This window comes from Rutidosis leptorrhynchoides, chromosome 2 (assembly GCF_046630445.1).
Source record: "Rutidosis leptorrhynchoides isolate AG116_Rl617_1_P2 chromosome 2, CSIRO_AGI_Rlap_v1, whole genome shotgun sequence".
NCBI classification, from domain to species: Eukaryota; Viridiplantae; Streptophyta; class Magnoliopsida; order Asterales; family Asteraceae; genus Rutidosis; species Rutidosis leptorrhynchoides.
Genome location: NC_092334.1, coordinates 58,481,630 through 58,553,718, shown reverse-complemented (window position 1 = coordinate 58,553,718; position 72,089 = coordinate 58,481,630). Strand labels below are relative to the sequence as shown.

Sequence of the window (72,089 nt, the reverse complement as noted above, 5' to 3'; positions counted from 1 at the left end):
AATTAACAAATAAGTCCAACAAGAGCCCAAGTAATAACTAATAACCATAGTTAATCAAAATGATTAATAAAACTAACCATGAATGTAAATAATATTCTAAAAATATTATTCGTGAAGTTTCGTGTGTCACAAAGACGTTTCGGGCATTTAAAAGTCAAGTTCGGGCAATCATGGCAACATGCAAATGTAATGACATACATTCGTTTAATCACACGTATTAATAATAATAACTATTAATAAATAAACGTTGGAAATTCCAAGGTCGTTACATTACCCACCTGTTAAAGAAAATTTCGTCCCGAAATTTTAAGCTGAGGTAGATGGAGGAGTCGGGAAAAGGTGAGGATACTTCCGCATCATTTGATCCTCTCGCTCCCAAGTAAACTCAGGTCCTCGTTTGGCATTCCATCGTACTCGGACGATCGGAATCTTGTTGCGTTTCAAAGTTTTGATCTCACGATCCATAATTTCAACAGGTTCTTCCACAAAGTGGAGTTTGTCATCAATTGTAAGTTCTTCCAGTGGTATGATAAGTTCGGGTGCAGCAAGACACTTCTTCAAGTTTGACACGTGGAAGGTAGGATGAACTGAGCTCAATTGTGCTGGTAGATCCAAACGGTAAGCAACGGGTCCAACACGTTCCAAGATTTCAAAAGGACCAATGTATCATGGGTTCAACTTTCCACGTTTTCCAAAACGGATCACACCCTTCCAAGGTGCAACCTTCAACATTACACGATCACCAACGTTGAATTCAAAGTCTTTACGTTTAAGATCGGCATAACTCTTTTGGCGATCGCGAGCAGTCTTAAGTCTCGCTTGTATCTGAGCAATCTTCTCCGTCGTTTCGTGGACTACCTCGGGTTGGGTGATTTGCTTTTCGCCTACGTCGGTCCAATAAATAGGAGATCGGCACTTACGACCATACAACGCTTCAAAAGGTGCAGCATTAATGCTCGAGTGATAACTGTTGTTGTACGAGAATTCGGCTAACGGCAAATGCCTTTCCCAGGCCTTTCCGAAATCAATGACACATGCACGCAACATGTCTTCCAAGGTCTGAATCGTCCGTTCACTTTGCCCGCCTGTCTGTGGGTGATAAGATGTGCTCATGTCGAGGCGAGTTCCCATGGCTTCTTGTAAAGAACGCCAAAATCTAGAGGCAAATCGGGGATCATGATCTGAGATAATCGATAAAGGAACACCATGACGAGATACAACCTCTTTGATGTATAGTTGAGCAAGTCTCTCCATCGTATCTGTTTCCTTCATGGCTAAGAAGTGTGCAGATTTGGTAAGGCGGTCAACGATAACCCAGATGGTATCGGTGATGAAATCCATTGTTATTCTTTCCCACTTCCATTGCGGGATTTCCGGTTGCTGAAGTAACCCAGAAGGTCTCTGATGCTCGGCTTTAACCTTCGAGCAAGTCAAACACTTACCAACATAAATTGCAACGTCCTTCTTAAGATTCGGCCACCAATACTGTTCTTTAAGGTCGTGGTACATTTTGCCCACTCTAGGATGAATCGAATATCTCGATTTGTGTGCTTCATCAAGTATAAGGTTCCGTAGATCTCCATAACGAGGTACCCAAATTCTTCCGGCATAACATCGGAGTCCAGTATCTCTAACCTCGAATTGAGAGATAAGTATGTTCAAATGTTCATGAGATATATTCTCCTCCTTGAGAGCCTCATCTTGGGCTACTCGGATCTGATTGTTGAGGTTCGAATGGATGGTGATGTTCAGAGCCCGAACGCGAAGAGGTACCGTCCTCTCCTTTTGACTCAAAGCGTCAGCTACAACATTGGCCTTGCCAAGGTGATAACGGAGTTCACAATCATAGTCGTTAAGCGTCTCGATCCATCAACGCTGTCTCATATTTAGTTGCTTCTGATCGAAGATGTGCTGGAGACTCTTGTGATCGGTGAAGATAGTGCTCTTAGTTCCATACAAATAGTGTCTCTACAATTTAAGCGCAAAGACAACGGCTCCAAGTTCGAGATCATGAGTAGTGTAGTTCCGTTCGTGAATCTTTAATTGGCGGGAGGCATAGGCAATAACCTTTGATCATTGCATCAGTACACAACCAAAACCACTCTTCGATGCATCACAATAAACAACAAAGTCGTCACTGCCTTCAGGGAGTGGTAAAATAGGTGTGGAGGTTAACTTCTTCTTCAAGGTTTGAAATGCTGATTCGTGTGCGGGTTCCTAAATGAACTTCTTGCCCTTGTGAGTCAGTGCGGTCAAAGGACGCGCAATCAGAGAGAAACCTTCGATAAACCTTCGGTAATAACCGGCGAGACCTAGGAATTGGCGAATATGAGTCAGAGTGGTGGGGGTTTCCCACTTGCTGATAGCTTCAATCTTCGTGGGATCAACTTTGATACCCTGGTCGCTCACAACATGGCCCAGAAATTGGACTTCCTTCAACCAAAATTCACACTTAGAAAATTTCGCATAAAGTTGCTCTTGTCTCAAGAGTTCAAGCATTAGTCGGAGGTGTTGCTCGTGTTCCTCTTCGCTTTTGGAGTAGATGAGGATATCATCTATGAAGACGATAACAAACTTGTCCAAGTACGGCTTGCAGACACGATTCATGAGGTCCATAAATACGGCAGGTGCATTGGTCAATCCGAACGGCATTACGAGAAATTCATAATGACCATAGCGTGTCCTAAATGCAGTCTTCATCACGTCACTCTCTTTCACCCTCAACTGGTGATAACCGCGCAAATCAATCTTAGAGTAAACGCTCGATCCTTGCAGCTGATCGAAAAGATCGTCAATTCGTGGTAGTGGATACCGATTCTTGATTGTCAATTTGTTGAGTTCATGGTAGTCGATGCACATACGGAAGGATCCATCCTTCTTCTTCACAAACAAAACAGGTGCGCCCCACGGCGAAGAACTTGGTTGAATAAACCCTCAATCTAGGAGTTCCTATAGTTGGCTTTGTAACTCTTGCATCTCGGAAGGTGCAAGTCGGTACGGTGCGCGAGCTACAGGTGCAGCTCCTGACACTAAATCGATCTGAAATTCCACTGCCCTCGGTGGTGGTAATCCAGGTAACTCCTCTGGAAAGACATCAGGAAACTCGTTCACAATCCGTACGTCGTTCACACTCTTCACCTCGGTTTCTACTGTTTTCACATGTGCTAGAACAGCAAGACGTCCCTTCTTCATGATCTTTTGTGCTTTCACGCAACTGATGAGGTTCAACTTCGAGGTACATCTCTCTCCATAAATAACCAGCGGCTCGCCATCTCCTTGTGGTATACGAAGAGCTTTATCTCCACAAATAATATCGACCCTTACTTTGGTCAACCAATCCATACCGACGATCACGTCAAAACTTCCCAGTTTGATAGGTATCAAGTCAATTTCGAAATTCGCACCAGCTATATTAATAATAGCTCCTCGGCCAATTTGGTCAATCTTTTTAAGTTTACCGTTGGCTACCTCGACAAGCATACTTTCTTTTAAAGGGACTAACGACCAATTTAAGGGACTAACGACCAATTTATCTTATCACAAAGGTGTCTACATACATAACTTCTATCGGCACCAGTATCAAATAGGACAGAAGCTAAAAGATTGTTGATTGTGAATATACCTGTCACCAAGTCGGGGTTATCGCGTGCATCCCTTGCATTAACATTAAAAGCTCTGCCACGGGGTGGTCCGCCATATTTTCGCTTATTGGGGTATGCATTTCTAAAATGGCCCGTCTGTCCACACTCGTAGCACTTCTTAGGTCCATTGGTGTTCGGCTTCCCATTCAAAGTGGTGACCTTGCAGTCTTTCCCGATATGCCCAGTCCGTTGGCACTTCTCGCAGACAACATTGCAATACCCAGTGTGGTGTTTGTAACACCTCTTGCATTGTGGTAAGGTTCCTTTGTAATTCGGGTTGGAGTTGTTGTTGTTGTTGTTGTTGTTGGGGTTTCTGTGACAACCCGGAAATTTCCAACCAAATTTAAACTTTAATCTTTATATGTTTCCGACACGATAAGCAATATTTGTTAAGTTAAATTTCAAGAATTTTAAACTATGTTCATACATTCATTCAACCTCGACCAAGTTCCAACGATTCACGAACCATTAAACGAATATGATTATATATGCATATGTGTATATATTATAACTTGAAATGTAAACAAAAATATTAGATTAAATACTTTATATGATTGTATCTGTTTCAAAATGTTTATCAATGGAATTAGAAGATAAGATCAAATGATTGAATTATCAGATATATTGAATTATGATTACAAGTCTCTGTTGAAAGGCCCACGTTGATTTGAGAAATATTTCCATTTTAACAATATTCAGAAAATGGTAAAGTGATTTATAAATAAGAATAAATTGTGAATCATTGAGAACTAGACAAAGGATAGTGGAAGATTGAATCTCATAAAGACTCGATTGATCTATTTAGTTTCAAACGTACAAAAACGTTTTCAGTTTAAAAAGAACTTTATTATTAAAACGTATATAAATATCTAGAACCACTTTTGACAACTCATTACTTAACTAGTATGATAAAGATAACGATATTTATATTTTATTTTATTAAGTATATATAACGATTTAAATTAATATTATATATATTTATACGCGTATTATACGTACATAGTTTTATACTTTTACTATACTTAAACTTTACCTTTACTTTATTTTTACTTTACTTTAACTTTAATAATTCACTTTAATAATTCATACTTTAATAATTCACTTTAATAATTCATAATTTAATAATTCACTTTAATAATTCATACTTTAATAATTCACTTTAATAATTCATACTTTAATAATTCACTTTAATAATTCATACTTTAATAATTCACTTTAATAATTCAAAAATCTATTATAAATAGAATTCAATAGGTTTCATTATTTCATAGAAACTTGAAAATATTTTTCTCTAAACTCTCTCAATCGATTTACATATATATATATTTACTCCGTATTATTTCAAAATATTATTAGTATACATAAAATATTACGACGGAGTGCTGTCCGAGTGATTTCGAAGTTGTTTTTCGAGTGGGATAGGATTAAGGAAATTATGGGTTATAGCTATGGAGGTGATTGAGTATGGTTCATGGGTATGCTCGTGAGGTTAATATAGTGTTTATCATTTCCGTTGCGTCTACGTTGTAGTAACCCGTCCTTATCCCCCTGGACGAAGTCATCGACATTTGGTTCCATTGCGGTGATCGACTCCAAGTAATGTCTTTAAAGTGAGCAAATGCACAGCGGAAGACTTAATTCGTACCTGAGAATAACATGCTTTAAAAAGTCAACATAAAGTTGGTGAGATATATAGGTTTGATGCTAGCAGCGTTATAACAATGGACCACAAGATTTCATATGTAAACATTTAATAAAAATATTCTAAGTGGTTGAGCACTTGGTAACCATACTTAACATTTAATCACGTCGCATATTCCCTTTAATATGAAATCTTACTACACTGTACCAAGTGTAGTCACGAAACGAAGTACTGTGCAACCGTTGAATACTGGTCGTCCAGTCCGGTTGGGGTTGTCAGGCCCGATAGATCTATCAACAGGATTCGCGTTTACAATACCGCTGTAAATATTAGTTACCAAGCTACAGGGAAGTATGCCAGTGGTACAACTCAACGTAGAATATATTTTTGATCACTTGTGTCCATAACGTAAGTCATTTATAAAAACAGCGCATGTATTCTCAGCCCAAAAATATTTAGAGTTTAAAAGGGAACTATATACTCACCATTCTGTATTTTGTAGTAAAAATACATATAACATCACTGAATACGTATAAGATTGGCCTCAGATTCACGAACCTATATCAAGTATATATATATTAACATACATAATAGTAATCGAACAAATTTATATATTATATCTTAAGTTATATATCTTATCTATTTAAAAATAAAAAAATTTTGTTATATGTAAATATTTATATAAGAAATATTAATATTTAATTAGATGTAATATTATAGTATTTTTAGTAGTTATTTTTTTTAAAAAAAAAAATCTATTTGATATAATAATTTTGTTGATATGAGAGTAATAATAAAAATGATAATAATTTAAAAGTTATATTGTGTTTATAATAATAATGATATTCATAATAATAATAATAATAATAACAATGTCAATAATGATAATCTTAACAATTCCAATAATACTAATGTTATTAATTATAATCATAATTTTAATACTTAGTGTTAATTTAGTAATAATAATAATAATAATAATAATAATAATAATAATAATAATAATAATAATAATAATAATAATAATAATAATAATAAGAATAAGAATAAGAAAATGAATCTACCTTCAAGTAATTCGGTCTTAAAAAAATAAGCTGCCCCTGGGTCTCGAACCCCCGACCCCCTGATAAACTCGACACCCTCTTAACCATCCGGACCAATTTACTTTTCTGTTTTAACTCCATAAGTTATTTAAATATGCCGTATTCTCTGTTCATCTTCTTCCTTTGACATACAAAATCGACAACACCCAAATAAGCTTAACAGATGCACACACCAATTATGTTATCAGATTCTTTAACAACGATTAATTTCAATCGAATGTTTGATTAAATTAAAAGAAAAAAAAATATATATGTATATCCCTGTATACCGCTGCCGTCGGTTTTTTTTTAAAAAAAAAAATTGATATCACGAGTTGTTATGTGTTGAACAAAGTTTGTAAATCAAATTAGTTTATAAATCTTTTATTAAAGCTGTTAGAATCATCAATTTAATCTTACTGATAACAGACATCACGAATTTGATTCAAGAACAAAGATTAACTTTTAAATACCAAAACTTTGATTCGTAAATTCTCTTTCGTTTTGAGAAATTGAAGAGTGCGATTTTGCAAATAGATTCAATAGATAATTCCTAACAATTTTGCATTTACAAATTTTTAAATTAAATACAATTTGAATTTTTGACCAAAGGAATCAAGAACAGAGGCAGATAGTTTCATGGCCTTTTTAGTTTACTCAAACAGATAGAAACAGATAATTATAGATAAAGAAAAAAAAAACGCAGGAATCCCTTTTATTCAGTTTATATCCGATCGATTGATATATAGATGAAGATACCCGACATTGGCTCACATGGTAACAGAGACAAAAAAATAAAAATATAAAAAAAAAAATTAAAAGGAATCCAAAGCCATCCGTATATATATCTGTAACTAATCCAGCGATTATTTATCTTTATGTATTATTCCGAAAATTAATTGTTTAATAAATGTAAATACAAAATATAATAATAATAATAATAACATTTTTAATGATAATACTAATAGTTATAATGATATTTGTAATGAAATTATTAATAAATTGTGCTACCTTAATAACAATGATAATAATATATTAAAATAATGATTCTTAAAGACATTACATAATAATATTATTAGTGATAACAATTTATATGCTTAAATTTTCTTATCAATATAATGTATAATATAATAATAATACAATTAATAATATTACTATTAATATCAACAATAAAAATAAGAGTGATACTAATAACATTGATATAATGCTATATTTAAGTCTTGTAACTTATTTTAATATATTAATATTATATATGTCCCTTTTTTTTATATAACTATATATATATAATCATATATTTTGAACATTTAATTTTTATACTTTACAACAATATAATAATTATTGTTTATAGAATTCATACAGATTCATAATAATAATGTATATATATATATATAATAATAATAACTTATTTATTCTATTCATTATCTTATATTTTTAATTCCAAATGAATAAGTGTACATTGTTACTTCAAAACTTTATATATACACTTATATCTATATTTATATCTACATATGTATGTTTACATATTTATTTGCACACAATTGTTCGTGAATCGTCAGGCTTAGTCAAAAGGGTAACTGATTAACCAAATATATATTCTAAACTTTCTATACTCAACATTTCAGGTTTTGCTTATCGTGTCGGAAACATATAGAGTTTAAGGTTTAAATTTGGTCGGAAATTTCCGGGTCGTTACATACGTACCTTTCCTGCAATATTGAATCTCAATATTGATACGTGAGTACTCATAATTTAACTTTTACATACTAATAGTGTATCCTTGACTAGTGCTCGAGTATTTAGGATTATGCATACTTGTACTTTTGATATTGCCCTTAGACAGGTTAGGTTGAATCTTGAATTAGTTACACTTGCGGTTGAGATAAGGTATAAGATATGCATGTTCTTGGAAAGCTAGCGAAAAATTAAGAACTTTTCCTTTAGATATCCAATGGTTTCGATGAACGGATTAGAAGTTATAATCAATTGAATTTTTGATATTTTTATTAAAAAATGATTATTATTATCGTCGTTTTTATCGTCGTTCTAGTTTTATCTTATTATTATCATTATTATTATCTTTATCAATGAAAGGGATTTATCATTAAAAAATGTTATTTTTATTTTATTTTATTATTACTATCGTTATTATCGTTAAAGTTATAATTAGTATTATTATTATTATCCAATTATTATTATTATTATTATTATTATTATTGGTATTATTATTATTATTATTATTATTATCATTATTAATATATATCATTATTTAAAAATGGTTATTGTTATTGTTATTATTATTATTACTATATTATCATTAAGATAATTATTAGTATTATCGTTAATATTGTCATAGTAACTATCATTATTAATATTAGTGTAATTAAAACAAATATTTGTAACACCTAATTATTTTGATTACTATTATTATCATTATTATGAACACGATATAAAAGACGATTAAAAGCTATTAAATGAAACGATTAGGAAATAATGGGTAAGAGTATCATGATGAAATTAAAATATTATATGATATTGATTTAGATAAAATTATCATTCTTATTATTTTTATCATTACTATTATTATTAAAAGTATCGTTAGTATTAAAACTATCATTTTAACAAAAATTATCATTTTAATAGAAATGTCATTGTTACTATAAAATATCATTATTATTATTATTATTATTTTAAATAGAATTATTATTTTAAAGATAATATTAAAAATTATTGTAAATATTAAAGTTATCATAATTAGAATTATCGTTTTATCATAATGTCATCTTGGTAATTATAAATATTGATATTTTTATAATAATAATTATTATTACAAAATAATACAACTTTTACTTACTAACATTATAGATATTATTTTATCAAATAAATATGTGATACAAACATATTTTACTATGTGTAATAACTTACTTTAATAATACCTATCATATTATCTTTATGATATTAAATGAACCCTATAAATTTTATTACTTAATATATATAAAAGTATATTTTATTATATAAATTTAATATAAAACTTTATTTACTAATAAATAAATTATATTATTTACTCTATTAAATCTTTTAAAAATATTTAAAAATATAAAACGACGATATTTAAACTATATATTAATCATGTATAGATTTTTGGAAATTATTTTGAGTCAAATTTACTTTTGTTGACTTTTGCATATTAGTCTCGAGCATTAGGATTGTGGTACACTATGACTTGACCTAATTTGTTAGACAAATATTGACCAACACATAAATATATATAATTAATTTAGGTTCGTGAATTCGAGGCCAACCTTGCACTTGTTCAATGACGTTATATGTATTTTTACTACGAAATACAGTATGGTGAGTTTCATTTACCTTTTTACCCTTTATATTTTTGGGACTGAGAATACATGCGCTTTTATAAATGTTTAACGAAATAGACACAAGTAATTGAAACTACATTCTATGGTTGAATTATCGAAATCGAATATGCCCCTTTTTATTAAAGTCTGGTAATCTAAGAATTAGGGAACAGACACCCTAATTGACGCGAATCCTAAAGATAGATCTATTGGGCTTAACAAACCCCATCCAAAGTACCGGATGCTTTAGTACTTCGAAATGTATATCATGTCCGAAGGAGGATCCCGGAATGATAGGGGATATTCTTATATGTATCTAGTTAATGTCGGTTACCAGGTGTTCACCATATGAATGATTATTTTTGTCTCTATGCATGAGACGTATATTTATGAGAACTGGAAATGAAATTCTTGTGGTCTATTAAAATGATGGAAATAAATGATTATGATAAACTAATGAACTCACCAACCTTTTGGTTGACACTTTAAAGCATGCTTATTCTCAGGTGTTAAAGAAATCTTCCGCTGTGCATTTGATCATTTTAAAGATATTACTTGGAGTCTTTTATAGCATATTTCGAAGAACGTTGCATTCGAGTCATTGAGTTCATCAAAGATTATTATTAAATCAATTTATAGTTGGATAGTGGATATTATGAAATGGTATGCATGCCTGTCAATTTTCGATGTAAAGAAAGATTGTCTTTTAAAAATGAATGCAATGTTTGTATAATGTATCATATAGAGGTCAAATACCTCGCAATGTAATCAACTATTGTGAATCGTTTATAATGTATATGAACGGGTCCTTTCAGTTGGTATCAGAGCGGTGGTCTTAGCGAACCAGGTCTGCATTAGTGTGTCTAACTGATAAGTCGATAGGATGCATTAGTGAGTCTGGACTTCGACCGTGTCTGCATGTCAAAAGTTTTGCTTATCATTTTGTGTCGAATATTAACTACTTATCATCCTCAGGAAATTACCTGCTTATCATTTTTAGTCTAAGACACGTCTTGCTGCATTGATTGCATGAATAGTGTATAGACAAAAATTCATATCTTAGCATATCTGCTAAATCATAACTTATCGTATCTGTTACTTTAAACTTTGCCTGACATATCCCGCAAAGTCCTCCGTAATCTACGAAATCTTTTGATATATATATATATATATATATATATATATATATATATATATATATATATATATATATATATATATATATATATATATATATATTCTATGTAATTAGAATACCATCCGTTAGCCAAAATCATTTCATATCGAAAAAAAAAATCCTTTATCCAATCGTACGAAATGGAATTTGTCATCAGTTCAAGTCACTCAGATTTCGAAATGGAATCCCATTCAAGCTCCGAAAGCAGTGTGACCGGAATAGATCAACCAATCAGTCATCACCTATTCTGGATGAATTGGGGATGGGTTCGTAGCCTCCTCAATCATTGGAGACAAGAAGAAGGTGATCCCTTCCATCCACCACATTGCCCTCTTGACGAAGAACCTGAAGCACTTACCGGCGAACCTGTCCGAAATACCATGTTCTCGCTCATTTCCAGAGTATATCGTCACGATTATATATTACATCAAATTTTAGATTTTATTTATTCGCTCGTCCGAACCGACAATCACCCCGGTGTAATAGAAGAAGTCAACGAGCTTCACGCTCGGGTAGTGGCTTTGGAGAATATGGTGCAGAGATTACAAACACCAGCAGCAGCATCAACAGCATAACCAGTACCACCATCATCAAAGCTAACAGTACCATTACCACCTCCAGCCACAACCGCGTCGTAAACCTCAACTTCACAATCTGTCCCACGAGCATCAACGTCATACGCACCATAGATACCAAGGAGTACCAACAACAATAACTGACGAAGTATTAATTTATAAATTCATTGGAGAAACATTCCGCGGCGATTATGTAATCTCTAAAGTCTTAGAGATTATCTAATCTAGCCCTAACCATAAATCAGTTAAGCGAACCAAAATGATAGAAGGAAGAGTAGAAACCCTGACAAAAATGGTGTGTGATTAACAAGCTAAACTTGCTTTACCAACAACATCAACAGTACCGTCAGCGTTACCAGCATCGTCAGTACAGTCAACATCCGAATCAACAACACCGATAACATCACAAACTCCGTCAGTTCAAGAATCACCGTGGACATCATTACGAATCAATAACGTGTATATTGTATCAACGAGTTATGAAGAATTAACTCATTCCCTCTGAAGAAATTATATGTATATATTATATATATATATATATATATATATATATATATATATATATATATATTGAAATAAATCTTTCCGTGCTAAGCTATTGTGTGTGAATCTTAACTACTCGGTTAATTCATATTACAAATATGCAATAATGTACGTCCTTCGGCCGCAACTTAACCAGCGTTAACTACAATCTCTGTTGCAATTCAACAAATTCCAATTCATAATAAATTAAGTATATATTTGATTTTACACTTTCATCATCGATGTACCCGAAACTTTTCAGATAACATCATTCGTACTTTACGAAATTCACAAGAATTTCACGAACCAAACATCATACATCAACAAATAACGAAGTAATGATTCATAATTTCAATGTCATTAAAGAAATACTGCGTAAAAGTTATGTACTTTTTAAAGCCTTTAGGGATTATTCAATTCTAGTTTCAATCGTAAATCAAATGAGTTTAATTTAACATTAACTCATTAAATCTATGTTACATCTGAAGAAAATATACATATATATATATTTTCATAAAGACTGTAATAAAATTCTTTTGTACAAAATATTAATTGTGAATTTTTTTTTAACGGGTAGGTAATACCCGAGAGATATATAAATTCACAAATAATATGTTACATTCTTCGAATCTGATTCAGCAAATCATCCATTATACTCCCTACTTTCACAACAATATACATTCTTTTATAGAAATTAAAACAACCATACTCATTCAAAATTTAATTACATATTCTGATTTTGAAATCTCAAAATTCAACTCGAGATATGACCAAAATCATCACTCTTAGATCCTTACATCTTTCACAAGCTATATTTTGACTTCAAAACCGTGTTAGAACATCAAATGTATGTTAACGATTACAATCTGTGTTCAAACCCTTCGAAAATTTCTGAAGACACTTCGAATGATGAGCAATCGAGATGATGATCCAACCACATGTTACCCACAGTTATGTACCCGAAAAAAACTCTTGAAACCAAAGTAAAAGTTTAAACAACGTATCTGCGTCAGATTCTTTGGCATTTATTAACAAAAATAACTTTGCGACTCCTATTCAAAGTAGCCAGTTTTGTCACAGCTCCAGCAAGTCAACTTCGACTTTTCAGTCAGACTAACTTTATTATAACCTTGAGATATACACCATCGTTACCAGGGAACCTTTTACATTCCACCACATTATTAGCAGATGTACCAACAACTTCATTACCCTTTGACTTTAGCCTCTCCAAAAAGTCATTATAATTATTTATTGAAACCCCATCATTTACTCATTCGCATCTTGTAATGAGAATTGCCATACGAATCATTGGGAATTAGCAATCAGTATTTTGAAATCTCGCATCATGTCTACGCCAACAGTTATATGTGTATATATAACGTCTATCTTCTGGACTTAATTTGAATGTGAAGTTTCTGAAAAACACTCCGAACTACGAATTGGTTCTCCGAAAATGGAAAAAAAAAATGCTGATGAAGCATCAAAAACTATAAACGACTTTAAACGGTAAAAGCTGGATGATAATGATGAAGTGTGCTGGCAAAGCGCAGAAAAAGAGAAGTTTTGGAACTGGAAAACGGATTGAGCAAAGTAGGAAGGAGGCTGTGGACAAATTACAAAGACTGAACCTGACTTCAAAGGATCCAAATGATTCAGTACCTACTGAAGTCATTAACGAATACCTTGCTCCTGACTCTAAACCCCTGCGGACAATATTTTTCATCATCCTGTGATATTAGAAATTCTAAAATATCATCATATCTTTCATTATAAATATCCTCCATATTTCTGAAGATATTTTCTTAATTTTTTTATTTGAAATCATTTACCTCTTCGCGCTATCTGTATTACATCATAAAAGAAACTATTTTAGTTTCTAAATTCTGAAACATTCAAGTTTAAAATAGGAATATTTTGAAGTAGTGTTGGGAACTGAAGCATGAATTAGTATAATATAATGACACTTAATCAACGTGATTATATTACAGTAAGTCATGCTGAGTTTCTAAATGGAACGTGATGATTCACAGATCATAACATCATCATGTGCCATGTTATACGACTCTTGTATTCTATTTAACCTCTAAAATATCAAGAAAATATTTCTTGATGATTCGGCCTTTTCCAAGGTATTCTAGTAATTTGACAAGTCAAGATCGTGCCATCACAATTTCCTTCCTAGAACATTAACAATGTTCATTCCAAAATTCATATCTGTGAATTCTGGACCATTACAAGCGGTGCTTAATTGCAAGAAGAAGAAACGAAAGGACAAAACTCCGAAATAGAAATTGGGGTATAAATTGCAGCAAATAAAAGAGAGCATTAAATGTGAATGATAATGATTATAGAAAACAGAAGCAGAGACTTTGAAATATAAGGGAACATATAAAGCCCAACGATAAACCAGAAATTATAAACCATATATATCGATGTATATAGCAATATAAAGACACGGGAGAACTAGAAACACTATAAACCCAAGAGTATAGTAGAAGTAAATAGATTCTTCCGGCGGTAGATGAAAAAGAAGAATGACCGATATGAAAGTTAGAAGTATATCGAGAATCAGAACTGGATGGAACATATTGATGAATACTTTAAAATATGAGTTGAGGGGGAAAGAATAAAAGGAGATGAAACATGACTAGGAACTTAGAAATCAACAGATTTAACTCACACAATGGCGGAATAAGTGAATCAAACCCTCTAGTGAATAGGTTAAGTTTTTTTTTATTAATTTAGTCAAACCACAACTAAATCAAGTGTGATTAGATCAACACCTAGAGCTATTATTCACCACCTGGGTGATTTGGACTGAGAGAGAATCGGAGGAGCTCACTAGATATGAGTGTGTGTAACAAATGAGAGGCTTAACCTAAAATTAAGAACATAAGACTTTATATACCTCTGCAGTTGACTCACCCATATGATTCATTCATCACATGTACGAGTTGGCTTCATCAGCTGTACGGGTGATCACTCACTCGTGTCTTCTCATTTAGGTTGTAATTGTGACTTAGCTCAGCATCAACTGTGCGTATGAGCCTGTCAGCCGTACTAGTGAGGCTTCACTCGTACGTCTGACTAAGTCTAACATAATCAAACATCTAAATCTCATTCCTGCAGTTCCTGTAACCACATACAAACACGGATAGGATAATAACGAGCAATCATGGTGGCCTGTAAACTGTTGTACCTGCAATGGACGTGGGTAGATGTCTAGGGACTTGCATAAGATGCATCAACAGAAGGTGTGAGTTGTAAGGAAACGAAGGAGGTGAATTTATAAGAATCTCCGACAGAACAATTAAAATGGACGATCGCATTTAAAGCGGATCCTAATTCCCTTGATTACCGGAGAGTCAAATCTTATTAAGAAGATTTTCTTCAAATCCCTTGAAATCTGGGAATCAATCATATCTACGTCAAATGATAAGATGAATCTACACTTACTCATTTCACTCTTCTATGTTAGCTTCATTCGTACTCTTCATATAAATGGATTGTTTATCCAAATTATTCGCTGATGATAAAACTCTAATTTTCAGCCCGTATGCATCATGAAAACATACTTATTATCATTCACGACCTTTCCACGCAAATTTCGGGACGAAATTTCTTTAACGGGTAGGTACTGTGACAACCCAGAAATTTCCAACCAAATTTAAACTTTAATCTTTATATGTTTCCGACACGATAAGCAATATTTGTTAAGTTAAATTTCAAGAATTTTAAACTATGTTCATACATTCATTCAACCTCGACCAAGTTCCAACGATTCACGAACCATTAAACGAATATGATTATATATGCATATGTGTATATATTATAACTTGAAATGTAAACAAAAATATTAGATTAAATACTTTATATGATTGTATCTGTTTCAAAATGTTTATCAATGGAATTAGAAGATAAGATCAAATGATTGAATTATCAGATATATTGAATTATGATTACAAGTCTATGTTGAAAGGCCCACGTTGATTTGAGAAATATTTCCATTTTAACAATATTCGGAAAATGGTAAAGTGATTTATAAATAAGAATAAATTGTGAATCATTGAGAACTAGACAAAGGATAGTGGAAGATTGAATCTCATAAAGACTCGATTGATCTATTTAGTTTCAAACGTACAAAAACATTTTCAGTTTAAAAAGAACTTTATTATTAAAATGTATATAAATATCTAGAACCACTTTTGACAACTCATTACTTAACTAGTATGATAAAGATAACGATATTTATATTTTATTTTATTAAGTATATATAACGATTTAAATTAATATTATATATATTTATACGCGTATTATACGTACATAGTTTTATACTTTTACTATACTTAAACTTTACCTTTACTTTATTTTTACTTTACTTTAACTTTAATAATTCACTTTAATAATTCATACTTTAATAATTCACTTTAATAATTCATACTTTAATAATTCACTTTAATAATTCATACTTTAATAATTCACTTTAATAATTCAAAAATCTATTATAAATAGAATTCAATAGGTTTCATTATTTCATAGAAACTTGAAAATATTTTTCTCTAAACTCTCTCAATCGATTTACATATATATATTTACTCCGTATTATTTCAAAATATTATTAGTATACATAAAATATTACGACGGAGTGCTGTCCGAGTGATTTCGAAGTTGTTTTTCGAGTGGGATAGGATTAAGGAAATTATGGGTTATAGCTATGGAGGTGATTGAGTATGGTTCATGGGTATGCTCGTGAGGTCAATATAGTGTTTATCATTTCTGTTGCGTCTACGTACCTTTCCTGCAATATTGAATCTCAATATTGATACGTGAGTACTCATAATTTAACTTTTACATACTAATAGTGTATCCCTGACTAGTGCTCGAGTATTTAGGATTATGTATACTTGTACTTTTGATATTGCCCTTAGACAGGTTAGGTTGAATCTTGAATTAGTTACACTTGCGGTTGAGATAAGGTATAAGATATGCATGTTCTTGGAAAGCTAGCGAAAAATTAAGAACTTTTCCTTTAGATATCCAATGGTTTCGATGAACGGATTAGAAGTTATAATCAATTGAATTTTCGATATTTTTATTAAAAAATGATTATTATTATCGTCGTTTTTATCGTCGTTCTAGTTTTATCTTATTATTATCATTATTATTATCTTTATCAATAAAAGGGATTTATCATTAAAAAATGTTATTTTTATTTTATTTTATTATTACTATCGTTATTATCGTTAAAGTTATAATTAGTATTATTATTATTATCCAATTATTATTATTATTATTATTATTATTATTATTATTATTATTATTGGTATTATTATTATTATTATCATTATTAATATATATCATTATTTAAAAATGGTTATTGTTATTGTTATTATTATTATTACTATATTATCATTAAGATAATTATTAGTATTATCGTTAATATTGTCATAGTAACTATCATTATTAATATTAGTGTAATTAAAACAAATATTTGTAACACCTAATTATTTTGATTACTATTATTATCATTATTATGAACACGATATAAAAGACGATTAAAAGCTATTAAATGAAACGATTAGGAAATAATGGGTAAGAGTATCATGATGAAATTAAAATATTATATGATATTGATTTAGATAAAATTATCATTCTTATTATTTTTATCATTACTATTATTATTAAAAGTATCGTTAGTATTAAAACTATCATTTTAACAAAAATTATTATTTTAATAGAAATGTCATTGTTACTATAAAATATCATTATTATTATTATTATTATTTTAAATAGAATTATTATTTTAAAGATACTATTAAAAATTATTGTAAATATTAAAGTTATCATAATTAGAATTATCGTTTTATCATAATGTCATCTTGGTAATTATAAATATTGATATTTTTATAATAATAATTATTATTACAAAATAATACAACTTTTACTTACTAACATTATAGATATTATTTTATCAAATAAATATGTGATACAAACATATTTTACTATGTGTAATAACTTACTTTAATAATACCTATCATATTATCTTTATGATATTAAATGAACCCTATAAATTTTATTACTTAATATATATAAAAGTATATTTTATTATATAAATTTAATATAAAACTTTATTTACTAATAAATAAATTATATTATTTACTCTATTAAATCTTTTAAAAATATTTAAAAATATAAAACGACGATATTTAAACTATATATTAATCATGTATAGATTTTTGGAAATTATTTTGAGTCAAATTTACTTTTGTTGACTTTTGCATATTAGTCTCGAGCATTAGGATTGTGGTACACTATGATTTGACCTAATTTGTTAGACAAATATTGACCAACACATAAATATATATAATTAATTTAGGTTCGTGAATTCGAGGCCAACCTTGCACTTGTTCAATGACGTTATATGTATTTTTACTACGAAATACAGTATGGTGAGTTTCATTTATCTTTTTACCCTTTATATTTTTGGGACTGCGAATACATGCGCTTTTATAAATGTTTGACGAAATAGACACAAGTAATTGAAACTACATTCTATGGTTGAATTATCGAAATCGAATATGCCCCTTTTTATTAAAGTCTGGTAATCTAAGAATTAGGGAACAGACACCCTAATTGACGCGAATCCTAAAGATAGATCTATTAGGCCTAACAAACCCCATCCAAAGTACCGGATGCTTTAGTACTTCGAAATGTATATCATGTCCGAAGGAGGATCCCGGAATGATAGGGGATATTCTTATATGTATCTAGTTAATGTCGGTTACCAGGTGTTCACCATATGAATGATTATTTTTGTCTCTATGCATGAGACGTATATTTATGAGAACTGGAAATGAAATTCTTGTGGTCTATTAAAATGATGGAAATAAATGATTATGATAAACTAATGAACTCACCAACCTTTTGCTTGACACTTTAAAGCATGTTTATTCTCAGGTGTTAAAGAAATCTTCCGCTGTGCATTTGCTCATTTTAAAGATATTACTTGGAGTCTTTCATAGCATATTTCGAAGAACGTTGCATTCGAGTCATTGAGTTCATCAAAGATTATTATTAAATCAATTTATAGTTGGATAGTGGATATTATGAAATGGTATGCATGCCTGTCAATTTTCGATGTAAAGAAAGATTGTCTTTTAAAAACGAATGCAATGTTTGTATAATGTATCATATAGAGGTCAAATACCTCGCAATGTAATCAACTATTGTGAATCGTTTATAATGTATATGAACGGGTCCTTTCAGTTTCCACCGTTGTTGTTTTGCCTCTTGGCAGGGGTCTGGTCATAGGTTCTCCCCCTGTTGTTGTGGTGGTTGTTGTTGTTGTTATTATCCCACTTTCGCTTTTCACTACTCCCAGCTTCAAACTTAGCCTTCTCTGGCTCATCAATAAGAATCTGATTCATGAGGGTATGCGCCATGCGCATTGCTTCAGGAACATTCGGTGGTTTGGACGAGGTGACGTTTCCTTTGATGGACTTAGGGAGTCCCCAGAAGTATCTCTCCATACGTTTGAATTCCGGGGTGACCATTGTCGGACACATGAGAGCTAGTTCCAAAAATCTTCTGTTGTAACCATCAAGGTCGTTCCCAACGGCCTTTAACTGCATGAATTCCATCTTCATCTTCTGAATTTCGGTTCTCGAACAATACTCATCAATCATTGCCGCCTTGAATTCCTCCCATGGCATAGCATACACCTCATCGATACCTTTCGCTTGAGCTAACGTGTTCCACCACGTTAGTGCGCTGTCAGATAACGTGCAAGATGCAAACTTGGTCTTGTTATCCTCCGAGCAGTTGCTAACTCGAAATACTGATTCAAGTTTCTCGAACCATCTGGTGAGACCAACGGGTCCCTCGGTTCCACTGAAGTTATGCGGTTTGCAGCTCTGAAATTCCTTGTAAGTACACCCATTTCGAACGGGTGGGATAACTGGTGGTGGTGGCGGTGGAGCTTGGAGATTTCTTTCAGCTAGGGCTGCGGCGATACGTTCTTGGATCATCTCTTCAATTTCAGCAGCAGTAGGTGTGGATCGACCGTTAGCCATGATGTTCTAAACAAAAATTTTGACCCAAGTCAAAATCCAGTATTCAAGTAGTAATGATATAGTATATAGTAACCAACATGGAATCAAAACATCACATGTTATTAAATAACGCATCTAGGTACAAATACCATAGAATCGTCGTACAGTAATGCAAATAGAACATCGTGCAAGAGTTAAATAACACAAGGTTCCATTCATTAATAATAAGTTTCATACATTCGCATAAGTTCTTACAATACAAAAATAATACAAGAAGCTACAACTAGATTACATCATGAAATCTAATACAAAAGTCCTACGGTGAAGGTGGGTGTAGGATGTCCAAAACCTGAGCCAACTGCTCCTCGAGCACAGTAACCCGAGCTCGGAGAATCTCCACCTCCCTTGTCAATTCCTCGACAGTGGGAGCTGGTGGGGCGGGCGGTGCTGGTGGTGCCGGTGGGGCCGGTGGTGCAGGTGGGGCTGGCGGAGCGGGTGGTGCAGACCGCACGAAACGGGGTGCAGATGTCCCGGCTCCAGAAATAGTCAGCACGTAACGAGGTGTCTTACGTATGAGTGGGTCGGCAGGGTACGGCACAAGCCGCTTACGGGCAGTAACCCTCCGATGTCGACCAAAAGCGTCAGTGAAAGCACGACCTCCATTCACCCCTGGAATGACGGTGCCATCAGGACGGTACCGCTTCTTCGGCGGGGTGGAGGGTGCCTGTATAGGTACGTCATCAAGGTTCTCCTCGTCGGAGTCACTGGAGTCATCTGTAGAGGAGTCATCGGATGAAGGATCATCAGAATCATGTGGTGGTGACACGGGTGGCTGAACTGGTAGTCCGAAGGCGGCCAACATCTCTCTGTGTCTGCCTGGCAGAATCGGCACTAAACGTCCATCTGGAGTGCTTCGGCACGGCATGCGCATATAGTTATGGAATGGCCCTTCCCCGAACTCCGCGGGGATCACAACACCACCAATGCGGGGCTGTGACTCCGAGGGTCCGGGAGCAGACGGAGCTGGAATCTCCGCAGGGCTCACGTGTCCATCAGAAGTAGTCACTGGTGCAGGCGGCTGGCTGCTAGTCCCGGAAGATGAAGCGCCGGGGTCACTCGTGCGTATCGGGATTGGTGGATTGGTAACGGTGGTAGGTGGAGTAGCTGAAGAGTCTAAACTGCCCAAAATGCTAGCAGGTGGTACATCCGACATCTGAACAAGGAAAAATAAATTTTCCATGTCAGTAAGTCATAAAGCAAGCACGTATTAGGCCAACAGTTTAAATCATGTATAACAATAAGTAGCACGGCAATAACAGAAAATCGTACGAGAGTAGCATGTAATCGAAAGCAAGTAATAGCATGCAGTAGTGAAATCATGTAGTGGCATACGACATATAGCTGTAACAGTAAGCAGCAGCATGCAGTAAGTTCAGCGGAAACAAGTAAACTAGTAAGTTGTAGATTAGTCCTATTAGTGAATCCTACTCGGGTCGGTCTTAGACTCACTAATGCAACCTAATTCCCTACAACCAATGCTCTGATACCAAATGTGATGCCCCGTACAAAACCATCGTGTACGAATCATCAACAACATGATCATTACAAGGTTAAGTACTATATGCATTTTCAAAAAGAGTTTGCATTCAATAATAAAGTGATGTCTAAACCAACATCGAATGTTTTACAATACAAAAGTATGCTTCACTAAGTAGAAGCAAATAATAAGTGTATGTGACCACAATGATCGTTACAAGTCATAGTTCAAAAGTACTAATGTTTGAATGCAAAATAAAGTAGTCCATACGATAACAACTCTAAGCAGCGGGTGTCTACAGCACGAATAGTACACAGCGGAAGCTAACCTCAAGCACCTGAGAAAAACATGCTTAAAAACGTCAACACAAAGGTTGGTGAGCTATAGTTTAAGTACAACAGTATGTAAGGTAGGCCACGAGATTTCAGTGCTACAAAGAGCGTTTCAAAACAGTATGATAAAGTATATGTTAACCGTGGGCACTTGGTAACTAACTTAACATTTATACCCCCTGAAAGTACACTTGGCAAGTGCGTATGTCTACGAAGTATTAATCACTCGTTAAATGCTAGCGCGACTAGCCCGAGTGGGGATGTCAAACCCTATGGATCCATATCTAAGATTCGCGTTCACGGTTCAAAAACCAATGATTAAACGTTACCGAGCTAAAGGGAATGTTTGTGCCGTTGTATAACCCACACATATATAAGTTTTAAGTACTCGTGCCTAGTATGTAAAACATAAAACGTGCATGTATTCTCAGTCCCAAAATAGTTAAAGTAAAAAGGGATGCTATAACTCACAATGATAATGTAGTCGTAAAGTCGGTTCGGAAAGGCGTGCAAGTAATCGGTCTGAAGGTCCTCAACCTAAGTCAAATAGTACTAAGTCAGTATATCGTCCCAAAAGGTTTAAAAGCATGTAAATAAGGTCTTAAGGGTCATCATCATTCATCATCAAACAAAAGGCGTAAAGTAAGTTTCGTTCATGAAAGTAGTTTAAAACAAAGGCTGAGTTCGGTCAGTCACCACGGCCTCTACACCTACTGAAATAAGGTGAGACCAGTGGAAATGGCTCCGTATATGAGTCCTTTAAGTGTGGTAAAATTTACAGAAGCAAACTCGTCTTCGTTTAACCGTGGTAACGGTTTAAGTGTGAGTAGGTCAGAAATTTCCGCACAACGTTAAAAGGACATAGTGACGATCGGAGGGCCATAAATCCCAAACCGTAACTCGGATTAAGACGAGTCTTATATGAAAAGTTATCTAATCGAAAAGATCTATTTGAAAATCAAGGTCTCAGTAGCCCAGGTCTACTGGTCTGTTACAGAAACAGTAGGACAGAGGGCTGTAAACAGAAAACAGGAAGTTAAAAGTGAGTTCCGGTGGTCTTGGGGCTTGATGTTCATCATGGTTCTCATCCTTGATGCATATAGCTTCAAGTGTACAACTCGTTGATGTGTTTGCATCGTCTTAACCAAGATTTGACCATCATAACACTAGTGTAAGTCTATGATATGGAGCACAACTCACTTAAGAGTTGTATGAAGTTTGATGAACCAAAGTTGCATCAAGATCATAGATTCAACACATGCATGAATTAGAAAAGTAATATTGTACTACAAACTTGAAAATAACTAACTAATCAAGGTCTTAAGTGGTTAGTTTTGTAGAGACCCGTCCTAATCCATCCGGACGAAGTCCATATCGATTACAAACGATTCACAACAGTTGATTACATCGCGAGGTAATTGACCTCTATATGATAAATTTTACAAACATTGCATTCGTTTTTAAAAGACAAACTTTCGTTACATCAACAGTTGACAGGCATGTAAAGCATTTCATAATATATCCAAATATAATTGACTTAATAATACTCTTGATGAACTCAACGACTCGAATGCAACATCTTTTGAAATATGTCATGAATGACTCCAAGTAATATCTCTAATATGAGCAAATGCACAGCGGAAGATTTCTTTCGTACCTGAGAATAAACATGCTTTAAAGTGTCAACCAAAAGGTTGGTGAGTTCATTAGTTTATCATAAAGAATCATTTCATAATTTTAATAGACCACAAGATTTCATACTTCCATTTCTCATAATCATACGTCCCATGCATAGAGACAAAAATATCATTCATATGGATTGAACACCTGGTAACCGACATTCACAATATGCATATAAGAATATCCCCATCATTCCGGGATCCTCCTTCGGACATGATATAAATTTCGAAGTACTAAAGCATCCGGTACTTTGGATGGGGCTTGTTGGGCCCGATAGATCTATCTTTAGAGTTCGCGTCAATTAGGGTGTCTGTTCCCTAATTTTTAGATTACCAGACTTAATAAAAAGGGGCATATTCAGTTTCGATCATTCAACCATAGAACGTAATTTCGATTACTTGTGTCTATTTCGTAAAACAGTTATAAAAGTTGCGCATGTATTCTCAGCCCAAAAATATAAAGGGTAAAAAAGGTAAATGAAACTCACAATACTGTATTTTGTAGTAAAAATACATATGACGACATTGAACAATGCAGGGTTGGCCTCGGATTCACGAACCTATATCAAGTATTAACACATTATAGTATAAATCAATTAAGTTTATATATTTGTTATGTATTAATTATTCTTATAATATATTATGATACTTATTTGATATTTAATTAATGTTATATCAATAATATTAGTTGAAACATAATTTTATGTAATATTAGTATATTTTATGTAATAATATATTTACATATATATCTTTTGTTTTATTAAATTAATAATTGTAGAAATACCTAAGGATAATAATAATAATATTAATAATAATAATAATTTTTAAAAGTATAAAACTACCTTAGGAGTCAGTTTTAAAAAAATTGCACCAAGCCGGGCTCGAACCCGAGACCTCTCGCTCACTCATCAACACCCTTAACCATTCCTCCATTTCAGTTTTTCTGATTTATAATACAAACCCAAATACTTATCTATTACATGTTTCAACCCACTTCATCTTCTTCACCAAAATCTAAACAATCAAACAACTTCATTCTTAATAGTCAATCATAAAAATGGTTTTAGGACTTCTAAACAAACATGAAACAAAAAATAAAAATATGTTCATGATATAAAAAAAAATGAGAAAAAAAAAACAAAAAAATCCTACTGCTTGCTAGTAGCCAAGAAAAAAAAAATTTGTTTTCAATTTTGAGTTCATTTTGAACAATCTTTACAACATGAAACATGTTTCAAATCATTCCTAAAAACTATTGAAATCGTCAATTGAACTTAAAACATCAAAACAAGCTCTAATTTCTCCAAGAACAAAACAGTTGACTTTTGACAATTTAACTTTGACTCGCAAATTCGAATTCGTTATCAAGAATTGGAACTTGAGATTTTGTAGGAAGTTTAAGTAAATGATTCCTAACAACTCTACATTTTTAGTTTTTGAAATTTGTTTCGAATTCACGTTAGTGTATATCACTGTGAAGAACTCAAGAACTCAAGAACTCAAAAATTGATTTTTAGATTAAGAGTGTTATAGGTTATGATTACAACATGAATTGTGTTGCAAATCATTCCTATAATCTTTATGGATCATCAAATTAACTGGAGATATCAAAACAAACTCGAATTTGATTCAAGAACACTTAGTTGACTTTGAAAACCAAAACTTTGACTCTCAAATTAGAAATTAATAGAAAGAATTGAGGATTGAAAACTTACAGATAGTTTAGATAGACGATTCCTAACATGACTGCATTATTACATTTTAAAAATTTGTTCTAAATCAAAATATGGTGAAAAAGATGAATGTACAGAGTGTCGAGCTTATTTTCTGGGTTTTCTTTGTTTTCAACTCAAATTGCAGTTTGTAACTTATATAGAGTGATTAGGTACATGATTTAACAGTTAAATTGATTTCCAATTGATTTGTGAAGTAGACTTGTAACAAACTGGAGACATGAAGTACGTAAATTATTTTCATGTGAAGAAAAAGAAAAAAAATTGATAGTTACTTCTAACAGAATGAGATTCCCTATTTTTATTTTTAATAAATATTAATAGTAAATACCCTAATAATATTAATAATAATTCTAATAAAATAACTAAATAATATCATAAAAATGATAATAAATAAAAATAAGAATTCGTTTAAATCATAAATAAATTTTAATCTTAATTATCTTGTACATTATTTTACATTTTCAATTCAAATGATTATTTTGTATTTTATTAATACAACTTAATATGCACTCTTATATTTATATATGTATATATATTTACATATTTATTTACACACAATTGTTCGTGAATCGTCGGAAATAGTCACAGGTTAAATGAATCTATATAAATAGTTCAAACATTTCGAGACTCAACATTACAGGCTTTGCTTATTGTGTTGGAACATATAAAGATTAAGTTTTAATTTGGTCGGAAATTTCTGGGTCGTCACAGTACCTACCCGTTAAAGAAATTTCGTCCCGAAATTTGAGTGGAATGGTCATGGCTGACAATAAGTATGTTTTCATGACGTATCCGAGCTAGAAATTAGAGTTTTATCATCAGTGAGTAATATAGGTAAAAAAAAATTTGATTACGCGAAGAGTATAATCGAAGCTATCGCAAGAGAGGGAACTGATGACGTAGTTATGATTGATTTCAGGAATTCATGGGATTTAAAGAAAATCTTCGTAATAAGATTTGGTTCTTCGGCGATATAGGAAATCAGATCTTCTTTGATTAAATGCAATAATCTGTTTCGATTGCTCTGTCGGATATTTTACTATAAATCCACTCCCTTCGTTTCCTTATTTTCACAGCTCACACCTTCCATTCTTTCTCCCCTGATTCATATTTTTAAAGCATTCATTAATATGCTCCATCCAGTTCTGATCCTTGATATACTCTTAACTTTCATATCTGTCATTCTTCTCTTTCATCTACCACCGGAGGATTATATTTACTTCTACTATTATCTTGGGGTTATAGTGTTTTTAATTTTCCCGTGCCTTTACGTGGCAATACGTATTGATATGCACGGTTTGTAATTTATGTGTTGTTGTCGAGCTTTATATTTTCTTTATATTCAAGAGTTCCATACTTTCGTCTCCTCTTCCCGACTTCAAGTCAAGCGAATAATGGTCCGAAATTCGTAGATATGGATTTTGAAATGAACATAGTTAATGTTCTAGAAGGAAATCGTAATGGCACGATCTTGATTTTTCAAATTACTAGAATATCTGAAAAGATAGAACTATTAAGAATATATGTTCTTGATATACTTGGAGATTGGGTAGAATGTAAGAGTCGTGTAACATGGCACATGATGACGTTATGATCTGTGAATCATCACGTTCCATTAGAAACTCAGCATGACTTACTGTAATATAATCACATTGATCAAGTGTCATTATATTATACTAACTCATGCATCAGTTCCCAACATTACTTCAATAACATTCATATTTCAAGCTCGAAAGTTTACAGAATATAGAAACTAACAGTTTCTATATGATGTAACACTGATAGCACAAAGAGATTAATGATTTCAGATAAGAATTGTTATGAAAATATTCTCGGAAATATCAAAGATATTTATGATGATATTTTCAGAATTTCTGAGATCGAATGTTGATGAAGAAAATCCTTTCGCAAGGATTTAGAATAAATAAGGAGCAAGATATTCACTAAAGACTTCTTCAGAAACAGAATCATCAGGGTTCTTTATGTACAAGTTTAGTCCTTGTGATTTGCTCAGAGTCTCCTTCATGGTTTGCTCAATTCATTTTTCAGTACCAAACTTTCTTTTGAGCTTTTCCAACGTATCTTTTTTTTTTATCAAACTTTTGACTGTTAAAATCATCCATTGTTTTTGTTGCTTCATTCAACTTTTCAAAATTTAGAGCATTAATTCACAGACTGGGTGCTTTTCTGAATTTCAGAATGGAAGATCATAGTTCTAAGAGATAAATGTTATATGGATACATATAACTGTTGATGTGGAAACGTTGCGAGACTCAAAATACAAATTTACTGATTCCCGGTAATTGGTATGGCAGTTCTCGCTACAAGATGCGGATGAGTATATGATAGGGTTTCAATGAATAAATATAATGATTTGTCAGAGAGATTTAAGCCAAAAAAAACAACGAGGCTGCTGGTACGTCTTCTGGTAATATGGTGGAATATAAAAGAATTCTCCGTTATAAAAAGGGTAATTGTATATATCAGGATTATAGTAAGGCTACTTCAAATGAAAAGTCGAAGTTGACTTGCTGGAGCTGTGACAAAATTGGCTACTTTGAAAAGGGATCGCAAAGTTATTTTTGCTAATAAATGCTAAAGGATCTGATGCGGCTACGTGTTAAACTTTTACTCAGTTTCCGAGAGTTTCTCAGGTGCATAACTATATGCATAAACCTTTCCTTCCGTAGATGAAGTGTGGTTGATTCATCCTATCGATTGAGGTGTTTTTCAAGAATCATGAAAGGTTTGAACGCAGATTGTAATCGTCAAGATACAGATGAGGTTTAAGATGAGATCAAGTGGCAAACTTGAAGATATGTTTAGTTTCATATGTTATAATCAATATTTTAATTCATTTTAATTATCCAATGTCGACAGTCCATATTTAATAGTCCACAATTAACAGTCCGATAATACTTATATAGCTTAATATATAATATCCGAATTAATTAATACGTATCGGGACCCGTGTACATGTCTCAGACTCGATCACAACTCAAAGTATATATATTATTATAGAATCAACCCCAACCCTGTATAGAGAACTCGATCATTACTGCATATAGAGTGTCTATGGTGATTCCAAATAATATATATAGATGCATCGATATGATATGTCAAAACCTTGTATACGTGTCCCGATATTTAAAGTGCGTAAAATAAATAACAGGAATTAAATAACGATAACTAAAGTGCGTAAAGTAAATAACAGAAATTAGATGGCAATTAATAAAATTGCGGGAATGTAAATTGCGATAATTAAATTGCAATAAATAAAATGCGATAAATAGAATGTAATCAGTTAGCTAGGAACAGTTAGCTGGAACAGTTAGCATGGTTTCTTAACAAAATTCCATATTGTTAATTAGTCTATTTCTAATCAATTTTTATTGTGTCCATTATTTCTTCATTATGCCACTTGTTGGATTCTGGTAAGTAAAAATCCAAATATGAAATTGAATTTGAATGAAAATGGTTATTCTGTGGTGAACGGATTCGTATATCGATAGATGTAGGTAGGATGGTAATCGACCGTTGAATCAGATTCGAAGACTGTACAATGTAACTTATTAATGTGAAATCTTAAATATTTCTCGGGTATTACCTACCCGTTAAAATATTTTTACCATTAACAGTTTGTACGAAAGAATTTTTAATCACAATCTTTATGAAAATATATTTACATATATATTTTCTTCAGATGTAATTATGGATTTAATGAGTCAATGTGATATTAAACTCATCAGATTTACGATTAGAACTATGATACATAATCTCTAAAACATTAGAGTTTACATAATCGTCATGTCGAACGAAGATAAATGATGTAGAATGATTTGTGGAACGATAATTATACTCGAGATACAGAATGAGATGTTGAGGCATGGATTGTTGAAACTTAGGTTGTTGGTGGTACTGGTGCCATTGGTGCTAAGGCTGGTGATGTTACTGGTGTTGGTGATACTGTTGATGATTGCAAATTGTATACCGTGCTCTCTAAAGTTAATACTAGAGCTCGGAGTTCTCTAACTTCTTCTACTAACCCGAGTTGTTTATCAATGTGAGGTAGAGGTCGGATATCTTCTCTAGTTCCATTAATGGTAGTTTCAAGACGAAAAATTCTTGCAAATAGGGTATAAACGGTATTGCGAACGGGTTCGCCGGTGAGCGGGTCAAGTACTCCAAGGTTAGGTGGTAGATTTGATTCATGATATGGAGTACCTTCTTCCTTTCTCCATAGGGTGAGTATGTCGCGAACCCATCCCCATTTTCTCCAGTAATCACGGTAGTTGATTGGTTGGTGTGCTCCTGTCACGCTGTCTTCGGAGTCAGAGGAACTTGGTCGATTCGTAGAGGCCATCTTAAACGATCTCAGGAAAGATTTTTGGTATGAAGAGTTTAGTGGCATCAATTGATAGTTAGATGGTGTTCTCAATGCATAATTTGCATAGATATATATAGTACCAGGATCCCTTAAATTAAGGAGAAATTTACGAGAGATATCAGGCAAGGTCTACAGTAACAGATACACTAAGATATGAATTGTCAGATACGCTAAGATATGAATTTTGTCTATACACTATTCATGCAGTCAATGCAGTAAAATGTGTCTAGACTAAGAATAATGAGTAGGTAATTTCCTAAGGATGATAAGCAGATGTTTTCCGATAAAAATGATAAGCAAAACTTTTGACATGCAGACACGGTCGAAGTCCAGACTCACTAATGCATCCTAACGACTATCAGTTAGGCACGCTAATGCAAGACCTGGTTCGCTAAGACCACCGCTCTGATACCAACTGTAGAGACCCGTCCTAATCCATCCGGACGAAGTCCATATCGATTACAAACGATTCACAACAGTTGATTACATCGCGAGGTAATTGACCTCTATACGATAAATTTTACAAACATTGCATTCGTTTTTAAAAGACAAACTTTCGTTACATCGACAGTTGACAGGCATGTAAAGCATTTCATAATATATCCAAATATAATTGACTTAATAATAATCTTGATGAACTCAACGACTCGAATGCAACATCTTTTGAAATATGTCATGAATGACTCCAAGTAGGGATGGCAAAATGACCCGTACCCGATGGGGAAACCCGAAACCCGTTATAATTGGGCCGGGTCTGACCCGAGCCCGTCGGGTCATGGGCCGGGTATGGGGATGGTTACAAAAAAAATTTCGGGTTCGGGTTCGGGTATGGTTTTGTATACAAACCCGTTTACCCGATACGCATACACGTATACCCGACCCGAGGAATTTTAATAATTATTTTTATGTAAAATTTTAGTATTAGTATTATATTGTTAACGTATGAAAAATATCTTTTATTTTACAACAAGTTTTTGAGATGTGATATTTTATATACTTTGTGTATTTGAGTATTTTAGAAACTTTTCAGTCAGCTTTTAATATGTGATATTTTATAATACTTTAAACATGAAGTAGTTAAGTTATTTTTTGATGTTTTGATTTGGTAATTTATTGAAAAATAATTACAGAATGACTAATCGGGTATACCCGTTTACCCGTGGGGAAACCTGAAACCCGATAGTATGTAAGTTAATGGGGACCCGATGGTTTTTGGGCCGGGTTTGGGGCGGGGTTTCTTAATCGGGTTCGGGTCCGGGATTACCTAAACCCGACCCAAACCCGACCCGATGCCATCCCTAACTCCAAGTAATATCTCTAATATGAGCAAATGCACAGCGGAAGATTTCTTTCGTACCTGAGAATAAACATGCTTTAAAGTGTCAACAAAAAGGTTGGTGAGTTCATTAGTTTATCATAAAGAATCATTTCATAATTTTAATAGACCACAAGATTTCATACTTCCATTTCTCATAATCATACGTCCCATGCATAGAGACAAAAATATCATTCATATGGATTGAACACCTGGTAACCGACATTCACAATATGCATATAAGAATATCCCCATCATTCCGGGATCCTCCTTCGGACATGATATAAATTTCGAAGTACTAAAGCATCCGGTACTTTGGATGGGGCTTGTTGGGCCCGATAGATCTATCTTTAGAGTTCGCGTCAATTAGGGTGTCTGTTCCCTAATTCTTAGATTACCAGACTTAATAAAAAGGGGCATATTCAGTTTCGATCATTCAACCATAGAACGTAATTTCGATTACTTGTGTCTATTTTGTAAAACAGTTATAAAAGTTGCGCATGTATTCTCAGCCCAAAAATATAAAGGGTAAAAAAGGTAAATGAAACTCACAATACTATATTTTGTAGTAAAAATACATATGACGACATTGAACAATGCAGGGTTGGCCTCGGATTCACGAACCTATATCAAGTATTAACACATTATAGTATAAATCAATTAAGTTTATATATTTGTTATGTATTAATTATTCTTATAATATATTATGATACTTATTTGATATTTAATTAATGTTATATCAATAATATTAGTTGAAACATAATTTTATGTAATATTAGTATATTTTATGTAATAATATATTTACATATATATCTTTTGTTTTGTAAAATTAATAATTGTAGAAATACCTAAGGATAATAATAATAATATTAATAATAATAATAATTTTTAAAAGTATAAAACTACCTTAGGAGTCAGTTTTAAAAAAATTGCACCAAGCCAGGCTCGAACCCGAGACCTCTCGCTCACTCATCAACACCCTTAACCATTCCTCCATTTCAGTTTTTCTGATTTATAATACAAACCCAAATACTTATCTATTACATGTTTCAACCCACTTCATCTTCTTCACCAAAATCTAAACAATCAAACAACTTCATTCTTAATAGTCAATCATCAAAATGGTTTTAGGACTTCTAAACAAACATGAAACAAAAAATAAAAATGTGTTCATGATATAAAAAAAATGAGAAAAAAAAACAAAAAAAATCCTACTGCTTGCTAGTAGCCAAGAAAAAAAAATTTGTTTTCAATTTTGAGTTCGTTTTGAACAATCTTTACAACATGAAACATGTTTCAAATCATTCCTAAAAACTATTGAAATCGTCAATTGAACTTAAAACATCAAAACAAGCTCTAATTTCTCCAAGAACAAAACAGTTGACTTTTGACAATTTAACTTTGACTCGCAAATTCGAATTCGTTATCAAGAATTGGAACTTGAGATTTTGTAGGAAGTTTAAGTAAATGATTCCTAACAACTCTACATTTTTAGTTTTTGAAATTTGTTTCGAATTCACGTTAGTGTATATCACTGTGAAGAACTCAAGAACTCAAAAATTAATTTTTAGATTAAGAGTGTTATAGGTTATGATTACAACATGAATTGTGTTGCAAATCATTCCTATAATCTTTATGGATCATCAAATTAACTGGAGATATCAAAACAAACTCGAATTTGATTCAAGAACACTTAGTTGACTTTGAAAACCAAAACTTTGACTCTCAAATTAGAAATTAATAGAAAGAATTGAGGATTGAAAACTTACAGATAGTTTAGATAGACGATTCCTAACATGACTGCATTATTACATTTTAAAAATTTGTTCTAAATCAAAATATGGTGAAAAAGATGAATGTACAGAGTGTCGAGCTTATTTTCTGGGTTTTCTTTGTTTTCAACTCAAATTGCAGTTTGTAACTTATATAGAGTGATTAGGTACATGATTTAACAGTTAAATTGATTTCCAATTGATTTGTGAAGTAGACTTGTAACAAACTGGAGACATGAAGTACGTGAATTATTTTCATGTGAAGAAAAAGAAAAAAAATTGATAGTTACTTCTAACAGAATGGGATTCCCTATTTTTATTTTTAATAAATATTAATAGTAAATACCCTAATAATATTAATAATAATTCTAATAAAATAACTAAATAATATCATAAAAATGATAATAAATAAAAATAAGAATTCGTTTAAATCATAAATAAATTTTAATCTTAATTATCTTGTACATTATTTTACATTTTCAATTCAAATGATTATTTTGTATTTTATTAATACAACTTAATATGCACTCTTATATTTATATATGTATATATATTTACATATTTATTTACACACAATTGTTCGTGAATCGTCGGAAATAGTCACAGGTTAAATGAATCTATATAAATAGTTCAAACATTTCGAGACTCAACATTACAGGCTTTGCTTATTGTGTTGGAACATATAAAGATTAAGTTTTAATTTGGTCGGAAATTTCCGGATCGTCACAAGTTTGATCTTGAAGATCCAAGACCCAAAAGTTATTAAGTAAATTTTTATGTTCTTGAATCTTTTAAAGTTAATCTTTAGTTCAAGATAAATGAGATCAAAGTTAACTAGTAACACTTGACCATCTACAACCAAAATCACGATTTTAATACATGAACAAATGAAGAAAATAAACTAATTACACAAGTAGTAAGTTCATGGGTTTCATACTTTTAAAGATGCAAGCATAAGTCTTGATCTTTAGAAAGTAAACTTTTAAGTTTACTAACATGCATTCAAGTAATGATTTTTACAACCCATGAACTTTAATCTTTCAAGACATTAGATGTAGAACATAAACTAGGAAGTTTAGTTCTCACATGTTCTTGTTATGAACAATGAAGAACAAACTAGTAAGTTTGATTCTTGATAAGTAAGTATAATTACAACAACAAGTAAGTAAACAATAATAAACATAACTAGTAAGTATTTAAACATTAAACAAGATCAAGTGATGATGATGATGGGGTGTTTATGTTCGGTGTTTGCAAGGAAAAGAAAGAGAGAAATGAGCTTGTTACTTACAAGAATTAGAGAGAAAAAGGAGAGAAAGTTGAGAGGAAAATGCAAGTATGTATGTGAAATGAAATGGGAGCTAGTGTATATGTAATAAAATAAACAATTTTTTTTTTTGGAACTCCCTCCTAGCCATCCCATGGCCGACGGTCATAAGCATCAAAAGGGGGGGAGTCAATTGCTACATCCAAGACTTGGAATAAGGTATTGGCTAAATAAGTTAAATGCATGGAGATGTGGTCTTGCATGCTTGAAGTAATTTGTCCTCTCATTAGGCTAATTAATACATATTTAACCTTAATATAATACTAGCATATAAGTGGGCTTACAAGTCCACTAAGGGTGAGTAGGGTGGGCTCATTAGTCTACCAACATTAATAAAGCCCAAGTTCCATTAATTAACAAATAAGTCCAACAAGAGCCCAAGTAATAACTAATAACCATAGTTAATCAAAATGATTAATAAAACTAACCATGAATGTAAATAATATTCTAAAAATATTATTCGTGAAGTTTCGTGTGTCACAAAGACGTTTCGGGCATTTAAAAGTCAAGTTCGGGCAATCATGGCAACATGCAAATGTAATGATATACATTCGTTTAATCACACGTATTAATAATAATAATTATTAATAAATAAACGTTGGAAATTCCAAGGTCGTTACATAGACACCCTGGATACTTAAGGAAAAAGTTCTCAAATATGAAAAACTTTGGACTCACATACGATAGAGCAATCGTTATCTCAGCTATGGAGACTCGCATGGATCCTGATTTTAGTTAGGGTACGTTTCTTCACAACGATTTATCGTCTCGGAATTGTTTAATACAAGAGTGATAGAAACCTTATATCTAAGAATCCTAGTGTGATGACTAATATGCCATTAATAACCATGAGAGTTAAGTATTCTATAGGACAAGCTAATGGTAAGTTGGCAGAGATAGAGGAGTAATTTAAGATAGTACCTTAAAAATTAACAGGTGGGTCATTGAAGATGACCTCATGCCAACAAGACTTGGAAGTTTTAAAGTAGTAGTTGGAAAGGATTAGTTATCTACGCACAAACAGATGTTATTTGAGAAGGTTGATAAAAATTTTCGCGATAGTATAATAAGATTTAGTTAGAATGGACTTTAAGATTAACCTAATACTCATCAAGTTATGAAGCTTTGATGAAATAGTTGGAACAGACTGGCTTTCAAGGATGAAAGCGTAAGTTATTTATAGTAAGAAGATTATTCGTATACCTCACGAGAATGGTGAGCCAAAAGCCATATGGGTTACTTCAACAACTCGAGATCCCACAATGGAAATGGGAAGGGATGACAATGGATTTCAACCCGAAGCTACCGAAAACAATAGGCAGTTATGACACTATCTGGGTTATCGTTGACCGCCTCACAAAATCTGCTCACTTTCTAGCCATGAAAGAAACCGATACAATGGACAAACTTACACGATGATACATAAAGGAAATTGTATCCTGTCACTTCGGCGATTCAAATTCTATCTTAAGGACTAGCCAGAAATCTTATTTGATACTCATTCTTACGCAACTCTAAATCCTAAATTATTCCGAGAGATTCCTTGTTCGATGATAATCACAACATTTTCACTACTTACGTCAATATTAGTCATATCAGTTCAAAATTGTCCAAAATCAATGGGTGGTTAATTCTCATCCTCATACTCTCTCATTCGTATCTCGCTTATAAGCAACAACTTTACACTTAAGCATTTTTGGTCAAAAAACTTATGCCCTACTAATAGTCATCAACTACATTTAAATTCAACAGTTTTCATTACCTCGTGACATTAATGCTCAAATTAATGTCACCCGAAATTTTCAAAAATCTTTTACTCGATCTTTTTCCAACTTGTAACCTCCGAAATATGAAAAATTTTGCTGCAAAAATTTTTCACACACTATTTTACTGTTCGATCCTCCCAGGGTTTTATAAAAGTAAATTTATTTTATTTATCATTCGTGCAAATTTTTGAAATCATATATGTTATAAAAAAACAAATAAAGTAAATGGTTACTTATTTTTGGCAAGTACATATGAAATTTTACTTTCACTTTTACAAATCAAATCTTTTGTTCAAAAGATCTTTACTTTGAATGGTACGGGTTGTACATAACCCTAGTTTACTAAGAACTTCGTTTCTATTCTTACATTATCACCTTAAACAATTTCTATAAAACTTTCGTTGCTTATTATATAAAATTATTCGTTGCTTATTCGTATCCAAGTCATCATGAAGACTTTACAACCGTCAAAATCTAGAGATTCATGTGTGTGTGTGTGTGTGTGTGTGTATATGAGGAAGGCACTTACTACCACGTCATGCAGAGCCTTCGGGCATCCACTAACACTTAAACCATTCAAAATTTTTGCGTTACCCCAGGGAACTTATTTGCCACACCTGTCAGAGCGATGATATTTCTTACATAATTCTAAGTCCTGACTTATTCCAAGGGATTGTCATCTAGCGATATTAACATCATCAGTACTCCAACTTTAATATTGGCCATAACCTGTTTGCAAAGTCAAGAAGCGATTAACTTCTCATCCTCATGCTCTATCCTTCATACCTCACTTTTTAACAACGGCTTCGCACGTGAACATTTTTGGGCCAAAGACTTAAGTCCTAATAATTGTCAAAACTACATTTAATTCATTAGTTTTTATTACCCGGTGACATGTCACCCGATGATTCAAGGATTTTCCGCTCAATCTTTTTCAAATCGTAACCTCTGAAATACGAAAAACTATGTTTATCAAAATTTTTACACGTTGATTTTACACGTTGCTTATTTGTGCGGTCCTCACGAGATTTATGGACAAATGAAAGTACTAAAATCTTTTCTGTCACTTATGCTATTTATAAAATCATATATGTATAGATTTACCTTTACTTATTTTGGTTAGTACATACTAAGTTATACCTTCAAATTATTTAAAAATCGCTCCTTTATTGAGCTGTCTAACTTAAGTCAAATAGTTTTGTGCAAAATGGTACACGTTGTACATACTTCTAAATTTACTAGGAACTTCGTTCCGTTTATGTTGTTACATCAAACGTTTAAAGGTTTTCAAAACTTCATTGGTTGATTTTATTAAAGGTTTTCGTATTAGACTACACCATGTATGGATCACACTTCTTCTCGCCCTCCGTTAGGGATGAAGCCTACTATTAAGATCTTTGTTAAAAACTCTTGAGCCACTTTGGATGGCATATTTATAAAATTTGTTAGGAAGTCTTTGCGCTCATAAAATGTTCCTTTTAAGGTTAAACATGGCAAAAACGCGGGCCGATAAATCAGTTTTCTGAGGTACACTTAGTGGTCACCCTATTGTAGGGAAGGCACTAGGTGGGTTTCTATTCTCAAAATTTCACAACATCCTCGTAAACCTCATCTGTAATGTTAAGATAAAAGAAATCATTTTTGAGATTCTTTTCACTCGGAGAAAACCATTCTTTATGACCAAGAGTTCACGTATCTTCTCATACGCGCATCCCCATAAGTATAAGGATAAATTCGGATCAATCCGCTCGAAGAGTTCACTCTCGTTCAAAGATTACACATTTCGTGCGATTTTCTTTCGGAAATGTAGTATAAAATACTTTAAGAATCTATGAATCTTGTTATCCTCTTGGAAGGGACTGCTTAAAACGTCTGTAACACGGATATGGTTACTCTACACATTCCTTCCTTCGTTGGTTGCAATTATATGTTGTTCTAGTTAATGTTAACCCTAACCTCAACATGTAACTGAAAGGATAAAGTTACATTATGGAACTGTGCTTTCATTCCATCTAAGGATAAGTTCACCTGCAGTATGGTAAACTAAGGTGATATCCCTCATTGTTCGTTCAGACCGTCCTGAAGACACTATAAATAATTATGGCTTGCATTGCATATAAGTCCGATTAGTCGCTTTCAGCTAAAATTTCGATTCATTTAGTGAAATGAAACATTCTTAAATATCGGGTTCTTTATACCTATGGTCTCCTTTCGAAATTTAGGGATTAGTAAAATCCGTGGCTAACACGATCCAGACACCAAATCGCATGGTCGTGATCACCATGTTTTCCATTCTACCTGTCAGCTTGGTATGGCGACATAAGCACTCGATGTTTTAGATGAGTTGGTAACATTCATGATGCATTTTACGCATCCAGCTTACTGAAGATGCCTGTAAGGCTGAAAACATCATATTTCCTTTTGTGGGTATATATTCGGATGATATATTCATGATAGCAAGAAACGAAATCAATTTGTTGATCTCTTAGGACAAGAGACTTAATTAATGGCATATACCTATTCTTACTTTTATACGCCCAAGTACTTTTCAAGGTAAATAACTCACTTCTGAGCCTACGAGTCTCACGGAACTATGATACACTGCTTCTTATTTAAATACGGTACCATTTTTAGTCACTCCTCAAATTTCGGGACGAAATTTCCATTAACAGGTGGGTAATGTAACGACCCGACTTTTTCGACTTGCTTTTATGCCTTGTATTTTTGCGAAACTGCATATTTGTGCGTACTGTGTTACTTTATTACTTTGGAACCCTAGCCCACGTGTTCTATATTCATATATACATTAAAACGTGCCTTAGTGTATGTAGAATACTTAACTTGATCATTGGAAGCCTTTATAACCGTTAGCGTTACTTGACGTTTCGATTAAACCGCGAACTGCGCGCACGTTTGACTTTTGTCGTAATCGGAATATTATGACTGCGAAATATTAATTATTATTTTCTAATAATAATTACTTGGGCCTTTGGATGCTTAATTTTATTTATTTAATTGCTAAAGCCCAATAGTTAGTCTTGTTGGACTTTCTACCTTTGTTGGGCTCAAGCCCACCCTACTCTAGCTAGTGACCCAATTAATTAGCCCAAGTATTATTACTAGTGGCCCATAATAATAAATAAATAAATTAATTAAGTAATTAATGAGTCATACTAGCATAATGGATAAGGATTATCTATTTGTCACATGGGATTCTAGCATTAGTACACACTTTAGACAACTATTATCCATAAAGCAAAGTTTTGTTTCCCCCTCCCCTCCCTCAAAATCACGGCCCTAGGCCTAGCCACCTTACCAATCCATGTCATTTTATTTACTTATAAATACTAGCCATTTACCTCACACTTGATCATTTGGTTTTCACACACACTTATTCTTTCTTTCTTTCCTCTCTAGTTCTTCTTGTAAGTTTTCTTTTCCTTCTTCTTTTCCTTCCAATTTCGTGGTCATCATCATCATAATATGGAGATCAAAGTTCCTTTTAGCTTTGATCTTACTTATATCTTGTTGATTCAAGCATGAATCTTTCAAGAACATGGAAGATTCAAGCTTTCTAGCTTGAATATTCATATCTTTTGTAGATATACTTCATTTATACTTTAATCTTTCTATTTTGGGATAAAGATTCAAACTTTTGTTTGTAATCTTCATGCATCTTCAAGATCCAAGTTTTATGCTTCAAGATCTTCAAGAACAAACAAGATGCAAGCTTTCTAGCTTGAATCTTCATATCTTTTTGTTAGATCTAAGTTCTTTTTGCTTTGATCTTGTTATTTTGTTGAAAAGATTCAAACTTTTGTTTGTAATCTTCACGTATCTTCAAGATCCAAGCTTTATGCTTCAAGATCTTCAAGAACACTTAAAGGTTCAAGCTTTCTAGCTTTGCAACCTTGAAACTTGTGTGAAATGGATCCAAGCTCTCTAGCTTAGGGTTCCATCACCTCTTTTGATTTGGATTGTGCTTATACTTGTTGAAATGATGTAAAGTTTGTAGTTTTAGTTGTTATTGTGAATTGAAATTGTGTTAAGACTAAGGATATGATGTAACCTTGGTTCATCATCCATCTAAGACTCATGAATGAGTTGTGTTCTTACTTGGTCTTAACATATTGTGTATTGATGGTGAATCTTGGTCAAAAGTGATGCTAAACCATCAACGAGTTGTACATTTGAAGCTACAAGCATCAAGGATGAGAACCGTGATGAGCATCAAGCACCACGAACCCCACCGGAGCACTTGTCCACTGATTTTCGTATCTGATCAGACCACCTGGGCTACTGTAAAGTTGATTTTCAGTTAGTTTGGTTCGAGTAAATGATTTTCTGTTTAGGCCTCTTCTTAATCCGAGTTACGGTTTAGGATTTATGGCCTTCCGAAAGTCAATACTCCTTTGTAACGTTGTGCTGAAAATTCGGACCTACTCGCACTTAGACTGTCACCACGGTCAAACTAAGACGAGTTAGGTTCTGAAAATTGGTTCAGCTGTTAGGGAACTCCCATACGGAGCCATAGCCACTGACTCTGCATCTTTTCGATTTACGTAGAGGTCGTAGCAGCTGACCGAAGTCAGCCTATTGTTTCGATCTCTATTCTTGTCGAACTTACTTAGCTTTTATGATGATGAATGATGATGATGATGATGACACTTAAACTTATTTTATGCACTATTAGAATTTATAAAGACAACCTACTGACCTAGTAACCTTTGATTTAGGTTGACGACCTTTCGGACCGATTTACTACTTGCGTACTTTCATTACCGACTTTACCGCTTTTATCACTGTGAGTTATAGCATCCCTTTTTACCACTTTTACTATTTTTGGGACTGAGAATACATGCGCTTTTTACATTTTACATGTTAGGAACGAGTACTTAAACTTTATATGTGTGTGGGTTATACAACGGCATAAACATTCCCCTTAGCACGGTAACATTTAGTCATTGGTTTTTGAACCGGTGAACGCGAATCTTAGATATGGATCCATAGGGTTTGACATCCCCACTCGGGCTAGTCGCGCTAGCATTTAACGAGTGTTTAATACTTCGTGAACATACGCACTCGCCAAGTGTACTTTCAGGGGGTTATAAACGTTAAGTCTAGTTACCGGGTGCCCACGGTTATACATATACTTTTCATACTGTTTGATACGCTGTTTGCAGCACTGAAATCTCGTGGCCTATCTTACGTTACTATTACAACTTAAACTATAGCTCACCAACATTCGTGTTGACTTTTTAAGCGTGTATTTCTCAGGTGCCTAGAGGTTTATTGCTTCCGTTGTTAGACTTGATGTCATGCTGTTATTGAATTGCTGTTAAGGACCTGCTGTATTAGTTATCCGCTGCATTACTAGAGATGTCTCATTCATGGAACTTTTCTGTTGCATTCGTAGTTTATGTTAATTTCAAACAATGGCTTTGTAACGACCTTAGGGTCAAATAATTATGTTTATGCTCCTATTCGTAGGATGCGCGCTATCTTTTGTAAAACGTTATCTTTTTATGAATGCAAACTGGTTTTCAAACAGCATGTAGTATTCAACCGTGTAAAGATCCTGTTGTTGACGAATCGTACACAATGGTTTTGTACGGGGCGTCACACGGTTCAATGGTTAAAGGTGGTTGTGGTGTAAGCTTGAGGTCCCGGGATCGAATCCAGCATGTTGCGTATATTTTTTTAATTATTGAAGAGTGTGGGTCTGTTCCTGTTGGGCTTAGATTGATTGTTGGGCCGAGCCTTTATTTTGGTTGTTGGGTCGTAATTGATAATGGACCGAAATCAATCTTAAATTAATGTTGGGCCAAGACAGGTTACAGCTTATATAAATTTTACTTAGGGTTTTATACAGAAAAACTGAGATAGTGAATTGGTTAAGGGATGTTACAGTTAAGTGAGAGGTCCTGGGTTCGAGTCCCATTCGCAGCAGCTTATTTTTTTTAAGCCTTTCCCCTTTAAGGTTGTTATTTCATTTATCATTATTATTAGTATTATTATTAGTATTAGTATTAGTATTAATATTATTACCATTGTAATTATCATTATCATCAAGAAAGTATTATGATATTTATATAAATGAGAAGTTAGTAAAATACGATTATGATATAAGTTATTATAAATCTTAATTAAAAATATAATTTTGTATGTAGGTTAAAAATAATAATAACTAAGTTATGATCATAGATTAACTATAAGTATGATTATCATATATATGTAAATTTAATATAATTACAATAAATATATTATTATTATTACCATCAAGATTATTATTATTAGTATTAACATTATTATTATTATTATTATTATTATTATTATTATTATTATTATTAGTATTATTATTATTATTATTATTATTATTATTATTATTATAAAAATTAGTATTTTCAGTATCACTATTAAGACTATTATTATTAATTTACTAAATAAATGTTATATATATAAGGAAAATATATTTATTACATATAACTTAACTACATTGATATTTTATAATAAATACAAATTATCTATCTAGTATATATAAAAATAAATATATTTAATTAAGTTATTAATGAAACACATAATTTATTAAGATAACATTTATAATATATATAAATTTGTTCGATTACTATTTGGTGTTAATATATATATATACTGGATATAGGTTCATGAATCCGAGGTCAACCCACACTTGTTCAATGTCGTCATATGTATTTTTACTACAAAATACAATATGTGAGTTCATTTGCTCCCTTTTACTCTTTATATTTTTGGGACTGAGAATACATGCGCTGTTTTTACAACTGCTTTATTAAATGCTTTTGAAATATATTTTGAACTGCGAATACGTGAAATGCTTTTATAAATGTTTGACGGGATAGACACAAGCAAAACATTCCTCGAATGAAATATTATGCAGACAGAAGTTCTGTAGATTATTGTTGAATTATGTGGACATGATAATTGCCACCATTGAATTATGTGGACATGATAATTGCCACCAATTGATATGAATGTTATGTATCGAGAGAATGATTTTATACACAGGTTATGTGTATGTTATTTTTGTGCACGAGATATGTGTACGGTTACTAAGATTTAAGAAAGATGATTTCGTACACGAGAAAGGTGTACTGTATTTAAAAGATATCGCATGTACATTACAGGTGGGTATAGGATTCGGGCCCATTTGTACCATGCAGGATTTAAATCTTGTGGTCTATCAAAATGATGAATTTTATTGTTTTATGATAAACTAATGAACTCACCAACCTTTTGGTTGACACTTGAAAGCATGTTTATTCTCAGGTTTGAAAGAAATCTTCCGTTGTGCATTTGCTCATTGTAAAGACATTATTTGGAGTCGATCATCGCAATGAAACCAGATGTTGATGACTTCGTCCAGACGGATTAGGACGGGGTATGACAGGACTAGTTAATATCATTTGTGCAATATTTATTAGGGTCGTTCAATGGCATAGTCTAAATTAAATTGTATACAACTAGATCTTTGGTTCTATTATAATTTAATTTATGTTTTTCGTCAAAGAAAAATAAACAAATTCGTTCTAATCTGAATTTTACTATAGTTTTTGTATTTTAGATAGAGCATGAGTATATGAGTAATTTTACAAATATGTACACGATCAAATCGAGTTAGACACAAAAAGAACTTTTACTTTTAACACCTTAAAATATGATGCTAGTGAATTTTAAATATTATAGTGCTATTTCAACATGACAAATGGAAAGGTTATAAATCTTTTGTAACATGAATGAAATCTACAAATCACGTAAAATTAAAGTAACATTTTAAATGAATAGATAAAAAATATAATTGCTTATAAGTATTTATTTAAGATATACGTAGTAGTATATGAATAATTAAGAAAGTATTACAACTTTGAACAATTTAGCACACATTTTATTGTGTTTCAAGATCATTTATTATTCAAGGATCACAAAACAAATGCAAGGGTTCAGCATCATTCAATTCAATTAGGAGGCAATCAAATACACCCTTAGATCCTTAGAGTTAACAAATTAGGCATGTTTTACAATTGATATTGAAATATTGATTTGATATAAACTATAAAAGCAATACTATGAAGGTAAAACAGTCTAATACTACATATCACTATTCCAACAATATGAAACAAAAAAAGCATGAAATAAAAACAGGTAACAATATACATCTTGAGTAAGTATGCTAATGATACCACTTGTTGAGAGTTAATAACCATCCATCCAAAAAGATCCAACTGCGTGTGTTTTAGAAAATGGTGTATATTTTTTTAACTTTATAGTTTTATGTTTTACTTCTGCTTTTTCTTCAGTTGCAGGAACCTGTCGCTACCTCAATGACGTGACTTGAGATGGAAAATTTGACAGGTTGATTGGTATGCCTTCTTGGCCGCAGCCATTTCAAACTTCTTGGTAGCGATTTCATTCTCCTCTAATTTAGTCTGCACGAAAAACCGAATCCACCAAGAAGAGCTTCGCAGTTTTGCCTAACACAAAATCAAGGAGTTGTATTTATTAGAGTAGATAACTTGAACCCATATGTATCAAAACAGACCAGTCAGGTTGTACTTGTTTAATAACAGATCAACTAGGAACATGATACAAAGTAGAGAAAATGAAATGGGTCGAATGCTTGCAAGGCCCTAAATCTTGTATTATCTAGAAAACTAACATTATTATCCATCATTTACATAATATTTTATTAGATTTTGATAAACAAACCCCTTTCGACGTTTGCTAATAAACAATCACTTGATTAGTGGTTCAAATACGTGTTCAATACAAAATATATATCTATAAGCCACTATATCAGCAGAAGGCCCTTGCACAAAATCATGAATCATCTAGGTAGCAAATCATTCTAAAACTAGGCTTTTTAAATCAACCAATATGTGATAGTAAAGCTATAAAACATCACAAAAATGAAGATCAGCAATTAAAATGATTATTTAACCATAAAGAACTTCAATTTTCATTGAGTTCGAATTCAAAACAATATATCACCCGGTGATTAACAGTGAGAGAACTTACAGGACGGCCAAATTTAGACATCTCTGCAACTTTAACTCTGCGCTGACCTGGATAACCTGCATTCATAAATTTGAACATGGGCTATCTTGATCATTTACTTGCTTATGTAAGATTAGATGTGGCAAGATGGCCAGGCCGACAAATTGGGCGGTGAGTTCTGGTTGGTGTGGGTCAGTTTCAGTGCATGATGGGTTGCTCCATCTATCCGGCATTTTAATTAATAAACGAGCTAATTATTATGATTATAAACAAATTGATAAATTAAAAAAAATCATAAATTTATGCATATTTCAACCAGTTTTCCAAGGTTTGAAATATTACAAAATCCAAATTTACCCATTCATGAGCATGTGTGTCATATTCATATATCATAATTGCCACTTTTGTGCAATATACAATTACAATGAGTAAGCAAACAAGCACAAATATTATGATAGCTTAGAAATGTACCAGAAAGAATAACAAATCCATCTGAAGATACTCTAGCCAATTCCGGAAGAGTCTTGTTGAGGTACCTTGGAGACAAGTAGTCAAGAGCATCTGACACTATAACAAGAGAAAAGGATTTTGATTTATAAGGCAGAGGAAACTTAATATCAGCAACACGAACAAGGCCTTTGCGTATAAGGTTCTTGCAGTTGGCATCACTGTCATCCAAATCATATGGTTCTAGACCCCATGCTTCTGTATCTTCTTCTTTTAATAACTTAGAGACTACTGCACAGGACTCAGGACCCACATGAAGAACTTTATGCATGCTATCACCGTATGCTTTCTTCAGATATGGTAATGCTTGATATATCTCTGATGAGCATGAAACACCACCACCTGCGTATACAGATGAACATTAATCATTAAGATCAACTGTTCATATGAAAGGAACTGATTTTTGAAAAGGTACTGTTATATGTTTTAAAAAACACCCAATGTAGCTGATCAATTGTATCATTACTAAGCTCAAATTTGCTAATAGTAAAGACATGGCTAAAGGAACTGGGACTTCAGCTATTACCAAAATTCAAAAGAAAATTGTTTTTACTGATTAATAGATGTCAACACTAAAAAGATTTGCAGGACACAGAACAGGTTGTCAACACTAACGACTAATGAATTAATTACCTTCAAGCCTATTTAAAGATGCTCTATCACCACTGCCTCCACCTGTCACAATAATAGCCTCGGTTAGTTCTTAGAGAAAACAGCATAAGAACACAGATTTTTGGCAAATACAAAATCCAGATTTGTGTGTAAATCAAAGCCTCTGTTTATGTGTTTGTTCATTCATATTGCCAATGTGTACCAACCTGAACCACTATACACGTAACCAATAATCAGGAAGGCTCCCTGAAAGTTAGCACCAAAAGTAGATTTCACTCAGCATTTGCAGAAGAGTATACATAACATAGAAGAAAATATTCTAAATTCTCAAATATTTATATCATGACAAACATCAAAGACATTACATTTAGATGCAATAGGTCTAAGAAACTTACCACTACTACAAGCCCAACAGATAGAAAAGGCGATGCACGTGATTTCGAATTCAACGATCCCATAAAAGGAATGCCAGCTCCATCTCCCAATCTCCGAGATAAACTAACCGGCCTCCTTGACATCGCTTATAATCTGTATTTACAGAACAATGATCCATAAATAACAGAATTACAATTCAACCATAACAAACTTAAGTTAGAATTCAGTTCACACACCATATACATATGAACCACATAACTAACATCTGAAATTCAATCTAAATTCGAAATAGATCAGCAACTTTACAGCTTAGCATAAACTATAACCTAACTAGGTTTACTTAACGTTAAAATAAGCCCTAGAAAAGCAAGCAATCAACCAAAATATATTAGCATTAGGTATAAATAGCATAAAGTAATCAATATCGAAAGCAACATTATAATTCGATGAATCTTCAGAGTTCATACTGCAAACGTGATCAAATTGAGTACGCATTGAATCACCAATAATGCAATAAGAGTGAAGAATAGAGATGGTGTGTGTGACCTTAATGAAGTTGAGAGAGCTAGCTAGACAGTTTGGATCTAGACCTGTGTTCCTATTAATTTTGCTGCCAGAAGCTTGCGCAAAAATAGATAAAGTGGCTATATATATATAGTACCTGTATATATATGATCCCGATCGGATACTGTGATTAAGAAATGAATAAAGTTGTACGGTAAAATTGCTGTTTTTTTGGTGTGAACTGTGAAGATGAAATAGGTAAATACGCACCAGGCGCATGTTAGTAGGAACGGGACCCCATGTTGTTTGTTGGATATTTAATTTTGTCACGCGTTTTTCTTATATGGGCTAGATGTTAATGATTAGCTTAAAGTAGATTTATGAGATGGGTTGAATGCTAGGCCCAAAACGAAAGCCCATATACTTCTACAGTTGTATTGTTAAAGGCCAAATTGTAAGATGATTCATACTTAAATTCTAATTCGAATCAGGAGATCTTTACGACCGATCGCACACTTTGCACATATTCTTAGACGCCCTGAAAGATAAATTTTAGGGTGATGTAATTACATCACCACTAAATTTATCTTTCAGAAGCGTCTTAGGATATGTGCAAAGTGTACGATCGCATAGGGCCCAAAATTTTGTAATCCTCATATTATATACATTTAACCCGGAAAATTAGGGTCGGGCCAAATTAGCGTTGGTTCACAAAGCGAATCGGATCATCTTAACCCAAAAATTAGTAACGTTTAAGGGTCACCTTTTATGTCTGCACAGGGCCCTCAGAATCTATAAGACGGCCGTGAGATTTTAGTATGTAGAAATGTAGAATACAACCCTTTTAGGAAACAAAGTCCCATTGTTATACACACCAAAAGATAAACCGAAAAAATGTAGATGAATCGCCAGAATATCTTATAATAGGAAAGAGTACAATTTACAAGCATCTGAGTCTGATAAATGATCAATAAACCCAACCAAACTCTATATAATATTACTAATTCATCCAACTGCTTGTTAAACTAACACATCATAAGCAACCTTAGAACGTTAACAACTAGTTAATGATGACGTTTACTTCGTTTCTTTTCCCTCTTTTCCTTCTTAATATTTCTTGATTTTTCTTCCGACCCGTGTTTTCTACGACTCCACTTGCTTGAACCATTTCTTTCAGACCTCTTCTCCCTTTTCTTATAAGACTCATCATCATCATCATCATCATCGTCATCAGAAGAACACGATTTCAGATTAAGTGGTTTTTCTGGACCAAGAATAACACGTTTATCCCGACTTTCTCTATATCCTTCATCAGGGCTTGCTTCACGCTTATCCTTGCAACCAGGGTATGGACCCGTCTCATCCATCCTGGACCCCACAGCACCCCTACCACGCTTCACCCTGTCATTGGTAAACAAGTGAGTCTACTGTCACATATCTGAAAAGTAAAACAAGATATGTCAACATGTGCATAAACGTGTCATTCTCATTGGAGGTGGAAGATATGTCTTATGGATATCAGTTCAATTCATGTTGTACTTTTTATTTAAGAAACTAAAACTAAAACAGGTTAAATGGATCCATCAGTTTTAACAGCAACTAATACGATTGGTAGATCACATTCAACAAATTATCTATTTGCAAAAGCAATACGGTAAGATAAAAGTGTTTAGCCAACCTGACCCAACCCGCCTATTTTACCACCTCTAATCTCATTATGTACAACCAAATGCAGAGGATGGAGGATGGGGTGTTACCTCGAGTGCAAGAATTCCTCAATCTCTTGGTCCCTTAGACCATCATCTTCACTTCTTCTTTTGCTTGATGAGCACAGAAAACTGCTGCTCCATTCACAATCATCAAACCGATTGGTGTTTGTATTCTTTTGTAAGCAACTAATGCTATTATGACTTATATTTCTACTATCATTTTTCTTAACCCTGTCATCCAGCTCTTTCTCTTTCTGACGTACTCGCCACATCTCATTTATTTCAACAACCCGATTAGCTGCACGGAACAATCATGCTACAGAAATTACAAGCTTAAATTTGGCAAACACACTTCTGAGTCATAAAGTAAATCAATTTAGTAACAGCGTGTAAGTTAGCATCCAAAGCCCAAACAAACAGCATCTACAATATAATGAAGTTGACATTAATGAAACCTAAGAAGGATGGCAGAAGAATCATGCTAAAGAAAAATTATATCTTAAAAAGTGACGGCAGTTTGTTTCATCAAAAATTGCGCAGATCAAAGCAATTACTACATAAACCAATAATATCCATCAATTCCACGTGTATCAAGAAAAACGGCTCTCATCAAACAGTACAAGGATAACTGAAAAAGTGTAGACGTTGAATGTTAAAAGATTGGGACCTTACCCTGTTGTACACCACGAACAGTCGCAGTAAGAAAACGTGAATTTGGACGGCCTCTAACATTCGGAGGCTTAAGATATGCATCCACACCGTCTCTATCAGCTTGCCGCCGCAATTCTGCTGCCTCCTTCATTAGAATTGCAGCTATCCTGTTTTCTGTCTCTAGATCCATCTCAATATCTGTATCCAATTACAAACAAAGTATGCAATGCATCAAAATCAAATACAAAAGACTAAGCTCCTACAACAAGGATCACAATCATTCATATAACAACAAATTTCTAAAATTTCTAAGTTTCCACTCAATTACATTAGAACAAACGATTATTACCAAGTGATCAAACCAACATATATATATATATATATATATATATATATATATATATATATATATATATATATATATATATATATATATATATATATATGGGAGATGTTATGTGCAGCTAACGGCATATAATAGATAAACAAATTATGTATAAGTTGAACAGCAGAAGAAATAAAACTGTAAATTCTGTTAGAAATCAATAACTACGAACACCTAAATCGTACAGTATATGATAGATGAATCTAAACCCTAGCGTGTAAAATCTTAAAAAGGGAACTTTGATCTTCGGGTTGATATGAATAATTCAAGTACCTGAATCAAATGAAGATACCAATAATAATAGAGATGGATATTTATGCTGACGGTGGCCGGATATAATGAAAACTGCGGTGAATTGCCGGATTATGAAACGGGGGAAATTGATGAAACAAGTGATTTATTTTTGAACCTTCGAGAACAAATACTGTATTATAAATAAATAAGTTACAATTCTAATCCCTATAATAGTTGTAAGCTTCCACAAGTAGTCCTTCAAAATTCGCAGTGTTTACCTTTTAATTAACCAAAAATAAAAGGACTATTTATGTAAATCTATCAAAAGTCAGCTAGGTTTTCCTTGCCGTATAAAACCAGTGCACCTTCGTGTAGTTAGTTCCAGCTCAAATCATATCCTGATAATCACTAAAATGTCTGCACTTCTCAATAATCACGTTGCGATCTCACTTTCATCTTCAACCTCTTCTTTCTTTGCTCAAAACAGCTTCGATGTTGTAAGGTATTATTCTTAATTATTATTATACAATATGAAATGAAATACGAGTAATATAATCATTTTATTATTATTATTATTATTTAAAAGATATAAACTATCGGATATTGTTACAGGACTCAGATTGTAAGCGTACCTTCTTCTAAAAAAGTAGGTGTTTGTAAATGTGTAGCTACTTCCCCTGCTGCTGAACAAACTGGTATTTAATCAATTAATCAATTAATTTGACTTGTAGTAGTAGCACATTGTGTTTTCTAGTTATTATATTCAATATTGATTGACAATTACATTGCAATAATGTGTTAATATATTTGCAGATTACAAGACGAAAGTGTCTCGCAATGCGAACATTGCTAAACTTCAAGCTGGTTACCTTTTTCCAGAGGTATACACGAATAATCGATTAATTATGTTGTTGTTGTTGTTTTATATGTGGAAGTGAAACTTTTTTTAAAAAAGATTTTCAACTGTGGAATTACAGATTGGTAGAAGGAAGGCTGCACATATGTTGAAATATCCTGATGCTCAAGTGATTAGTCTTGGAATCGGTGATACTACGGAGCCCATTCCAGAAGTCATTACTTCTGCAATGGCTAAGGTATGGTTGCACTTTGGTGTATATATCTTCGCTTTAGATTTTACTTTTATTGATGATAGGATTTTAACGCCGCCACATTTTATGACTCATGGTATCTTAGTTGCTTTTGATTTAGAATGGAAGCTAATTTAAATTTTAACTCATCTATAAAGATAACCTGCTTTTTCATTAGAATAAGCCTTGCCATTTCCTATATTCCCTAGTATTTGTCTAAAGGTGTATTTTTTCTGCTTGGCAGAGAGCACTTGGCTTGTCAACCGTTGAAGGTTACAGTGGATATGGAGCTGAACAAGGTGAAAAGGTATGCATGATCGATAGTCTTTGTTGGTCATAGCTATGATTCTAAAGCATTCAATAATTAATGTTACACTTAAAATATGTTTTAATTAAATACATTTATTTTGAATTGGTATTAAACTCTAGAAATGTTTATCAATGTGCCTTTGTACATACTATCATATGCTTGTCTTAGGATGTTGAATTGGTGTAAAAGTACTTATCATACACCAGTGATAGATATACCTTCTAATGATAGTTAATTGTAACATTTATGTGCCACTTATATGTTAGGAATTGAGAGCTCGACTTGCTTCGACGTTTTATTCAAACCTTGGCATAGAAGAAGATGACATATTTGTATCAGATGGTGCAAAATCTGACATTTCTCGCCTTCAGGTTTGCATTTGTTACAAGATTGTTTGTGTTTTGTGCATTCAATCCTTATTTTCTTTCTTTTGTAATCATCTACACTTTTAAAGCACTTCCTCGTTTCAGTATCCTCCAAACAGGATGATTTTTGATTTTTATTGATTCTTTGTGGCAGGTCCTATTCGGGTCTAACGTTACAATGGCAGTCCAAGATCCCTCATATCCGGTAACCAATATAGTTTTCAGTTGACTGTTTTAAGTAGTAGAGTTGGAAAACTGGTCGATTAATGTTAGGTTTCATCTGTAACATGCATCGGTAAAATCAGAAAATTAGCTCTAGATTAAACAGTTCCACTGGGTTGAAAGTTGTCCAATGTATACTTTATTCGTAATACCTTATAAATAGTATTACTTCTAGAAATTCTAGAAATTGTATTTGTATTATTATTAGAAATAACGTAACATATATTTGTAACCATATTTGATACACTTTTTTCTTTATCAATGAAGTAAAAGAATTTGGACTAAAAGCGATATGGGTTGACATGACCCATTTTAGAAAATATCAACGAGCGTTGTGTTCTGACCCCTACGTCTTTTCGTTTGTTACTCAACCAAGCGGGCCTGTCCATTTATCAAGTTCAGTAATAGCATTTAGATGTCTTATTTCTGAACTTCATTTTTGTTTGCAGGCTTATGTTGATTCAAGTGTCATTATGGGTCAGACAGGGCAGTATCAGAAGGATGTTGAGAAATTCGGGAAAATCGAATACATGAAATGTACTCCAGAGAACGATTTCTTTCCTGATTTGTCTAAGGTTTCTCGAACAGACATCATATTTTTCTGTTCACCTAACAATCCAACGGGTTCTGCTGCGTCACGGGAGCAATTGATTCAGTTAGTAAAGTTTGCCAAAGACAACGGGTCTATCATAATTTATGATTCAGCATATGCTATGTATGTGTCAGGCGACACTCCTAAATCAATATTTGAAATTCCTGGTGCCAAAGAGGTACAATCAGAACCTTAGACATATTGCTTCTTATCTCTAAAATGTGTTTATGGGGTAAAATCAAAGACTTAGGTGGGAATGAACAGGTAAAGAAACTAGCGTGCATGTTCACAGATCTTTGAAACCTAATTCAAAACATAGCTTATTACTGCAGTTTTTAATATTCGTCGCTCATTTATATAGAGTTATAATAAAGGGCTGTGTTGTTTGATAGATAGGACCATGGTCACAAACGTTGGTTGCGGCTTTTTGGTGACTAGCCCGTCCCCTTTTGCACCAGGAATTAGTCGGTCAACGATCAAAGTCAGGTCAAAGTTGGATCAAAGTCAGTCAACATCTGCCAGAAGTTGACTTTTTGTCTGGCCTTGTTCTAGTGTAAACGAAAATCCCAAAATTATCTGGGAAAAACACCGACTTACATAGTATCCCTTAAAGATAAATTAATAAAAACACTACAATTATATAAAACATTACTAAAATATTTATATTATATTATTTAAACTAACACCACATCATCTTATTTGTAAATCATTTATTTACAAAATATTTATGTTTAAAATATTAACATGTAATATATTTTTTTTAAAAGTCAACGTCCGTCTCGATACCGTCTCGACCGACTCTTTGCCATCTTAAGTCTTTTTCAACCTTGGATTGAAGTAACCCAGCCGGACCCATTTGGACATTTTTAAAATGTCCCTGTTTGACCTGTTAGCCAAGTCATACATTTTGCCATCTCTGAGGTTCATCTAAGCTGGATGCTCATATGAAATTGTTTCATAATTTCTATTTATGTGTCGATTGCGTTTTGTTCAATTAATTTGCACAAAGATAACGTGTTTAACATTATCGAATGTGTCAGGTTGCAATTGAAACAGCATCTTTCTCGAAGTATGCCGGATTCACCGGAGTTCGTTTAGGCTGGACTGTAGTCCCGAAAGAACTAAAGTATTCAGATGGATTTCTTGTTGCAAAGGACTTTAACCGCATTGTTTGTACTGGTTTCAATGGTGCATCAAATGTCGCCCAAGCTGGTGGCCTTGCATGCCTTTCTCCCGAAGGTCTTAAGGTCAGTTTATGGCTGTAACGAGTAATGCACCAACACTAGTATTTTTGGTTGTTTATATCGTTACAATGTTTTTCTAATTGTTGCAGGCTATGCATGAAGTGGTTGGGTTCTACAAAGAGAACACTCAGATTATAGTGGATACATTTACATCACTAGGGTTTAAAGTCTATGGAGGAATACATGCCCCATATGTGTGGGTTCACTTCCCAGGTCAAAGCTCGTGGGACGTCTTCAGTGAGATTCTAGAGAAGACCCATGTTGTGACCACTCCTGGTAGTGGGTTTGGACCCGCTGGTGAAGGTTTTGTTAGGGTCAGTGCCTTTGGCCACAGGAACAATGTGTTGGAAGCTTGTAGGAGATTCAAGGAGCTGTACAAATGAGAAAGATGAAACCTTTAAAAAACCCTTGAGGTTATGTAGTTCCAAAATAAATCTTGGTGTTGCCATTAAGTCTTTTTATTTAATGTAATTTTAGAATTGTGAAAAATGCTTGATTCTTGTAGAGCTCAAGACACTTGTGATTCTACAGATATTTGTAATTTGCCTTTCATTGGTTATGTTAATGTGAATGTTTAGAAAACCAGTACTTTCTGAATGTTCGATTTCTTAGATGTTTCTTTTCACCAGAATATCTCACTCGTGTTTGCTAATATGCATTTTGGTAAGAGTAGATCAACTTTGAGTTTTGGCCCAATTTTTGTCTTATGGGTTTGGTGAAGTGAAAAAGTAGATTAACAGGAAATAGGTTGAATGGTAACGGAGTGTATGTTAAATTCTTGGAGCCATCTTAATTGCTTAAATATAGATTAGATCGTTGCTGTGATAGTTCGTTCATACATAGATCGTTGCTGACAAGACCGAATCCCCAAACTACTTTGAGAGTTGACACTATCAAAATGTAAACAAGAACATAGGAAAAAAAAATTACTTAACCTTCTATGTAACTCGAACATAAAAAAAATCTCATTTACTAGGCCTGTACATGGTACGGTTTTGTCCCTAACTTTTTCGGTTCTTTGTCTCGAGTCGCAAATTAATGAATGAAGTCGTACCGAGGATCGTACCAAATAATTCGGTTCAGTTCGGTCCCATGATTTTCGGTTCGGTTCCTGGAAAAGAACCGTCCCACTTCAGTACACTCAACATTGACTGCTGGATTGGTCCGGATTTCCTCCAGGGCAGTAGTTGGGGGCGGGTTATGCAATTACGGGAGATGAACGCGTGGGTGGTTAAGTCCTTCTGGGTGATCACAAACTAATGTAAAAGAAAAAAAAAACGTCTATTTCCATTTTGATCTTCAACTTGTTCACAAGGTGGCGTATGTATTATTTTTCTTGGTTATATAAGACTATAAGATATATTTGATATTTGTTATGAATACTTGCATTTTAAAATGAATATTCCTAACTTGAATATGCCATGAACTTTTAATAGGTCATTTCATAAACATGTCAAATAAACAGAATGTGTATTTGTTGTTTCCTGTTAACTAGTACTTTGCAAATGCTTTAGCGCCCAAAAAACTTCCCCGTGAAGACTTAAGGGTGCAAGTGAACCCATCCAAAATCATGTTATTTTATACCAAAGAACTCATTCAAACCTGTCATCTAAACAAAATCTTTCACCCAAAATTGGGTGGGTTCACTTGCACCCTCAAGTCTTCACAGGCAAGTTTTTTGGGCGCTAAAGCATGTGCAAAGTGGTTAACAGGAAACAACAAATACACATTATGTTTATTTGACATGTTTTTGAAACGACCTTCTAAGAGTTCATGGCCAGGGGCGGAACATTTAAGGGACAAAAGGGGGTATCCGCCCCCCCTCGATTTCGGGAAAAAAAAAATTTACACTAAAAAAAAAAAAATTTTACGAAAAAATAAGGTTTTTTTTAGTGTTTACCCCCCTTCGATTAGTTTCTTACTCCCTTCAATTAGTTTCGCCCCCTCTCGAGTCGGGGTCAAGTTCCGCCACTGTTCATGGCATATTACCCCTTATACACTAAAACACATGCCCAAATGTGTAGTTTACGTTTATTTGGATTGTAGCTTTGACTTTCCGTTCACACTACAATTGGTCCCTCAAATTCGGCTTAATTTAAACAACCCCCCTCAAGTTTTCACTTTTTCAGGAGTAGAAAGTGTAAACATATAATTTTATTAAAATTAAATAAACTAATTCCCCCCGAATTTATAACGGGCTCTATCTTTTCGCTCGGCGCGAGTTAAATTTTCCGAGGCCACCGTTCAACTCGAAACAGTCTCACGAAGCCAACGGGCCTAACTATACACGAAACGGACACTTTTTAAAAAATGCTTAACACAACGACAGCCCATATCTTTCTGTTCGCCGCAAGTTAAATTTTTCCGACAGCACCGTTACACTCGAAAATTTTTTATTAACAAAACGAAACTAACTACGTTCGAAACGGACAATTTTTAAAAAACGCTTAAGACAACGACATCTAGAACGACGCTTAAGACATTGGCCTTTTTCCACTCTGTAAATACACAACACTACGTTAAATATGAATACACAGGCCGAAAACCCCAGCCGCATCGCGCGGGGTGGATCCGGACTAGTTAAAGTTACATTTATCCATGCTAAATTGCAAGTATTCATAACAAATATAGAATATCTCTTATAGTCTTATATAACTAAGAATAATACTTACTCCTAGTGAGCAAGTTGAAGATCAAAATGGAAATAGATGGTTTTGCTACCTCTCATGAGAAGTAGACCGGATGTAATCGCAATTCCAGCAGTCAATGTCGAGTGTACTTAAGTGGGACAATTATTTCCCGGGAATCGAATAGAAAATCATGGACTTAACTGAAATTATTTGGTACGGTCCTCAGTACGACTTCCTTCATTAATTTGGAACTCGAGACAAAACCGAACAAAAAAAGTTTGAGACGAAACCGTACCATACACAAACCTAGTTTTGTATCCTTGTTTCTCGAAGGGTACTTTCACATTTGGTGAACGACCACGGTTCTATCTAAGTTTTTAGTTTTTAGTTTTTTGGCAAAGAAAAAAAAATTGCCGAGTAATTAATAAATTGATTTTAATTATATTATATTATACTATATATTTAAAAGGTATAGTCCAAGTGAATAGTGAACTTTAAAAGTTTCACAAATTTACACCAAACTTTTTATTTTTTATAATTCAGCCCCACTCTTTATAATATTTACCTTCATAGTTTTTAGAAACTTACCACAAATTTTTTACATTTTATAATTTAACCATCAAACTTCTTATTCATTATAAATCGCCCACACAATTTTCACTATCTAATAACTACTTATTATTATTATTATTATTATTATTATTATTATTATTATACTATATATTTAAAAGGTATAGTCCAAGTGAATAGTGAACTTTAAAAGTTTCACAAATTTACACCAAACTTTTTATTTTTTATAATTCAGCCCCACTCTTTATAATATTTACCTTCATAGTTTTTAGAAACTTACCACAAATTTTTTACATTTTATAATTTAACCATCAAACTTCTTATTCATTATAAATCGCCCACACAATTTTCACTATCTAATAACTACTTATTATTATTATTATTATTATTATTATTATTATTATTATTATTATTATTATCAAATCAATCAATAGTTTTTCACTTTATTATTGTTTAACTTTTTTCTCTCATTACAAATTAACCACGTAACTCATTTTTTAATAACTGTTTTTTTTTTTGTTATATATATACATATATTATAAATATTTTTCCTATTTTATTAAATAGTTTGTACCAATCGTTGATGTACATATCACTTTATTGATTGAGCGTTTGGTTCTTTTCTCACGACAAGACGAAAACTAAAACAAAAAATGATGAATAATTACTTTCATGCTTATTACAAATCAATCACACAACTATTTTGAGTCATTCCTCGACAAAACTTAAAATAAAATAAAAAAAATGATAAATAGTTACTTTCTCAATAATTAGCTTTGTAAGGGTGAAGAACCGGCGCAAAGCTAGGTCGACCAACTAGTTTAATTTCAATTAAATTAAATAAAAAGAAGAAAAGAAGGAAAAAGAAATGGGTTATAGAAAAAACTAGATGAAGGTCATCTGTCGCTAGAAACTTCTATCTATTCGGCCCTCTTTTTTATTTCGATTATAAATAAAATTATAATAAACTGAAATTGAATTTCATTTCACTACTACTACGAAAATAAGAAAAGAAACCCTAGATAAACCCTTGTTTTCCAAAACCACACTCACTTGATCATCACCATCATCATCATCATCATCATCATCATCATCATCATCATCATCAATCATCTCTCGTTCATCCTACATCTTTCTGCTGTTAAAATGGCCACAGCCACCTTGCTTCTTAGATCTCTTCGTCAACGACACATCTCATCTGCCTTCAATTCCGTATTTACTTTTTCCTTTTATCTTCTCATATTAATTTTATCAATATCCAGTTTTATTACGTTTTGTTTGTTTATTAATCTGCTGTTGTTATGTGTATCTATCATGTTATATATGTAATATATTTATTATTTAATTTTTTATTTTTATTATTATCATATGCTTAGAACAATTCTGTTACTAGATTTTTTATGGAATTAATATCTTTCCGTTGCATCTTCATGTATCTAGATACAGTTAGGTTGCAGACTTGCAGGGATCTGTTCATGTTTATTGGTGGTTGATTCATTATTTCAGACAATTTTATTATGCATGATTTGCCCTGTTTATATAATAGAAATAAGATTAAATCCATAAATCATGAATTTTGTGTTTTATAAGCTTCTTCCAGCTGATATTACATCAGTGACTTGTAATCTGTATGCGTTGTTACGTTCCCTGCCTTTGGTGGTCGTCACGTGTCAATTGCAAAATATATGTTTCAATAAAGAAATGTTTAACTTAAAATAAGTATTCAGTACTAAGCTTACATGTTAGCATACTTGGAGAAAGGATCTGTTATATTACACCGGTTAAACTATTTGAACCTAGAATTTTATATGTTACACATAAAATATAATCACAAGACTGTTGCTTGTTAAGTGAATATCGATGTTTCGTTTACACACAGCGTGTTTCTGTTTTTATTAGCATGGGGCATAAATATGTTACTACTAATGAAGGACATTTCTTCCGGCTTTTAATTTTCGCCTGGAGACATTTTTCTTTAGTTGTGTATGCAGTTGTTGTTATCTCCCAATTGACTTTCTGGATTTTGAATTTTTGATGCAATCGTATGAATCCTTTTGCAGTTAAGTGGAACCAAATCATCATGGGTTGGATCAAATTTGAGTCACAAGATGGGCATGATTTCCAGAGCATTTAGGTAAGGCGAATATCCACATCACTACATATATGCTTTTATTTCATTTTTCAATTTTTCAAACTGGTTAAACCGTTTTCCTGTTGCAGCTCTAGACCTGTTGGAAATGAAGTTATTGGGATCGACTTGGGTACCACAAATTCATGTGTGGCAGTTATGGAAGGGAAGGTAAATTTCATTCCTATATATTATCATAACATCGTCTATAGTTTTAATAATATCTGATTAAAAACTTTTGATTCGTTTGTATGTAGACTGCAAAGGTTATTGAGAATTCTGAAGGGTCACGAACAACACCGTCAGTTGTGGCCTTTAACCAGAAAGGAGAGCTTATTGTGGGTACGCCAGCTAAGCGTCAAGCAGTAACTAACCCTACCAACACTGTTTTTGGGACTAAACGGTTAATTGGAAGACGATATGATGACCCCCAAACACAGAAAGAAATGGGAATGGTCCCATACAAGATTGTAAAGGCTCCAAATGGAGATGCGTGGGTTGAGGCCAATGGGCAGAAATACTCTCCAAGCCAGATTGGTGCATTCATTCTTACTAAAATGAAGGAAACTGCAGAAGCTTATCTTGGGAAGACGATTAATAAAGCTGTTATTACTGTGCCGGCTTATTTTAATGATGCACAAAGACAAGCAACTAAGGATGCCGGGCGTATTGCTGGGCTCGATGTGCAGAGAATTATTAATGAGCCTACGGCTGCGGCTCTTTCGTATGGATTGAACAACAAAGAGGGACTTATAGCCGTGTTTGACCTTGGTGGTGGAACATTTGATGTTTCAATCCTGGAAATATCGAATGGTGTTTTTGAGGTATGCTATGTTTTAGATTTGTCTTCTTTCTTTTATAACAAATTGACATGCTAGCTGTGATAATTTTATAGCTGTTTAAGTTTGTGTTAAAAGTGTACTACTCACTGAACAACAAGATCATTAAAGTAACAACCTTTATGTGTTTTTACATCTGAAATTGATACAAGAATTAATTAACACATATTTTGACTTTTTAGGATGAATGGGTGATAATTTTATAGTTGTTTGTATAGGTTAAAGCAACGAATGGTGATACTTTTCTTGGAGGAGAGGATTTTGACAACGCAATGTTGGACTATTTGGTTAGTGAATTTAAAAGAACCGAGGGAATTGACTTGTCAAAAGACAGACTCGCCCTTCAAAGACTTAGGGAAGCTGCTGAGAAAGCTAAGATCGAGCTGTCATCAACAACTCAAACTGATATCAACCTGCCATTCATCACAGCTGATGCATCTGGTGCAAAGCATCTCAACATCACACTTTTAAGATCCAAATTTGAAGCTTTGGTCAACCATTTAATTGAGAGAACTAAGAACCCGTGTAAGAATTGTGTTAAAGATGCTGGAATCACAACTAAGGAGGTTGATGAAGTTCTTCTTGTTGGAGGAATGACTCGTGTTCCTAAAGTTCAAGAAGTTGTTACTGAAATTTTCGGAAAGACCCCTAGCAAAGGGGTGAATCCCGATGAAGCGGTTGCCATGGGAGCCGCAATACAAGGTGGTATTTTGCGGGGTGACGTTAAGGAGTTGCTTCTTCTTGATGTCACTCCTTTGTCTCTCGGTATTGAGACACTTGGCGGTATCTTCACCAAACTCATCGGTAGAAACACCACAATACCAACAAAGAAAAGTCAGGTGAGATTACAAATCCACTGTTATTTGAATCAGTATAAAGTTTTAATCTTTATGTTATTGGACTAGGTAAAAAGTTTTAATCTTTATGTTAATGTGATTGGTAGATGAATTTTTAATCTCTTTATTATGAAGGTGGTAGTTTTGACACATACACTTGGGAATGGGTCAAATTCACTTTTTTGTTTGATCTTTAAAAAGAAAACTAGCAGAAATTTATTGGTATCAGTATAAAGTTTTAATTTTTATGTTATTGGAATCAGTATAAAGTTTTAATCTTTTTGTTATTGTGATTGGTAGAAAAAGTTTTAATCTCTTTAATTTGAAGGTGGGAATTTCGACCCATTTACTTTGAAATGGGTCAAATTTCACTATGTTTGATCAGAAAACTAGCAGAGGGCTAAATGTGGACATGTAATCTTCAAAAGCCCATTAGTCATGTATTAAATAAATGGATTATTGTTTTTTTGTTTGCAGGTATTTTCAACAGCTGCTGATAACCAAACTCAAGTGGGGATCAAGGTGCTGCAAGGAGAACGTGAAATGGCAGCCGACAACAAGCTTTTGGGTGAATTCGAACTTGTGGGCATCCCTCCTGCGCCACGTGGCATGCCGCAAGTCGAAGTGACATTCGATATCGACGCAAACGGTATCGTAACAGTCTCAGCCAAAGACAAATCCACTGGAAAGGAACAGCAAATCACGATCAAGTCCTCTGGAGGTTTATCAGATGCTGATATTGAGAAGATGGTTAAGGATGCTGAACTACATGCACAAAAGGATGCTGAAAGGAAAGCATTAATTGATGCCAAAAACAATGCTGACACTACCATTTATAGTGTCGAGAAGAATTTGAACGAGTACAGAGACAAACTTCCTAGTGATGTTGTCACTGAGATTGAAACCGCTGTGTCTGATTTAAGGAAAGCTGCTGGTGGTGAGGATGCGGGTGACATTCAAGCTAAGATTGATGCTGCAAACAAGGCACAGTCGAAGATTGGACAGCATATGCAGGGTGGGTCTGGGGGTGATTCAGGCGGGTCTGGTGGTGGTGATCAGACACCTGAGGCTGAATATGAAGAAGTAAAGAAGTAGAGCGGGTTTAGCAACTTTTCCTCTGGTATTTACAATAATATGTGCTGTTTTTGTAAACTTAAATCGAACTATTAAGACGATTGGGTTGTAGTAGAAAATAATATCATATCCGGTTAGTTTACACTTGTTCTGGAGGTGCATTTTGCAATGAAAATCCCATCAGTAATACATGTCGTATATGCATTTTTCTTTGTTGTTACTCTGAACAGGACTTGATCATCCTTGCAACTGCTAGGATTTAAAGGGCTGCAACCTATCTGGTTAGATACACAAGTTGAACTTATGATACTGAGAATCCAATAATAGCTTCACACAAAGTTATTACTTTGTTTGGATTACAGTATTTGTTTTTAGAAATTATTTTTTAATAAAAAGCTTATTCACAAACCATGAAGCTGGTAGGTAAAATCCAAATGCCTGCAAACATAAATGAGTTATTTTGATACTAATGCATTTCAAATTAGGCATACTTATGTAGCCAATTCATTATCTTATGAATTCACATTTATAAGTTTTATATCAAGAGAAAATCGATTAAGTCGTCCATGAAATGCGCTGTAAGCTACTTCCATCATTTGGTCTCTAACCGTAGTGACGAACAGGCGATAAAATTTGATTTATCTACATTTAAGTTCAATTAAAGTGGTCTTAATTTTTTATGGGTTTTGCTAATGTGCGACTCTATGACACACGTTAAGCTGCATTTAATGAAGTCGAATTTGTTTACATGCAAAAATCACTGTACAAGAACCAATCCACCAGCAATGTTTTGAAGATGAATGCAAAGAATCTCGTTGTGACATTATTCGGAACAGGAATCTGAAACAGATTGGTAAGGATGAATCTTGTAATCTTGCAAAACCCGACAAAGCTTCTACTTCTAACACAACCCACTGGATTAATGAGGTTCCTAATATCTCTAATGTTTTCGATACTACAAGTGAAATAAGTCATGTTGTAAGTTAAGAATCAAAGCTCAAAAAAGCAAAATTAAATGGTCAATTGGTGGGTGCAAAAAAACTTACAAAGAAGAGATGATCAAGTATGATGAACGTATGAAAAACATTGTTGAAGATGATATCCCACACAACACTCCAAAGCGATGAGGATCGGCTCATGGAATACCCGTAGCCTCGGTAACAAAGCAAAACGTCGTATGTCGGGTACTTTTCTTAGTCTCTTTCAAGTCCATTCTTTAGCGTTTCAAGAAACAATGGTGAAGGAAGTTTCACAACCGACATTTGCCCCAGCCTCTGCCTTTGATATAGTTATTTGGTCCCCGGCCTCGGACGTCATTTATACGGTGGCGGAGGTCATTCATTTCTTCATGAATTCAGGTAGTCAGCTATCGGATTCTGGGGCATCCAATTCGGGTCACGATTACTTATTTTCGTGCTGGGCTGCGATGTTGCGAATGATCAAGTTCAAAGCGTTTCAATGCGCATACTTCTAAATTATGTAAATTGTTCAATTTCTTCGTCTAGTCATCTGAGTCATGGTCATTGTCATAAGGGTAATGTCATAGAATGTTAAGTGTATGGCTTAGACTGTTGGTTTAGCTGCTCATACTTTTACCTCTATTTATTTGGGTACTTATGTGTATATGGGGCCTCGGTTGTAACCCATATGAGAGCACTGGGAGTGGTGACTGAGGTCACTTGGCATGTCAGGCCTGACTTGCTGAGTCAGAAAAGTGGGGAGTGGTGACATATGTCACTTGGGTATGTCAGATTTAGAAAAATAAAATAAAAAAAGCAAAATCAATACCAACAGTCCATTTGATTTTTGTAAAATTGCGTCGCATGGGTAACTGACCCGAGGGGGATGGAACAAAGCGACTGGAGTGGGGAGTGGGGTGGTGGGCGACTAGCTAGGCGACGTGGGGGAGACGGACAACCACTCCCAGCGCTCCGAGTGCTTGTTGTAATTGGTATCTTCACTTCTTTGTAAAGAGCTGTTTTTTTTTTTTTTGTTTCTTTATTCTTAATATGATATATCTATTTTTCGTCAAAAAAATCAAAATATGTATTTAATTCATTAATATAAAAGGTAACTTTTAGATTGAAATAATGAGTATTAAATAAATATATCCGTATTTTAGAAAATTTGAACTTTATAAAATGCAATTTAACATCTAGAACCGCACGTTAGCAAAACTCATTTTTTTTATACGCACTAAACATTTTGATTTTATAAAACGTTTTTACATCTTTTGTCTCAAAATCCCACATCAATTATAGTCCAAACATACCTGTAATCAGCCCGAGTTTCTGCTGATGATGTATTTGATCAACAAAAAACTAAACCATAGAACGATTCAAGTTTGGCCATCATATATCTATTTCCAATTTTTATTACTCCGTATTTTTTTGGTCTAGATTGAAAGTTTTCTAAAATAAAGGGTGATAAATGTAACATAAACAAAATACTAACACCATCGGCGCGGGTTTTAAATGTTGTAAACTTAAACATACAAAAAAATCTGTTAATTAATTTAGGGTTTTATCAAACCTTAACGCTTTTCCATATAACAAATTAGTCAAACTAGTTCAGATCCGGCCCGCGCGATGCGGCGCGGACTTTTGGCATGTGTATTCATATTTAACGTAGCGTTGCGTATTTACAGAGGGAAAAACGGCTCATGTCTTAAGCGCCGTTTTAGTTGTCGTTGTCTTAAGCGTTTTTTGAAAAGTGTCCGTTTCGAACGTAGTAAGTTTCGTTTTGTTCATAAAAATTTTTCGAGTGTAACGGTGTTGTCGGAAAAATTTAACTTGCGGCGAACAGAAAGATACGGGTTGTCGTTGTGTTAAGCGTTTTTTAAAAAGTGTCTGTTTTGCGTATAGTTAGTCCCGTTGGGTTAGTGAGACTTTTCCGAGTTGAACGGTGGTCTCGTAAAAATTTAACTCGCACCGAGCGAGAAGATAGGGCCCGTTATAAATTCGGGGGAATTAGTTTCTTTTATTTAAATAAAATTATATATTTACACTTTCTATCCCTGAAAAAGTGTAAACTTGAGGGGCTGTTGTGTAAATTGAGCCGAATTTAAGGGACCGATTGTAGTATGAACGCAAACACAAAACTACAATTCAAATGAATTAAAACTACACACTTAAGCTGAAAGGACCCGTTCATATACATTATAAATGATTCTCAATAGTTGATTACATCGCGAGGTATTTGACCTCTATATGATACATTTTTCAGACATTGCATTCGTTTTTAAAAGATAAATTTTCTTTACATCGAAAATTGACAGGCATGCATACCATTTCATAATATCAAACTATAAATGACCTAATCTATCATTTACTTAATAATAATCTCTATTGAACTCAACGACTTGAATGCAACGTCTTTTGAAATATGCCATGAATGACTCCAAGTAATATCTTTAAAATGAGCAAATGCACAGCGGAAGAATTCTTTAACACCTGAGAATAAACATGCTTTAAAGTGTCAACCAAAAGGTTGGTGAGTTCATTAGTTTATCATAAACATTCATTTCCATCATTTTAATAGACCACAAGAATTTCATTTCCAGTTCTCATAAATATACGTCCCATGCATAGAGACAAAAATATCATTCATATGGATTGAACACCTGGTAACCGACATTAACAAGATGCATATAAGAATATCCCCTATCATTCGGGGAAATCCTTCGGACATGATAAAAACGAATTCGAAGTACTAAAGCATCCGATACTTTGGATGGGGTTCGTTAGGCCCAATAGATCTATCTTTAGGATTCGCGTCAATTAGTAGATCGGTTTACTAATTCTTAGGTTACCAAGCAAAAAGGGGCATATTCGGCTTCGATCATTCAACCATATAATGTAGTTTCGATTACTTGTGTCTATTTCGTAAAACATTTATAAAAGTAGCGCATGTATTCTCAGTCCCAAAAATATATATATTGCAAAAGCATTTAAAAAGGGAGCAAATGAAACTCACCTATTGTATTTCGTAGTAAAAATACATATAACGTCATTGAACAAGTGCAAGGTTGGCCTCAGATTCACGAACCTAAATTTATATATATATATATATATATATATATATATATATATATATATATATATATATATATATATATATATATATGTTGGTCAATATTTGTCTAACAAATTAGGTCAAGTCATAGTGTACCACAATCCTAATGCTCGAGTCTAGTATGCAAAAGTCGACAAAAGTCAATTTGACTTAAAATGATAATTTTTGTTAAAATGATAGTTTTAATACTAACGATACTTTTAATAATAATAGTAACGATAAAAATAATAAGAACGATAATTTTATCTAAATCAAATATCTTATAATATTTTAATTTCATCATAACCTAACTAACGTATCAATATTGAGATTCAATATTGCAGGAAAGGTACGTAGACGCAACGGAGATGATAAACACTAGATTGACCTCACGGGCATACCCATGAACCATACACATCACCTCCATAGCCATAACCCATAATTTCCTTAGCCCTATCCTACTCATAAAACTTGTCTTGAAATGACCCGCTCATGACCTCGTCGTAATATTTTATGTATAATACTAATAATAATAATAATAATAATAATAATATTAATCTTAATATTAATTAATAATAATAATAATAATAATAATAATAATTATTATTATAATAATTATATTACGTATATTTATTGAGAGAGATTGAGATTGAGATCGAGTAATATATGAATACACTGAACCATATTTCATGCATTTTATAGGGTGTAATGACTAATGATGACGGCTGGTAGCCATCAATTTCCCTTGCCGACACACTTCGTTTACAATTTACATATTACTCGTACAATTTACATTATGACATAACTTTATATATTTTTAATATATAATATATTTAATCTTTAGAATTAATTAAATATTATATTATATTTACGCTCATGGTAAAAATATAATTTTTACAAAAATGACTCGTACGTTGTCACTCGACTCATGTACCACTTTCGGTTTTTCGAGCGCACTTTTGTACGTTTAGAAAACTAGCCTTTTACTTTTAATGACTCGTACTGAAATGTCCCGTTCTTATTGATTAAAAACGTTCCATATTAATTGATTTCGTTGCGAGGTTTTGACCTCTATATGAGACGTTTTTCAAAGACTGCATTCATTTTTAAAACAAACCATAACCTTTATTTCATAAATAAAGGTTTAAAAAGCTTTACGTAGATTATCAAATAATGATAATCTAAAATATCCTGTTTACACACGACCATTACATAATGGTTTACAATACAAATATGTTACATCGAAATCAGTTTCTTGAATGCAGTTTTTACACAATATCATACAAACATGGACTCCAAATCTTGTCCTTATTTTAGTATGCAACAGCGGAAGCTCTTAGTATTCACCTGAGAATAAACATGCTTTAAACATCAACAAAAATATTGGTGAGTTATAGGTTTAACCTATATATATATCAAATCGTAACAATAGACCACAAGATTTCATATTTCAATACACATCCCATACATAGAGATAAAAATCATTCATATGGTGAACACCTGGTAACCGACATTAACAAGATGCATATATAAGAATATCCCCATCATTCCGGGACACCCTTCGGATATGATATAAATTTCGAAGTACTAAAGCATCCGGTACTTTGGATGGGGTTTGTTAGGCCCAATAGATCTATCTTTAGGATTCGCGTCAATTAGGGTGTCTGTTCCCTAATTCTTAGATTACCAGACTTAATAAAAAGGGGCATATTCGATTTCGATAATTCAACCATAGAATGTAGTTTCACGTACTTGTGTCTATTTTGTAAATCATTTATAAAACCTGCATGTATTCTCATCCCAAAAATATTAGATTTTAAAAGTGGGACTATAACTCACTTTCACAGATTTTTACTTCGTCGAGAAGTAAGACTTGGCCACTGGTTGATTCACGAACCTATAACAATATATACATATATATCAAAGTATGTTCAAAATATATTTACAACACTTTTAATATATTTTGATGTTTTAAGTTTATTAAGTCAGCTGTCCTCGTTAGTAACCTACAACTAGTTGTCCACAGTTAGATGTACAGAAATAAATCGATAAATATTATATTGAATCAATCCACGACCCAGTGTATACGTATCTCAGTATTGATCACAACTCAAACTATATATATTTTGGAATGTACCTCAACCCTGTATAGCTAACTCCAACATTCACATATAGAGTGTCTATGGTTGTTTCGAAATATATATAGATGTGTCGACATGATAGGTCGAAATATTGTATACGTGTCTATGGTATCTCAAGATTACATAATATACAATACAAGTTGATTAAGTTATGGTTGGAATAGATTTGTTACCAATTTTCACGTAGCTAAAATGAGAAAAATTATCCAATCTTGTTTTACCCATAACTTCTTCATTTTAAATCCGTTTTGAGTGAATCAAATTGCTATGGTTTCATATTGAACTCTATTTTATGAATCTAAACAGAAAAAGTATAGGTTTTTAGTCAGAAAAATAAGTTACAAGTCGTTTTTGTAAAGGTAGTCATTTCAGTCGAAAGAACGACGTCTAGATGACCATTTTAGAAAACATACTTCCACTTTGAGTTTAACCATAATTTTTGGATATAGTTTCATGTTCATAATAAAAATCATTTTCCCAGAATAACAACTTTTAAATCAAAGTTTATCATAGTTTTTAATTAACTAACCCAAAACAGCCCGCGGTGTTACTACGACGGCGTAAATCCGGTTTTACGGTGTTTTTCGTGTTTCCAGGTTTTAAATCATTAAGTTAGCATATCATATAGATATAGAACATGTGTTTAGTTGATTTTAAAAGTAAAGTTAGAAGGATTAACTTTTATTTGCGAACAAGTTTAGAATTAACTAAACTATGTTTTAGTGATTACAAGTTTAAACCTTCGAATAAGATAGCTTTATATGTATGAATCGAATGATGTTATGAACATCATTACTATCTCAAGTTCATTGGATAAACCTACTAGAAATGAGAAAAATAGATCTAGCTTCAAAGGATCCTTGGATGGCTTGAAAGTTCTTGAAGCATAATCATGACACGAAAACAATTTCAAGTAAGATTTCCACTCGAAATAAGATTGTTATAGTTATAGAAATTGAATTAAAGTTTTAATATGATTATTACCTTGTATTAGAAAGATAACCTACTGTACGTAACAAAGGTTTCTTGATCTTGGATGATTACTTGGAATGGATTTAGAAAACTTGGAAGTAAACTTGCAATCTTGGAAGTATTCTTGATTTTATGAAACTAGAACTTTTGAAATTTATGAAGAACACTTAGAACTTGAAGATAAAACTTGAGAGAGATCAATTAGATGAAGAAAATTGAAGAATGAAAGTGTTTGTAGGTGTTTTTGGTCGTTGGTGTATGGATTAGATATAAAGGATATGTAATTTTGTTTTCATATAAATAAGTCATGAATGATTACTCATATTTTTGTAATTTTATGAGATATTTCATGCTAGTTGCCAAATGATGGTTCCCACATGTGTTAGGTGACTCATATGGGCTGCTAAGAGCTGATCATTGGAGTATATATACCAATAGTACATACATCTAAAAGCTGTGTATTGTACGAGTACGAATACGGGTGCATACGAGTAGAATTGTTGATGAAACTGAACGAGGATGTAATTGTAAGCATTTTTGTTAAGTAGAAGTATTTTGATAAGTGTCTTGAAGTCTTTCAAAAGTGTATGAATACATATTAAAACACTATATGTATATACATTTTAACTGAGTCGTTAAGTCATCGTTAGTCGTTACATGTAAATGTTGTTTTGAAACCTTTAGGTTAACGATCTTGTTGAATGTTGTTAACCCATTGTTTATTATAACAAATGAGATGTTAAATTATTATATTATCATGATATTATGATATATAATATATCTTAGTATGATATATATACAGTTAAATGTCGTTACAACGATAATCGTTACATATATGTCTCGTTTCGAAATCATTAAGTTAGTAGTCTTATTTTTACATATGTATTTCATTGTTAATACACTTAATAATATATTTACTTATGATTTAACATAATTAACCAAGTGTATCAATATCTTAATATGATTCATATGTACCTAGTAAGACGTTGTTATAACGATAATCGTTATATATATCGTTTTCGAGTTTCTTAAATTAATAGTCTCATTTTTATGTATATAACTCATTGTTAAAATACCTAATGAGATACATACTTATAATAAAATCATGTTAACTATATATATAACCATATATATGTCATCGTATAGTTTTTACAAGTTTTAACGTTCGTGAATCACCGGTCAACTTGGGTGGTCAATTGTCTATATGAAACCTATTTCAATTAATCAAGTCTTAACAAGTTTGATTGCTTAACATGTTGGAAACACTTAATCATGTAAATAACAATTTCATTTAATATACATATAAACATGGAAAAGTTCGGGTCACTACAGTACCTACCCGTTAAATAAATTTCGTCCCGAAATTTTAAGCAGTTGGAGGTGTTGACGTATCTTCTGGAAATAAATGCGGGTATTTCTTCTTCATCTGATCTTCACGCTCCCAGGTGAACTCGGGTCCTCTACGAGCATTCCATCGAACCTTAACAATCGGTATCTTGTTTTGTTTAAGTCTCTTAACCTCACGATCCATTATTTCGACGGGTTCTTCAATGAATTGAAGTTTTTCATTGATTTGGATTTCGTCCAACGGAATAGTGAGATCTTCTTTAGCAAAACATTTCTTCAAATTTAAGACGTGGAAAGTGTTATGTACAGCCGCGAGTTGTTGAGGTAGCTCCAGTTGGTAAGCTACTGGTCCGACACGTTCTATAATCTTGAATGGTCCAATGTACCTTGGATTTAGTTTCCCCCGTTTACCAAATCGAACAACGCCTTTCCAAGGTGAAACCTTAAGCATGACCATTTCTCCAATTTCAAACTCTATATCTTTTCTTTTACTGTCCGCGTAGCTCTTTTGTCGACTCTGGGCGGTTTTCAATCTTGGTTGAATTTGGATGATTTTCTCGGTAGTTTCTTGTATTATCTCCGGACCCGTAATCTGTCTATCCCCCACTTCACTCCAACAAATCGGAGACCTGCACTTTCTACCATAAAGTGCTTCAAACGGCGCCATCTCAATGCTTGAATGGTAGCTGTTGTTGTAGGAAAATTCTGCTAACGGTAGATGTCGATCCCAACTGTTTCCGAAATCAATAACACAAGCTCGTAGCATGTCTTCAAGCGTTTGTATCGTCCTTTCGCTCTGCCCATCAGTTTGTGGATGATAGGCAGTACTCATGTCTAGACGAGTTCCCAATGCTTGCTGTAATGTCTGCCAGAATCTTGAAATAAATCTGCCATCCCTATCAGAGATAATAGAGATTGGTATTCCATGTCTGGAGACGACTTCCTTCAAATACAGTCGTGCTAACTTCTCCATCTTGTCATCTTCTCTTATTGGCAGGAAGTGTGCTGACTTGGTGAGACGATCAACTATTACCCAAATAGTATCATAACCACTTGCAGTCCTTGGCAATTTAGTAATGAAATCCATGGTAATGTTTTCCCATTTCCATTTCGGGATTTCAGGTTGTTGTAGTAGACCTGATGGTTTCTGATGTTCAGCTTTGACCTTAGAACACGTCAAACATTCTCCTACATATTTAGCAATATCGGCTTTCATACCTGGCCACCAAAAATGTTTCTTAAGATCCTTGTACATCTTCCCCGTTCCAGGATGTATTGAGTATCTGGTTTTATGAGCTTCTCTAAGTACCATTTCTCTCATATCTCCAAATTTTGGTACCCAAATTCTTTCAGCCCTATACCGGGTTTTGTCTTCCCAAATATTAAGATGCTTCTCCGATCCTTTGGGTATTTCATCCTTTAAATTTCCCTCTTTTAAAACTCCTTGTTGCGCCTCCTTTATTTGAGTAGTAAGGTTAATGTGAATCATTATATTCATAGATTTTACTCGAATGGGTTCTCTGTCCTTTCTGCTCAAGGCGTCGGCTACCACATTTGCCTTCCCCGGGTGGTAACGAATCTCAAAGTCGTAATCATTCAACAATTCAATCCACCTACGCTGCCTCATATTCAGTTGTTTCTGATTAAATATGTGTTGAAGACTTTTGTGGTCGGTATATATAATACTTTTGATCCCATATAAGTAGTGCCTCCAAGTCTTTAATGCAAAAACAACCGCGCCTAATTCCAAATCATGAGTCGTATAATTTTGCTCGTGAAT

General features: G+C 33.3%; 4 protein-coding genes across 4 annotated transcripts; 2 read left to right on the top strand and 2 right to left on the bottom strand.

Moving 5' to 3' along the window:
• Nucleotides 1–43,994: 43,994 nt before the first annotated feature.
• On the bottom strand, nt 43,995–47,145 carry LOC139890900 (probable pectin methylesterase CGR3). The gene is made up of 7 exons (XM_071873826.1): nt 46,962–47,145; nt 46,436–46,568; nt 46,247–46,286; nt 46,062–46,103; nt 45,393–45,770; nt 44,943–44,998; nt 43,995–44,398 (listed from the first exon to the last, which is right to left on the bottom strand). Exons 2-7 carry the CDS (start codon nt 46,556–46,558, stop codon nt 44,246–44,248), a joined length of 792 nt encoding a protein of 263 aa, XP_071729927.1. The 5' UTR covers nt 46,559–46,568; nt 46,962–47,145; the 3' UTR covers nt 43,995–44,245.
• Nucleotides 47,146–47,824: 679 nt separating this feature from the next.
• Nucleotides 47,825–50,052, bottom strand: LOC139890899 (uncharacterized). Its single transcript, XM_071873825.1, has 4 exons — nt 49,938–50,052; nt 49,301–49,477; nt 48,677–48,926; nt 47,825–48,320 (listed from the first exon to the last, which is right to left on the bottom strand). The coding sequence occupies exons 2-4, from the start codon at nt 49,467–49,469 to the stop codon at nt 47,984–47,986; spliced, it is 756 nt and encodes a 251-aa protein (XP_071729926.1). The 5' UTR covers nt 49,470–49,477; nt 49,938–50,052; the 3' UTR covers nt 47,825–47,983.
• A 240-nt stretch (nt 50,053–50,292) lies between these two features.
• Nucleotides 50,293–54,122, top strand: LOC139890898 (LL-diaminopimelate aminotransferase, chloroplastic). The gene is made up of 10 exons (XM_071873824.1): nt 50,293–50,400; nt 50,511–50,593; nt 50,712–50,779; nt 50,876–50,992; nt 51,231–51,293; nt 51,563–51,667; nt 51,816–51,866; nt 52,333–52,653; nt 53,516–53,722; nt 53,809–54,122. The coding sequence occupies exons 1-10, from the start codon at nt 50,312–50,314 to the stop codon at nt 54,100–54,102; spliced, it is 1,398 nt and encodes a 465-aa protein (XP_071729925.1). The 5' UTR covers nt 50,293–50,311; the 3' UTR covers nt 54,103–54,122.
• Nucleotides 54,123–58,006: 3,884 nt separating this feature from the next.
• On the top strand, nt 58,007–61,985 carry LOC139890897 (heat shock 70 kDa protein, mitochondrial-like). Its single transcript, XM_071873823.1, has 6 exons — nt 58,007–58,131; nt 58,980–59,053; nt 59,140–59,218; nt 59,305–59,871; nt 60,105–60,725; nt 61,200–61,985. Exons 1-6 carry the CDS (start codon nt 58,066–58,068, stop codon nt 61,815–61,817), a joined length of 2,025 nt encoding a protein of 674 aa, XP_071729924.1. The 5' UTR covers nt 58,007–58,065; the 3' UTR covers nt 61,818–61,985.
• Nucleotides 61,986–72,089: the final 10,104 nt, after the last annotated feature.

Bases quoted from the DNA above. Each gene is read 5' to 3' on its own strand.
- LOC139890900 (XM_071873826.1), bottom strand. From the start codon at position 46,558: ATGTCAAGGAGGCCGGTTAGTTTATCTCGGAGATTGGGAGATGGAGCT. The intron at 45,771-46,061 runs GTAATTAATTCA...CTGTATACGCAG, and splicing joins ATCTTTAAATAGGCTTGAAG to GTGGTGGTGTTTCATGCTCA. The intron at 44,999-45,392 runs GTACATTTCTAA...TTATGAATGCAG, and splicing joins TGGATTTGTTATTCTTTCTG to GTTATCCAGGTCAGCGCAGA.
- LOC139890899 (XM_071873825.1), bottom strand. From the start codon at position 49,469: ATGGATCTAGAGACAGAAAACAGGATAGCTGCAATTCTAATGAAGGAG. The intron at 48,927-49,300 runs GTAAGGTCCCAA...TGTTCCGTGCAG, and splicing joins TGTTCGTGGTGTACAACAGG to CTAATCGGGTTGTTGAAATA. The intron at 48,321-48,676 runs GTAACACCCCAT...TACCAATGACAG, and splicing joins GAGGAATTCTTGCACTCGAG to GGTGAAGCGTGGTAGGGGTG.
- LOC139890898 (XM_071873824.1), top strand. From the start codon at position 50,312: ATGTCTGCACTTCTCAATAATCACGTTGCGATCTCACTTTCATCTTCA. The intron at 50,780-50,875 runs GTATACACGAAT...GTGGAATTACAG, and splicing joins CTGGTTACCTTTTTCCAGAG to ATTGGTAGAAGGAAGGCTGC. The intron at 51,867-52,332 runs GTAACCAATATA...TTTTGTTTGCAG, and splicing joins TCCAAGATCCCTCATATCCG to GCTTATGTTGATTCAAGTGT.
- LOC139890897 (XM_071873823.1), top strand. From the start codon at position 58,066: ATGGCCACAGCCACCTTGCTTCTTAGATCTCTTCGTCAACGACACATC. The intron at 58,132-58,979 runs GTATTTACTTTT...ATCCTTTTGCAG, and splicing joins TCTCATCTGCCTTCAATTCC to TTAAGTGGAACCAAATCATC. The intron at 59,219-59,304 runs GTAAATTTCATT...GTTTGTATGTAG, and splicing joins TGGCAGTTATGGAAGGGAAG to ACTGCAAAGGTTATTGAGAA.